Below are 64,649 nucleotides of genomic sequence, written 5' to 3' on the forward strand. Positions count from 1 at the left end.
TAATATAAATATTGGATTTAATAGTCAATTATGCTTTGGCTATAAATGCAATTACGATATTAATGCTGTAGCCTACTTTTCAGAGCAGTAAAATATTTATTGAAACGAGTTGGAAATGAGATTCGGTAACAATTTTAAAATAACCATAGCATACTTTTAAGGGCGTAAAAAAACTTAACTTAGCCTTTTCTTTGGTTTAGTTAAAAACTAACTTTTTTAATATTTCAATAAATCTCAACCCCATGCATTTATCCTGTATATTGAGTTTAATTTCCAAGAACTTGAAAATACAAGAAATCATAACTGAGAAAGTCAACTAAGTAACGTTTTAAAAATTAGAAGATTTCATTTCTAGGTTTAAACATCTACTAAAATTAGTTTAAGGTTTTTGCATTATTTAGTTTTCTTTGTGGTATACATATATAAATGTGTGTAATTTCAACAGAAACGAAATGGAATTCAGATCCTCCAATTGTAATAGTATGAAATTGCTTTCTCTTCTTTTGTAATACTTTTATTTTATCGTCTTGTTAGGGTATTTACAATTTCATTAAACAATTTATCATAGCTGCACTTTGTTTTTTTAGCACTTTGGCAAATTAAATTGTCAATTATGGGCCAACAAACCAGCAAGCAACAGCAGCAACAACAACTGGGTTAGCAAGCAAAAGTCAGAGTCATAAAGTAATTTACTACCCGCCCCCCTTGACCACACGCCTCTGCAGGATCGGCAGATTCACAAAAACCACAGACGCTACTGTTTGTTGTTGTTCGTGGCAAAACGGGGAAAAAAGTGCAACCACACTTTAACCAACGGCCCGACGCATTTGTCATTCTCTTGGCCAGAACACGAACACGAACACAAATGTCCTGACCGACTGCAGCGTGTCCTGCTGCAACGCTGCCGCTGTCGCTGCCGTTTGCCAATATTCAAATAGCAAAAAGTCAGACATATTCTCATTAACATAAAACATAAATATTTACTTTTGGCTTTGGCAACACACACACACACACACACATAGAGTCGACGTTTCCATTTGATTTTGTGCCCATGGCCAGGACCTCTGTATGTGTGTGTGTGTGTGTGTGTGTGTGTGTCCTGCATGTGGAAGTCGAGACAGACATTCATATTGTACATATCCTTTGCATTTTTACACCATTACCGTTACGTTTTGTCTGCCGCAGGGTCGTTGGGGGGGGTGGGGTTGTGGCATGGGCGTAAGGGGGATTGTGCTAAAATACCATTTTCATAAATGCAAATCAGTTTGTTTATTCGCAACGCGCTTCTTAGCTCATATTTCTTGCAAATAGTTCAACTTATAAGCCAAAAAAAAACAACAACTAGAAGTGAAACATTTTGTTGCATATTTTGTGGTGGGGGGGCGTGGCAAGGAGCAAATTGGCTTGGTAGCAATGCCAACATTGCATATTTCATGGGGGCAAGTTGAGTCTCAAGTTTTGCATGGTTAGTTATGGTTTTCTTATCAATTGGCAGACACGCTAGTGACTGACGAAATTCTTACAGAATTCTCAACTTTATGGATAAACTGAAATAACTAAGGAGTTTTCATAAGATAAACTACCTTAATACTTGGAAATTTCAACAAAGTGGTTAAGATTTTTCAATAACTGCATTTTATTGCATTATGATTGATGAATTTTAAAGAACTTAAGTGAGCATTTAATTTAAAATGTTGCACCTTAATTCTTAGTATTTTGTATTGGAAATTGATAGATACTGCCAATTCAAGATAAGAAATTTAAAATAAAATAAAAAAAAAAACAGTAGAAAAAATTTAAAAATATATTTTTTTTAAATTTTAAATTATCTGTCTAAAGAGATCATCATATTTGTTAAATAAAGTAATGAAATAACTCAAGTCGTTCACGTATTTTCTTAAACAGATCATTATACACTGCACTGGGCAGACTTCCAAACAATAACTAAATAACAGGTACAATGCAATTAACTCTTCATTTTATGCTACTGACGAAAATAGTGTTTCTCAGTTAGTTGAAATTGTAATTAAATGCTTATTTTTTATTTAGCAACATTTCTTTTGAATATACAATTACTTATAATGCAATATAATTTTAGGTTTGCTACAAATTCTTAACATATTAATTGAGGTTAACTTTTCCCTGGCTTCTGGACATAATTGATGTGTGCTCCCCAATGGAATCTCAATGTATACTTAACACTAAAATTGTTCATTGTAACGCCCCCTACATTTATAATGAACTAGGACACAGAGAGAGAGAGAGAGAGTCAGAGAGGGTAAGGGAGGGGGAGGGAGATGTGTGACTGGCACTAGTATATCATTATAATCAATGTCTTTATATCAATTCGAATGAAAACCGCACAATAACAACAGGAACGACCACAGACCATCATTAAATCAAAAGGCAAACAAAATATTACAGACCCAACTCAAAAACGCCCCCAGCCAAGCACACAGGGTGTTCCCATTGAGTCAATGGACGGACTAGACCACACCAGACCCTTATATAGACAGACGCAATGGAAAAACAACTAAAACAACGACAACAACAACAATAACAAGTATGAAGTGCAACAACGCCCAAGTCATTAGAATGCCGTTTTTCGCAATTTTGTATGCAGAAAAGTTGGCAAAAGCAAAAGGCAAAAGCAAAAACCGTAACAGAAACAGAAATTGTAATAGAAATGGAAACCAAAAGCAAAACGAATTTCATTAAATTAGACGTAACGGAAACAAAGTCGTTAAAACTTGGCCCCCAACCAAAAATGGACTTAACCAGCCAGGACTGCAGCAGGATTACTGCAAAGGACACTAACGATCCCAAAGGAGCATTTGCAGCAGGATATGCGTAGAGCAAATGCCGTTGCCCACTTGACGCTGGTCAGGGGCGACAATCCTGGCAATGTCATTTTAATAAAATCCCCCCTTTTGTGTAAAAGTCGAAAATCCCCATAGAACCACAGAGAGACAGAGAGAGACAGTTAAACAATTTTCATGTGCACTTTTCGCATACCTTTTCCATATGTATTAGCAGACGATTTTCGAAGCCAGAAAACTTAGCTCGCAACGAACGCATTGTCTGCTAATAGAGACTTGACTGAAGTGTATACGACTCTCCACTCTCCGCACTCTGTAACTCTCCCTCTCTCTCTCTGTCTTTTACGCTCATTTCATGCAATGGCAAATTGCCATTTTTAGTTGCTGCCATTCAATGTAACCGAAACTGGCGACCATTCCAAGGGTACAAATTAGTATAATAAAACGTTTCATAAAATGCGACGCACACACACACACACAGACACACATACAACTGACTGAGAGAGTGGAAGACAGACAGACAGACGACAATTGAACTTAGCTTTCGCCTTCCACTTAACATGATTACTGCACACTGAGCTTTAGTTTCCGTTAAAGCTTCGATTAATTTTAGTTGCGTACTCGCCTTCGCTTTACTCTGCAGGTATTCATTACATATAATGAGCGTGAGCAAGTTCAAGTGCTAGGCAATATTACCTCCCACCCCCCATAGCCCTGTGTTGTATTTATTATGACACCCAAAATACCAGTTGAAATTGTATTATCCTCACAGCGGCAGTCAGCAGTCGGCGTCAGGCGTCAATGTGCCCAACTTCTTTGAAATTGTCGCCATATTTTGCAATTAGGATCACAACGCGACGGACACATTCAAGAAATTACAATGCCTTAAGGCGCAACGAGACGCCGGCAACAGCGCGACAAAACGACAACTAGAAAAGCGACAATGGCAGCGACGCGACGCTCAAAATGTATTTTATGGCCTGTTTAAGTATCTAAGAACGCGTCGCGTCGGGCAGCGGTCGCAGCAGCGCTCGCAGCAGCAATTGTGTCCGCATTTTGCCTCACACTTGAACTCTGTTCCTCTCCCACATTCTCACTCTCCCACACAGACGCCATGTTTTGTGTGAGAGCAAGCTTTGTGTCTGTCTGTAAATAGGCAGTTCAGTTTTATGCCCGCTTAAATTACAGTAACTAAACGAAGTGCGTGAAAATTTCAACTTGAATTGCATTTAATACTGTATATTAATATGTAAGTAATTCGTGTAATTTACAATGTTGACTAAGCATAGTAATATTAAAGCTACGTATGTTAATTTGTATAGATATATCATAGCTGACTCTCCCACTTTGAATTAAGCTAGGGCAGTCTCTATTGCCCTCCTGCTCTCTCCGCTCTGTGCTTTGAGCTCATTTATTTTAATGCATTTTCCTAATTACTCACAAAAACAAACAGCAGCCACTAAGCAGGCGAAATTCTCCCACAGCGCAAATTAAACTTTTTGACTAACTTCAGAAGTAAGTTTATCCGGACCAATTAAAGTGAAGGCCACATTTCATTTGCTAGTCAAAGTTTTTTGGGCATTTAATTACTGAGGGTGTGTGTGTGTGTGCGTGTGTGTGTGTGTGTGTAGACACAGGTGGATAAAGAAGAGAATCAAGTGTATTTGTCTGAGTGTTTATCTGTCTGTGCTTTCATCCACCCTTCGCTCTGGTCAATTTCAATTTCGTGTTGGAAAAAAAGTCAAAAAATCAAAAATAACCCTCAAATACAAATGTTTGCTTTTACACTAGATTTTTATGTTGTCCGTTCTATTATTTTTATGTCCTAACAGAATGCTCAATGCATTTGTGCAAAAGTATTGTAGATATGTTTGTATGTAGTGAATATTTCTGACGAGGTTGACGTCTGTATACAGCCTGCTAGAGTATTGAATCGTCGGCATTCTAAACATAGTTTTTTGTATCTTTTTTCTTTCTACACATTCCTACACACATTTTTGACTCTGTCTGCAGCATTTACATTTTTTGCGACCATTGGGGAGTTTAAATTAAATTGCTTTCACAACGCCGAACTCTTTTTTATTTATTTTTATTATTTTATGAAGCCATTTAGCTAAAGCAATTTTAATTCTTTCCTGTCTGAGTTTGGTATGCAGTTAAAAAAAAAGATGGGATTCAAGAGCAAGTGTAATAATAGAAATAGCTATTTATACGAGTAAATACACTTTCTATTTTTATTTTGTAACAAAACCTTTAAACGATTTAGGACTCTCACAAAAATGTATAAAAAATGGAAAATATTAGAAATTGTTAAAGAAACAAAGTTCCTACCAAGTATTCTATGGTTATAATCAAGGATTTAAACCGAAACAAATATAGGTTACGGTTTCGGTTTCGGTTGCTGTATATCAGTTTTTTTCTTTCGGTATCGGTATCAGTACCGGTACGTATCGGTGCACCACATACATTTTCGAAGCATTTTAAAATGTTAAGATGTCGTATTTTATAATTATAAAACCAAAGTAAATATCTAAAATCTAGATCCAGAGGAATAACATTCGGTTTGAAAATCGGGTGCTCAAGCCTCTGACCTAGCAACTTTACAAGTCAAAATATTTCTTAACTTTGACATGATTTTTGACAAGAAAATTAAAGGTATCAGAATCAAATTTAAAGTGTTGTTTTATACTAATTACGATGTAAGGAGTTGACTAAAAGTGAAAACTTGTGATTTAAAATTTTGAATTTTCGAAATTTCAAAGGGGGGACCCTTACCATCGAAAAGGAGTCTTGGTCGAAAATAATTAAGTTTTCTAAATGAATAAAATTTGAAAACAGAATAGTTTTAGAGGTCAAAACATAATGAAAATGACATTCCACTTGAAAATCGGTTGGGTTTTGGCAAAGTTATGACAGGTCGAAGTTGCTCAAGCCTCTAAACTAATAACTTTACAAAACAAAATATTTCTTAATTTTGACATGATTTTTTACAAGAAAATGAAAGGTCTCAGAATCAAATTTAAAGTGTTGTTTTATACTTATTACGATATAAGGAGTTGATTAAAAGTGAAAACTTGAGATTTAAAATTTTGAATTTTCGAAATTTCAAAGGGTGGACCCTTACCATCGAAAACGAGTCTTGGTCGAAAATAATTAAGTTTTCTAAATGAATAAAATTTGAATACAGAATGATTTTAGAGGCCAAACCATGATCAAAATGACATTCCGCCCTAAAATCGGGTCAGTTTTGATCAAGTTATGACAGTTGGAAGTTTGTTAAGAGAAGTAATTTCGGTTACGGTCTCAGTTTCGATACTAATAAAGAAACGGTTAGTTTCGGTTAACGGTTCCGATACCGGTTATGGTGTTATTCCCTGGTTATAATATTTTTTTTGCTATGCAAAATGAATGTACTCTGATACAAGAATTGTTCCTGACGACTGTATAAATTTGTGCTCTACTTACTTGGTTATCGTTCTTGTTGCTGGCTTTAATCCATTTATCGTCCGCATCGAATTATAATGTCATTTGACTATGTGTCCTCGTCTACTGTTCAGTGGGCTAATCTCATCAAATTTTGATGCGCAAATTTTGTTATCAAGAGCTATCTCTGGGTATTCAGGCCACAGGCATCCTTCCGGAAGAGCCAGCAGTATGCGAGGACTCAGCAAAACTGTCCAGGCCGTTTTTATGGTCACTCAAATGCGCATAAAACTTTAGATACGTGAGTGTGTGTGTGTGTGTGTGTAAGTCCTGGACTCGTCTTTTACTTATTTACGAGTCTTTTTCGATCGTTGTCCTTGCTGCTGATGATGCCAAGCTGCTGATTAAAATTTATGACAATTTGCTGAATCAGTGCTTCCTTGCCAATCCCAATCCCATTCCGTTTCCCTTTCTCTTTCCTCAACTTTGTCACATGGCATACTCCACTGACCAAATACAATAATATCAAAAATTCCATTTTTATGATACATATTCTGTCAACTAATTTTTATATGTGACTCGGAAAAGTGTGTGGAAATACAGGAAATTTATCTGATTAGGTATTTTGTTTTAGGCAGGACTCCATCTGGCCAATTGCAAATGAGTAATAAACAAATGTATGTGCTTTTATTAAATTATTTACAAAATGCATTTAAATTTTATTTGCCACATGTGTTGCAAATTGTGAAATAGTCCCAATGCTCGCATGTCCTGGTCGTTGTCCTGTGTATCCTGGCACTGGTCACAAGGCACAAGGGCGTGGAGGCAACAGCTGCGTCTAAACAAATTGAGAATTGATTCTTTATAGACCATTAGTTTTGATTATACAATAGTGTTTGGAAGTCTGGACGTTAAGAAGCTAGCTAGGGGGATGAGGGAATGGGGAAGGGGGGGTTAAGGTCTGGGTCTGGTTCTCGGGTTCAACTTTGTTCTCTGACCAGACGATGTCTAGGACATTCAATTGAACGCTTCAACGCCTATCGACAATTTTGTGCCAAAAATTATGACCGCTGCCGGCATTTGCTATTATATCCACGATATATGGTTTGCTGGGAAAGGAACTTAGTGCTGCTATCTTTCTCCGTCTCACTCAGTCTGCCATCTCTTTCCCTTCACTTGCGTTGTATGCACCCTTTTCATGTACATGATAAATTTGGGTTTATTTATCGGCCTGACCAGTGGCAAACAGACGAGAGCTTGGGTTATTTGTAGTTGGATTTTCACAGGACAGAGAGTACTGCATGTGTGGGTGTGTATATCAGTGTGTGTGTGGCTAATGGTGTAGGTTGTTCAGATACATTAGGCAACAACCGTTGGGTGCTGTTGCAAACTGATTTAAGCTACGACTCTGCGCTGAAATTGAAATATATTCAAGGGAAATTTCGAAAAATTGATTACGAGAATATAAGCAAAGAACTGTGTAAGTATAGCTGTTAGACATAACATTCTTGATCAAGAATTAAACTTATAATCAGATGAATGTATTTGATTTAAAATATTTCATTAAAGTACTATTCATTTAATTGCCAAAGCAAGATACTAATATCCTTTTTGCCTACAATAACCATAAGTCTTCACAAGCAGCTTTAGGTTCGGTCAACGGTTTGAAGTTCGAAGCCATATCTTAACTCTATATTGTAGAATGTAGACATTAAACAGTTTTTAAATTTGTTAAATTCAGATATTTCATTGACTTTCTCTTTGTCGTTTTTAAATAAACTAATTACTTGGATTTAATGAACTGAAGACTGATAAAAACATGCGAAAGGGAAATGTTTATTTTTTTAATACTTAGTATTGCAGTTAGAAGATTAGAGAAAAAAGAAATACAAATCGCGTTTGGTGACCAATTCATTTATTGGTTAATTTGTAAAGCTACATTTTTATTAGCATTCGATTTATTCTTCTCGGGAACAAATTTTCCATTTATCTCTATCGATGCAAAAGTTATTGGAGCGAGAATATTAATGTATTATACTTTTTTAAATATTTAAATTTTATTGAATTTAAATACTACAATGTGAAATTTAAGAGATAAAAACAGTTTTTATAATAATGGCATATAATGACAGCAAATCGTAATTAAACCGTGTTATTATATAAATGAATTAAAAATAGATTTAAATTCGGTGAATGGCTTCCGTCAATGCATTAAATATAGTAAAACACTCTTACTCGCACTCATAATGCACCTAAAAATGCCAATAATAATGAATTAAGCAAAATTGTTGCCAATATTATTGCGCATCATTTGGTCCAATTGATTTTCATTTCTGTGCACAATATTAATGTGCACTCAAATAGCATCCGTTAGCCGACAAGAGCACAAAAAAGAAGCAGGAAAAGCGGGAGAAAATGAAAAAAAAAAAACAGAACAACAGAACAACAGACATAAATTGTCAATAACAATTTGTAAAATTGTTGTACAACCAAATGCGAGAACAAAAACAGAAACCAAACACATACAGAGAGAGAATTCATTTGATTATCCTGATATTTTTCCAATTGCGATGTTTACTGTTGCAACAGTCGGAATTACGCTGAGGGACGTTTGAGGGGGGACTATAAACAATATCTCATTTCAGTTTAATGATGCTGTAGCTTCAAGGGGTGTGACAAAGTGGGCGGGGGCAATTCAAAGCGCATAATTAATTTGCCTGCTTATAAAGTGTGGTTCGGGGAAATGGCGGAAAACTCTGTTTAATTTTTCCAGGCGTGCAGTTGGTCGACATTGCGCGGTTTTGGTTTTAGTTGCGGTGTGGCGATCGGGGTGGGGAGGGGACTACGGTTTACCTGACGGCATGCTGGAATTCAAACGACAAAATCCATGGAATTGTCGAGCAGAATGTAGGCGCAACTGTGGCGCCTCCAAACGGTGGCAGCTGCAAGTATTTTTTTTGTTACCGTTTAAATGAATGAAATGCATTTAGTTGTGAGTTAGTATTCATATTAACTTTTTTTTAATAGTAGTTAGTTTAGTATTTATTTTAGTTCTTTTTTTTTGCATATATTTATCAATTGAATTTCATTGATTGATCATGTTTTGGTTTTTGTTTCTTTTGCTGTAATCGCTTTTAGTTTAGCTATTCAAACTAAAGCTAGTTGTCAGTTAAATTACAGCTAAATGCTTTAATTACACAATTATTTAATGTAGATATATATATATATTTGCTGGGTTATTATTAATTATGATATTTTACATTTAACAGCCTTATTATTAGCATTTATTTAGCTTATCTGCGGGATTATTACACATTGCTCCGTTAGCTAATGAACGAAATTAATGAATGAAATCATTAATTATGGTTTGTAAGTGCTGTTGGATTTGACTTTATTCTTTATTAGCTTTCTGGTGAGATTGTATTAATTATTATATTTCGTTAGGGTTTGCTATATGTCTTTTATTTACTTCTCTTTGTTTTTGGCTCAAACTCTTTTAGATTTATTACTTAAAATTACATTAATCTTAACTATTTCGGTGCTACATGGTTTCTATAGGGATTTCATTTGCTTAGCTTTTTGGGACAATTGCAATATTCCATATGCATTATAAGGTTTTAAATCTATTTACAAGCCAATATGTGTTTTTTTTAAATATTACTTTTTTAGAGTTTTTACACACACCTTTCGTTGTTGTTGGGTTTTTAAGGGGATATTGTTTTTCTTGGGCACAGGTGAAAGTCTAGTCTAGTTATTGAGCGGGCATTACAAGTGTATTATCTACTAAGGGGGTCTACTCGTAGAACTAGGCAAGTGAGGACAACTATTCAACTTTGTCTACCAGCTGCTTAGAGTTTTACAGAAATTTCAACCCAAACTCAAGTAAGTGAAATGTTAATGTAAGTAATTTGCTGTTTTCTTAGCGTCACCATGCTAACATTGCATTAACATCACATGTTAAATTGAATGAATTTATTAATATACTGAGCTTGGTTAACTTGTTTTAAGAAATGCAAATGAGTTGCTTTGAGATCTCTGTTAACCAGTCTCTACTTTTAGTTTCTGAGCTACCATTTCTCTCTTTCTCTGTCACTAACCCTTTAAAGGTAAATACATTGTCACATGCCATAACTAAACTTTCACATAACTAACAGTCAGACAATTTCCTTAGAGTTTATCATAGCGTAGATTGACTGCATCCCCTTTAATTTTCGCCTTGCACTTAGCCTAGTGAGCAAACACAACTTGAGGGTTGTTTTGGGGCTAGACCCTTAATTCTTTGTCCCTCTACACATTGGCGCTGTTGCCGAAACTACTCAGGAATTTGCTATCAGCAGCCAGGCTACTTGAACTATGGGCTGAATTAACAATGCTACCATTTAGGGTCTTGTTGTCACCTGATCCAGCAAGGAATTGCTGTTGTTGCTGCTGCTGCTGCTGCTTGAATGTCTGATAGGCATCCGAGCTGACTGCCGACCAGGTGCCATCCTTGGCCTTAACATACAAGTGCTGTTTGCTCGGCTGCTTGTTGCCAAAATGATAATCGCCGGCTGCAATCGAGGCAGTGGAAGCCCAATCATTTAACAATTGATTCGTGGAATTGCACAGTGCCGAGAAGTCTGCATCAATGGCATTATCTCCAGCTGGCGGTCCTCCGGTTAGAAAATCCAAATTGCCATTGGCCGATGCATTATTCTGCTGCTGCTGCTGCTGTTGTTGTTGTTGACGTGAGCTCAGAGATTTGCCCAGAATGTTTGTCTCGCTCTTGAACAATGTTTTGGGCTGTCGCTGGCGTCGCAAGGTGCCTGCACCACCGCCACTTGCCATTTGTGCCGCCAGTGTGGTGTTGGCATAGGCGCCCAATCCCTGCTTCAATGCATTGCTGGCCAATAGAAGTTGCTGCTGTTGATTGAAGGGATTTGTTCTTTCCGTTTTCAAAGTGCTTTCATTCTTATTTAGATTTATATTTGGAGTCTGATTCTGATTCGGATTCGGATTCTGATTCAACATATGATGATCCAGTTTATTCTCGGTTATATTGATCTTTTTCAACTTGGCTGGCGAACCGCTTAAAATTGCCGTCGAGGCTGTCGATGTGGTCATCGGATTTGGCTCCAGGCAGCCATAATGTGCACTTGCTGGCGCCGAATACATGCCCGTCGATTGGTAATCATTATTGCTGGTTATCAGCGAGCCATTATTATTGTTGGCCAACGTTGGCTTTGTCCCATAACGATTCTGATGCTGATGCTGAGTCTGAGTCTGATTTTGATAGAGCTTCACATTGGCCACCACATTTGTTGTGGCATAGGCACCGCAGCTATCATATAATGATAATGATGATGATGATGCCGCTCCCTGTCCGGAAGTTTGGCCAGCGCTATTGTGGGGGCTTTTGAATGTTGAGCATGCAACTTCCGCATAGTCCGGCATATTCATTGGCGAGAGTCTGCAATAGAGAGGGAATTGGGGGATTAACTGTGGGTTAAAAAGCGTATGTCTGGACACAAATTCATTTCATAAATCAATCGTAGGAAATTGCTTTTGTTAGCTGCTCACATACACACGCATTAACACAGACACAGGCACAGACTGAGACAGCGACAGTGTGAGGAGGGGGGGAGCGGGAAAATCACTCCGGAAATTTGTTTGCTGCAGTTCATTACAAATTTTCAGATAACGAATACTCCTCCGAATTTACATATATGTATGTTGTAAATGCATGTGGAATATTTTGCGAAATTGCCAATACATTTCCCTATTAGCTGGGCGTGTCATGCATTTTAACTTTCTAATTAGTCGACGCAAAAACAAGTAACAAACAAAAAAAAAAAAAACAAAAAACAGTGAAGGAAAATGCTATAATCGCTGGGAAAAACTTTTTGCATACACATACACACACCACGCCCCCTTTTTACGCCACTCCCTCTTTTAGTTCTATACTCTGCTTGTAAAATTTTCTATGCAAAAACTTTTTTATTGCGCAAATTTTTCGTACACTAATTAGCTAATGAGATAATGCTTATCTATCGCACTTTCCCAATGAATATTCCAAATCCCTCACAAGCAAAAAATGTTACTTTGAATTGACGATTGCGGATGTCAGTAGTATTTTGTGTGTGTTTCGAATGTTAGAAATTAGCTAACGAAGAGCTTTTTGAATAGTTTATAAAGCAGAATATCCTTGCGATGATACAAAAAAAAAAAAGACAATTAGGGTACAGAGTAAAGACAAAATAGTTGTAAAGTAGCTACAGTGGATTATATGCAATGAAAATGTTTAGAATGGGATTTAGTTTTATAAACGATATACATATATTTCTTAACCAAAAAAACCTCTAAAGAAAACTTGTTTTAAAGATTCAATGCTTCAGAAACACTAAATACAACTATGTACTGTTAATACAAAAATACCTTATAAAAAGCGGAGAAACAAAATAAAATTCTATAAATTAATTTTTATAAATATTTAGGACGATTCTAATTTTGAGAAATAGTACATCGATTTTAAGGATAAGCAATCCACTTTATCGAAAAAAAAACTAAGTGAATTGAAAATTTAATTAAAAATTAAGCCATAAATAAATATTTTTTAAAGAATTCAAGAAGTACTTTAATGAGCTTTTAAACACGTTGTAAAGAAAATCATTACTAGAGCTGAAAATGTGCTAAAAATACTTTACATATACCCCTTTTTTCACACCAAATATCTAAAACGAGATACCCTTCCGGATACACATACGTTCACCTTTTAAAGACGCCTGAAATTATGCAACGGAATTTGAAATTTTCCAGCAATTAAACGTGGCTGCGACGGGGGATTTCAAGTGCCCATAAGGACAAACAGACAGAGACAGAGACAGGAACAGGATTTGCATATGCTTAGGCTTAAGTTTTGGACTTGTGACGGCGATCTAAGAGGGGAGAGATGAGAGGAAGCAGGGCGAGTGAAAAGGGGACAGTTCCCGCGAGGCTATCAATTTTTAATTGTTAATTTAGCGGTGCAAATTACGTACATACTAATAAACCAAATAGGTGGAGGGGAGAGAGAGAGAGAGTGATAGAGAGAGAGAGAGACAGAATAGAGGGTGAGTTGATGGATGCAAAGAGGGGAATACAAGATGTTGTTCCTTAGGCCATAAAATGTTGAAAATCAGACAACCCGAAAAGAAATTAAATATTTTAATTGGAAATTCAAATGACGTCGTCGCGTGCGGAAGAGGGAAAGGGGAAGGGGAAAAGGTGTGTGCGTGTGTGCGTGTGTGTCAGTTGAGGAAAATGTTTAACGTTTTTTTACGACTTTACAACGTTGTTAAAATGCACAACAACACATGAACAACGCGAACAACCAAAAAGTTGCCAAAGTACATAACGGAAAAATTGAAACGGAAATAATGAAAATCGCGTAACGGAAGTGGCAAACAGCATTAGAAAATACGGAGAGAGGGGGATTGAGGGGGAGGTAAGCAATAGGAAATACTCAAATTGCAGTGTTGTGAGAAGGGAGGAGGAAAGAAGAGGGGAGACAGTAGGATTCCCCCACAAGAAAGCTGGGATATTGTAAAAAAGTCAAAACAAATAAATGCGTAAAATGCCGCAAATAAATACACACAAGTTGAGGGTACCAACAAAAAAAAAACAAAGGGAGGGTGGCTTTATTCAGCGAGGCGTGCGGGGGGTGGTAAAGAAAGAAATAAGAAGCAGCAGCAGAAGCAGAAGAAATAACACTGAGCAGCAATATGTCGCCAGCAGTTGCGTCTTTTTATTGCGCCTTGTTTTCCTTTCAGTTATTGTTGCCACAACGGTACATTAAGCTTTAAAGAAACTTTGGCAACGGCAACAACAGCAGTAAAAAAATACAACAACAACTAAAAGACAACTGAAAACAAAAACATTGAAAAAAAACACGGCACAAATTCAGCATTTTCTTTTTATTTTAAGTAAAAACAAAGAACATGAAAAGGAAGCCAAGGGGAGGGTTGAGAACTGAACTGAAAGGAGCTCAGGACAAAGTTGGATTTAAGAGATATGGATTAAGACTGAATGAATGAGAAAATAAGTATAAAAATGTTTGTATAGAGAATGAAAAGTTGGCTTGGCTTTAAAGCCAGGTGTAAACTATTGTTTAATAGTTCTCTTGGGTTAAGAGTTTGTGAAATAATGTTGGCGTTTTTCATAGTGACAGCTTCTGCGAACAAAAACTAATCGGGAATATCAAGCAAAAAATAAGAAAAGAGATTTGGATTGAGATTTCACACCTAAGAATAAATCAGGAACCCAGGGAATGATTATCTTTTTTAAAGTACTGTTTGAGTAAGCTAAAAAGTATTGAGGTGCTGAGAAAATTAAATATTTTGAAATTAAGAGTTATATTTCAGAAATATTTGTAAGTTAAATGAATTATTGACACATATTTAATGTTAAAACTAAGTTTAATTCCGACCAATTAATTAAATACTTAAAAAAAATTAATTTATCCGATAGGGTAATAATTTATGGTAGTCCGCTTGAAATTTGACATTACTTTTTATATGTTTTGCGTCAAAATATCATTCTGTTTGTCAACTCATGCGTAGACATTGAAAAAATCAGATATCTTTAATAAAAAGTATCTTTAGAATTGTAATAGTAATACAATTTATAGGTCGTACATTAAAAATTCGAAAGAAATTTTCGTAAATTATGTCCTTTTAAATAGTAAAATTGACTTAAGTTTCCATTTGTTTTTAACAATTAATTGTTGTATGAGATAACCCAACAGAACTTGACATATGTAGATGCAGTTCAATATGCTACAAATATATTATTATCAAGCACAGATCAATTTAACATTCATATTGTAACGATATTTCAACTACAATTTGCCGAGTACATAAATGAGGTAATTTCCCGTATCTTTATCAGCTATAAAGTTTCTCTGCAAATCCCTTATTAAAGTTGATGGTCTGCACCACAAAATAACCACCGTCAGAAGCTTTCATTAAGCACCAAAAAATAAAAAAAACAGCTTATAACACAGCCACAATCACAATATCTCGCAGCACAAAGCAAACAGACATATATTTAAAAATATACAAATACAAATATGGAATTCATATGCGTATTCGTATATGGAAATGAATTAAGAGGGGAGTGGAGGAACACATAAATGCCCGCAGTAAAGCACGGTAAAGCCCTGTTGAGCTGAGGGGGAACCCCAATAAAGTGAGGGCAGTACCAGGTTGTGGCAATCGCCATGGCCCAAAGTAAAACCCGTTCAAGTGTAACAATTTAATGGCGCTTCTTGTTGTTGTTTTTTTTTTGGGAAGGGTGGATGTTGTTTGGGTGGTTGGGTGGTTGGATGGGGTGGCTTATTGAAGTGGATGCGGCTGCAGTTCCGCTTTTTTTACGAGCGAATCGTAAATAGTGCGAGCCTGGCACTCGTATTTTCTTTTGCTCCAGCCACACCCCCACCTCTCCTCCCCCCCACCTCCTACCACTTTCCGCCTCCAGTTTGCAGTGGTCGTAGTAAAACATTTAAGCATTTGGCGTCGTTTTTCGACTGCTCTCGCAATTCTTCGTAATTAAACAGGCAGCGAAGCGTAGACAGGATATTAAGGCAACTTCCTGTGCGCACGACAGATAAACAAACCAAACCACCCACCTAAGCGGAGGGTGCAACCCTTGTACCCTTTTTTTTTTGGGAAAAGCTCAAATCATGCTTACCTCTCATAATCAGGCAACGGTTGTTGTATTGTGTTTGATTGTCCCTGTTGTTGTTGTTGCTTTTGTTTCTGTTTCTGTTGTTGTTGTTGTGTGGTGCGTTGTTGTGCTGTGGCCTGTGCGTAACCCGGAAGTTGCTCCTTTGTCGTCGCCTGTCGCCAAACACCGCCACTTGGATCGATCCACAGTCCATTGGAGCCAACGCCAGAGTTGCCACCGTTTAACGAGCAGGAGTTGCCACCACTGCCACCACCAGCACCACCACCACCACCCCCACCATTCATTGGCAATGTAGGAAACTTTCGCACGGTGCCGATTGCGTGATTGCCTGATATAAAAAGAAAGCAAGCAAAGAATATCGAATATACACATTGAATAGATCCCAACATAGATAAAATGTAGGGGAGTTTTGGGACGTAATCCTCGTTAGCCGCGCCAATTACAACTCGACTGTAGTTAAAACTAAAACATACAAACAACCTTCTCCTTTTGGCCGTAAAAACGGCAACGTGCAAATAATAAAAGACGGAAATAACATTTTATATTCAATTGGCAAGCATTTCTCTCTCTCTCTCTCTCTCTCTCTCTCTCACAATACTCCCATTCTATTTTATTTTTAGAGTCTTCCTAGACAATTGATGTGATTTTCACGTGCGCATTTGTCGTTTTAAGCCAATCCCCCTTTCGCATTTATTTGCTTGTTTTGCTCTTTATCTTTTTATCGTGGATTTAACCTTCGAGCTTGTTGTCGACTGTCTCTTGATTTTTGCTGCCACATTGCATACTTTTGCCCTAGGTATCGTATCCTTGGGTTGAGTTGCCGCTAATGTTATGAGTGCGTGTTGCGTAGTTTTGTGGCTAACAAAACGGCAGCCTAATTGAGACCAGCCATAAACGCAGCTGACGAGGTCATAAATCATAGATTATATGAGCTCTGCGTGCACTTGGCCATGGATTTCTTGTTGTGAAATTATCTTATCAAACACACAAGTTGTGCCATCTACTTTTAATCTGCTTCTATCTTGGCCAAATGGAGCTGTTAATGCTGAGATTTTCGCTAGGATTTCATGTATCATAGCGAGCAATAAAATATACATAAGTAGCTACAATTTTTAGATGAAAACAAATTTAGTGTTAGTAAATGTAGCTAATATTGGAATAATTTTTTTGATTTGCTTAGCAAATTTCTGTTAACTTCAGTAAGAGATAAATGCGAGTATTTTTAAAAATATTGCAAACTAATAGAAGAGTATTACAATTTTGTCACCTTAAATACTTATTTGTATATTCCCTTTTTAAAGAATTGCAAGTATTCTGCTCATCTGTTTTTGATGAAATTTGCAAAATTATGAAATAATCCAATGAAACGATTTATTTAATATATTCACAAGTAGACAACCTAAACTCATTTGCTAATAGTAATTCTTTAAAAACTTTTTTATTTAAATAAACATTGCGAAAACTTTACACAAGAGTTTGTGATTTTTTTACTTGAAAAGCCATTAAGAGTATTTGAATGCATTTAAATTTTTATTTAAATACTTCTTCATTATATTTTTTACTGCTTCAAAGAATAAACTTAAATTATTGTCAGAAGTCTTAATAAAATTAATAATTTACTTGGAAAATTGGGTTAAGAAGCTAGTCTTCAGTACTAAACTGGATAGTATAAAGAATAGTTCCATATCTTGTCAATGAATCAATTATCTCGAAACATCATAAGGATTATCTTAACATCAGAATCTAAACTCCAGTGTTGTTCGTGTATTTAATGCGCCTGTTAAATCACGTAACTCCAAAGCTCAGACACATTTTCAATGCTCAATGGAGCAGTAATCTCATAAATTTTAAACAGCCAGCCACCGTTGGAATCACCTCCTAAATCTAGTCTTAAACTAAGTCGCTGCCACCAAAAACTTAAGCTACGACAACAACAAAAAAAATATACTGTATATTTAAATTGACGATATTGTCTGGAAAGAGGAAGGGGAGGGGGAGGGTTAAGGGTAAGTAAGTTTAAACACTCACCATGTAGACTGCCCAGCGAGGTCTGCTTAATAAATTGATAGCGCTTGAATAGAACCAATGCGCCCAATAGAAACACAATTATGGCAATGATGGAGCCCAGCAGGACGATAAACCAGGTCTGCGTTAAAAAGTCATCGGCAATATCACGACTGATGGGATAGCTGTACAATACAAATACAAAGAATAGAAACAAGGAGAAAGAAACGGAATGAGCATTGATAGAAAGTACGTGCCTATAGGCGAGGCTTAGTTTAATGTCCGTCTATGCGCCTCATACCCATATTCTGGCGGGACGAGTCGAGTCGATTCGAGTCGAGGCGACCATTGTCGTTTGGCGTTAATGGATTGATGTGAATACTGCCACGACTGCCTTTTGTTCCAGCAGCGGCAGCAGTCAAATGAGCACGACAATGACACAATAAACCGTCCATGGACATGTCCCTGTCCCATTCCATGCCATCCCCTGCCATCCCATCCCGTTCCCCAACTCACCGCGTGTAGCCGGTGTCCAGTGATTGGGTGCGTGCATCGATGCGTAGCACAGCCGGTTTACTGAAGGGACCAACGCCCACCCGTGTGGCAGCCGCCACGGCAATGTAGTAAGTGACGCCCGTTGTGAGGTTTGCTAGCAGCAGAGTCGGTGTCGCCGCATCAATGGTCATATTTTTGAATATACGCGTCGTATTGTGCACATCCAGACCCTTGACGAGCACATTGTAGCTCGTGAGGATGCCTGTGGCGACAACAGACAAAGAAAGACAAAGAGAGAGAAGAAAACAAAAATGTAGACAAATGAAATAAAATGTTAACAAGGTCTGAGTGAGAATAGTTACTTATTCAGTCAACCGAATATTGAAATGCTCTTGCCAAAATAGTTTACATTTAAATGATTTGTAAGAGATAATAAAATTTATGAGTTGCTCAAATTAAAAATGTGAGTTGAGAAAGCAATTTCAATAAGCACTTTAAAGTAATCTGAAATGATGAATTAACATATATAAATTAATTTATCAGAATAAGCAACTATAATATTTTAATTATATAATTATGAAATAAAGTTAAAAATGGTCAGTTGACATAGGTAGAGCATTTTCAAATGTGCTATTAAATTGAACAAAATGGAAATGTACAAAAATGTTGTCATAACATAAAAAACACCATGAGTTCAAGTGAATTTACATTTTTATATAATCTTAACACTTTTATAATAAACCAAATAATATTATAGCTAACAGAATTATATCCGTCTTCGGATGTTACAAAATTTATCGAACTTGAAAGAAACTGATTAACTGTATTTAAGAAAGTGTTACATCTGATAATTATTATCCTTTAATTTATAACTATTGAGTCTCATATAACTATTCTTCTCTACGAGTGTGAGAAACTAGATTAATTAGTAGACCAGAAATAATTAAACGAAACAGTGCAATAAATATGTGTGTGTCAAATTTGAACTTAAGCATAAATCTGTGTAAGACTTTATAAAAAAAAAGTGTATAATCTGAATATAATTCAGACTCTGTTGCAAACTTCTCTGATAAGTAGACATACCCTAAGAAAGGTGCCTAAAGAGAGTAAACCAAGAGGGATTTGTGTTTAGTACATACCATTGCGAGTACGATTCGGTGTCGGGGGAAGCCATTTCAAGAAGACGGAGGTGCGATTGAATTGAATGGCTTCCATGCCATACGGCGCTGATTCAGGAACTGTGGAAACAACAAGCAAGGAAATAAGCAGAAGAACAAATGAGATTGGGATTAGTTATTGAGAGATGGAGGGATTCACAGTGTGGGGCAACTGCAACTGATTAGCAGGAAGATGGAGAAAGCATTTATGTGGATGAATCTTACCATCTTCCAGGGTGCGAGCATGTCGAGAATTCGATGGCTTGCCTACGATGCTCTTGTAAAATGGCACAAGAAAAAACTCATACGTAGAAGCCTTTGCCAAACCGGGCACGGTACAGGAACTCAATCCCTGTCCCTTGTTGAGCAGTGTAAGCATCTTGTACTCCGCGGAACGCAGCTCACGAGCATACAAATAGAAGCCCTCGATGTACTGCCCACTGTCGATGTCCCAGGCGAGTCGGATTGTGGTGGAGTCACTTGCATTCGCCTCCAGCAGCTCGACATTGTCATTCGATTGCAGCAGAGTCTCCACATCGCTAAGCAGGAGTTGCGAACTGGCCGAACCCGCGGAGGCGTCGCTACCATCCCGCACCCCGATCAGCTTGCCCGCCGTAATTGGCTCCGAGATGGGAGAAGGTGGCGAGAAGCCCAAGGCATTCTCGGCCCGCACAATGAACATGTAAGCGGCGCCAGTCTCCAGGCTATCCACGCTGACAATCGGTTCACTCAGCCTGCTGGCAATGGGAATCCACGTCTTGCTCTTGTTCGTGCAATACATTTCCACACTGTAGCCGAGGAAGGGTGAGGTGCCCAGCTTATCACTCGTGGGCCACACAATGGTCATTGCCGACGCCGTCGCATTCAGCACTGTCGGCTGCCCGGGGGCGGAGGGACATTTGCTTTGCTCGGGGGCTCGGTAGAATTTGATGTTTGGGTTTGTGGGCAACTCAATGCGAAGGAAGCCGCTCCACGTGGACTTGCCGGCACGTGAACTGGCCACACAGGTGTACAGTCCCTGATCCTGTTGTCGATCCAAATCGGAAATAATTAAATCCCCAGCTGCGGTTATATTCAACTTGGCACTCGGATGCACGGGAATGCCATCGCGATACCAGGAAATTGTTGGATTGGGCAAACCAATTGCCTTGCACTGCAGTGTGGCCAGAGATTTGATGGGCAACGTTTGATTCACTGGCCCTGCAATTATTATGGGCGGTGGTCGATCCTCCTGAGAGTCCAGGGTGATCTGCACCCTCGACGTTATGCTGGCCACCTCATTCATGGCATTGCACACAATCACGAGATCCTTGTCGGTGCGTTGAAACCTCGTCAACGTCAGTATCGAGTGTCCCTCCTCCGTGTTGAGACTGTGAAATCGATCCAATGGCGGTGCGCCAGGAAAGATCAGTGTGCTATTGTTCTTAATTGTCCAGAAGATTGTCGGCTTGGGATTCCCCGAGGCACGACACTCGAAGGATGTGTCTGCTCCCAGCTCAACGGATTTACTCGCAGGACGTTGTATAAATTTCGGGGGCGCTACAGTGTGCAAATTGTTTTTGTGTGTGGGGATCACATAGGAGGGTAAACTAATTAGCTAAATGTGCTAGACTAGCGCTAAGTAAATATACGCAATGACACGAGCTTAAAGTAAGGTTTGAATATTATAATAAACCCAAGAAGAGAAGAAATTTATATCAGAAATTGAGAACTAAAATTAAATTGTTAACGTCAGGAAATCTGCAAAACATATTCGTTACGAATCATTTAACAATTTTCCTTTGATTTTGATGAAATAAATTATACTAAGAGAGTATACATAATATTGTTATTCAAATTTAATAAAAATATGCACATTAAATTCTTTTTGTAAATTTCACACAGACCTCAACTTCTTATTATAATTATATAACTTTTGCCAGCCAATATCTAATTCAGTCTTTAAGACTATAAAAGCTAGAAACTACAATTACAATGGACTTTACAAGTATTTATCTTACTTTTGATTTCAGAGTACCTTGCATGTGCTTTCACAAATCAACTTCAGCTTTAAAGAATATTATTTGAATATTTTAAGATTCAAAGTTGAGCTATATATTATTTTTTTCAATGTGCTTTTACAGCCTGTAAACTCTTTTGCAGATACATTAATTTTCAGCGTCTTTATAGCTAATTTAAATCCGCAATTCACAGTTTGAGTATTCTATTCGCACAATCTCTTTAAATATTTATCTATTGCTTTTGTTAAACTTTACATAAGACTTTACTAGAATTTATTTTTCTATTTCTTAGTTTATTTGCTTGTGTATAGTATAAAATTTGTAGCTTGCATGTGCTTTCACAAATGAACTTTAGCTTTAAAAAATAATATTTTCATGTTTTAAAGTTCATGCGACATAATTTGTTATATAAGTATTAAAGTTCAGTTCAATGTGCTTTCGCAGCTTATAAACGCTTTTGCAGGTATATTAATTTTCAGCGTTTTTATAGATAATTTAAATCGCGCAATTCACAGTTTTAGAGTATTCTTTTTGCACAATCTCTTTAAATATTTATCTTGATTTTGTTAAACTTTAAGCTGGTGTCATTGGCTAACAGTTAGAAATTAATTAAGGCCGTAACTCACCGAAAACTGTCAGCGTGCCCATGGCCGTGATGGCACCCACCACATTATCCGCCTCACAGCTGTACTCCCCCTCATCGGCAATCGTGACACGCTCCAGGCGCAGACTGCGATCCTCCAAAACGCTCACGCGATCTGCAAATATATATGATGAAAATAAGTTTAGCTTCTTAGATTAGTTTAGATTAGATTAGAGATGCGAGCTTACCCAATGGCATATTACCACCTGAGGCGGTGCGCAGCCAGAGGACATCTGGCATGGGATCACCGCCGACACGGCAGGGAAATGTTACGGAGGCGCCTTCGAGCACCGTTTGATCATGTGGGCCACGTATAATGTAGGGTTTAACTGCAATAAACATAATGAGACGCTTAGCGGCATTTAGGTGCAATCCATATTGCCCCCAGAGGACCCAAGTCACATTCCGGCAAATTGAACATGATACATTGATTTGAGGTGAAAGTTGATGTGGGGCCCAAGGTTTGAGTAGGGACTTACCGTGTACTTTCAGGGTGGCAAGGGAGGATTCACGCACACCAACTGGATTCTTGGCAGTGCATTGGTATTGACCCTCATCACTCTGACGTGCATCCTGTATGGCCAAATTGCCACCATCAACGATGCGTACACGCTTCGAGCCCTCCAAATCCAATTTCTGGCCGCCCTTCTTCCATGTGACCGTCGGTTCCGGTATGCCACGCGGTGGGGCACACTCCAAAAGCGCCGTTTCCCCCTGTGCGATGCGTGTGTTCTGCGGCTCCAGGCGAAACTCATCGCGTAGCACTGTCAAGAGAGAGAGAGAGAGCGAGGAGAGTGGCAGAAAGATGAGAGTTGAGAGGAGTGTCAGCTTTTTAGTATACTGATGTGTGGGTGTAGAGGTGTGTGCGAGTGTGTGTGTGTGTATGTGTGTGTGTGACGGCCTCTGTCCATTTGATTTCTCCAGCTGCTTCTGCTTGTTGTTCTTGTTGTTGTTGTTGGTTATAAATTATCATGGTTTTGCATGATAAATGCCTGTCCCTGTCCTGCCTTAACCTGCGGCTGTTTGTATGTGTGTGTGTGTGTGTGTGTGTGTGTGTGTGTGTGTGTGTGTGTGTGTGTGTGTGTATGAGCGGGTGTTTGCGGCTTGACAGCAAAGATAAATTGTTGGTAAATGGCATAAATGTGATTTTTATACGCCCATACACCATCACACAGAGAAAGTGAGTGAAAGAGACAGTGACTGTAGCTCATTTGTAAAAAAGTCTGGCAACGCCATTTGCACGCAGCTTTTTAGTTAATTTAATTCTCTTTGATACTCCCACTTTTTCGATGTATACTTATAAATAAATATATTGATTTTTATGGCACTTGGCTTAATCAACTATTAAGTAATGTGCAAATTTTATTTCACAAGACTCTGTTTAAAAATCGATAGCTGGACATCGATAACACATGCAATACAGAAGCTATCAACATCGTATGAAAAATAACAATTGGCACGTGGACATAAATAATACTGTAATTATTATGACTCAACTAAATGCCTATTTAATATTGGGAACATAATTAAATTGTTATCATATTTTTTGTATGCTTTCCCCGAGGATTCTTGCTATTTAGATGTGCCAAAATTATATAGAAATACAAAAAAAATTTGACTAAAAAGTCCATAAATTTTTCCATTTTAATACTGTTTTTTCCAAGTCACAATGTGATATTCTCCGTGTTTATACATCGATTTATGAAAGTAGAGAATCCAATTCCATTCTTAGCGCAGACGTCTAGCTTCACGTTCAGATTCCAGCAGCGTCAGGATGTCTCCTTCACGCACAGGTCCTTTCACATTGCGTATGATCTGACGGTTCTGTTCGCCCAGAAATTCCACCTTCACCTGTGTGCATTGACCCTGCGAACCGGTGCGTCCCAGCACCTTGACAACGCGCGCCCAGACAATTGGTTTATCCATAGTTTTTATTAAATTTTTCTCGAAGAGTTTAAAGAAGTTCAGAAGTTGTGCTCCAGCTAACAATCAAGCAAGACAAGCAAAGTGAAAAATGCTATGAATCGATTGTACTCAGCAATTATCGATACTCATACTCGATACTTTGTATGTTAAAAAGTGCTGTTAAGTTCTGAAAACTACTTTACAGTGTCGGCTGAGATATTACTAGACTTGAAACGATATTTTTAAAATATTTAACTTTTTATAATAGTTTTTGGCACAAAATGTACTTTAAAACTTTATTGAAATACTTTAATCGCTAATGGAATATTCACATTTATTCATGCGATATTTTTCGCTCAGTGCCAATTTTGCTTTCAAACCTTTTTAATACTGAGACGCTTTTCTAAAGCTTCTCTTTCTTAACCGAGTGCATAGTAAATCACGCTATTATCAACATTTTGCTTTGCCAACCGCAGATTTAAGGCACTAACTCAGCTGTCTGCATTTATTTTGCATGGCATTCGCTTTTTCTTCTCCATCTTTCAACCTTCTTTATTTCCGCTGCTCTTTCCCCGATCTTGTGGTCAAATTGCAAACCTGTAATTTGCACACCTGGCCCCAAGAGTCGGATGCTGGCTCTGACATTGCTTCCAGCTCGATTTGCACAGTTATAAATTTGCTATGCGAATATTTGTCCCACACACACACACACACACACAAGTAAATACATACATATAGAAAGCGAGGGAGTAGTATAATAAATCAAGTAACTTTCAAGCACTTGAAAAGCAGAGTAAAGTACATTTTTTCTTTGCCATGAAAAGCAAGCTTTGTGCATTCAACGAACAAAATGCGAGAACTTAAACCTACATAGAGAATGAATCTAAAAAAGGTAGCAGCTTTTACGTAAATTAAATTTCACTTTTTTGTATAAATATATATATATATATATAGATATTTTAATCTGCAAAGTGAATAAGCGCATTTTGCATTTTATTTTTTGGTTTAGTTTTTCAAGTCGCTGTTGTTTCTTTTTCCTCTTTTATAAGTATGCAAAAATGTTGAGCCATGACTTTTATTAAATTTAAAGTGATGTCTATAAATCAAAATATATTTCAACGCAAGGCGAAAGTGAACACGAAAGCGAACGAAGTAGCAAACTTTTAATGCGCTGAAAATAGCAACAAATTCCCAAAGACCCAGAAGCCCCACAACCCATCCCATAGTCGTATCCGGACACAAAATGTGGCCAGAAGTCGGGCAGAACACTGTGAGCACAGCAGGAAACACGCCAACCATCAATAAATTAATCAAAGTCATAATCAGTGTCAGGTTCAGTGGCACTGGCGAAAGTTGTAGGCCAATACCGAATGGGGTCGTGACTCAGTCAAGCGGAAAAGCGTCGCTGAAAAGGTGCAAACTGCCAGCTAGCCAGATAATGAGTTAATAAATGATCGTTAAGGCAATATTTATATGGCTGCTCTATATCCCAGAAAAGATTAATGCTAAAGCTCAACACAATTAAAGTTCAATTCATCAGAGATACCTCAATATTCCTTTATTTAACAGCCAGTACACGTTGCGTATACGTAATGTGACAGAAATTGCGCTGACAACATCGCATATGGGCAACTTATGTTTATTATTGACACAAAAAGAAAAAAGAAAAGTAAACTCTACCCTCGAATCTTTTTTTTTTGTATTACCTAACCCAATCAATGTGAATGCTCCCCTTTCCAATTCGAATCGCAATAACGACGTTTTAACCAAGCAAACAAATTTGACGTGCTTTTCGTGATTTACATGCAAATATTGAAAAATATTCCCCAAGGATACCGCAAAAAGCAAACCAAACTGGCTAAGGCTAAGCACGAGCAGTACCAGAAAAGAATAAATAAAAATAAAAAAGCATAAGAGTATAGAAGGGAAGGAACAGGAGCAAAAGCAACACATCTAACGTCAGGAAGCAATATCGATTTTCATGTGAAGGCGGTAGGGAAATGAAAGAGCATAGCAAATAAAAGAAATATTAGCCAACAAAAGACAAAGTGGCGGTCTGCGGTGCCAATAGGGCAATTGGGAGTTCAAATGGGGACCCCGAAAAATATCGACTTTTGCCCAAGGAAAGCACTGCAGTTAGATATATGAGCGATATGCTGTAAAAAATTATCATGAGTGTAGCTTAATATATATTTAAGAAATATAATAAATATCCAATAATGTACAGCAATTTTGAAGTTGTACTTTTTGAGTATGAGTGGTAAAATTGAAAAAATTTATTTATTGTATATTATGTTCTTGATAGCACACATTGTTATGTTTAGTTTCTAGACCAGTCTAGAAATATGAAGAGCTCTGAAATGTACATTCTTCTACTATATTGTTTGTGTACTATATGTCTAAATTTCTAGCTTTTCTTAGCCAACACTAGCCACAAGTATAGTAATATTTATATTTGTAATAAGCTGAGCATCTATAAACAAATTTGCTTATTTTTTCGAGCATAAGTGATGTGAGTTATTCTATAATCTGTTGTGATAGCACAAACTCTTGTCAAAGCATACATTAAGACCTGTCCCAACTTCAATATAGAGGCTACACCCTAACCATGTGTTCCCATAAATCACATAGAGAGCTCAAAAAAAGAAGAGAAATAAGGGAAAGCTCAACTCAATCCGTTCACTCAACCCGACAACCAACTAACCAGCTGAAAAAGGCTTCAAAAGTCAAAAAAATGGCAAAAAGTAAAAATAGAAAATGCAAAGAGGCAGACAAAAATAGAGAGCAAGAGAGAGAAAATTGGGAGACGCAAAAAGGGCAAACTAAAACGGGTTAATGGAGGCAGACCTCTGACAAGACAAGTGGGTGCGTTCATGCGGAAAACTTGTAAACGCAGCTCAGCTAGTTAGTTAAGTGGGCGGTGCTACACCTCCAGCCAAATCAAGTTCTACCCTGTACAGCAAAAAAAAAAAAAAAGACAGAGCTGCCCTGGGCATATCGAAGCCCAACAACAACGACAGCAACAACGACAGCAACAACAACTGTGGCAAAAATCAACATCAATTTAGAATATTAAAAACGCAAACGCGTGCGTAGGCAACGTTGTTGACAGGGATGTGGCTGCCTTGCAACATGTGTGTGTGTGTGTGTGTGTGTTGCATGGAGAGGAGTTGAGAATGAGTTTGAGCACTTACCCGCCACTTGCAGCGTGGCATTGCGACTCCGTGCCACGCCCAGTTCGTTTTTAGCCTCGCACCAGTAAATGCCGGCATCTGTTTCACGACGCGAATTGACAACCTGCAAAAGAAAGCGACAAACAAAAGTATTAGAGATGAAGAAAAAGTTAGGAAAATGAATGTGAAAAGGGCCAAATGTGAGCAAATTTTAATTGAAATGAGTAAAAGACTGTTTTTTCTTTGCTCTACTCTCACCAAGAGGGAGACTTGTTACTTAGACAAGTCAATAGTTTTCAGATGATTATACCTTAGGGTTAATTGATGGTATATTTCGATTAGATTTATTTATAATTCTTAATAATTTGTCTAATATAAAAATAAAAATTTTGATTATGATGGTTTCAGCAAAACTTTGAAATATCGAATGCCAACTTATTGATATAAAATGTATTTCGAATATTAATAAAATATATGACAAATATGCAATTTTAAAGATATGAGTTAATCTTTCAGTCAGTTGACATAATTCAAGTCAAAAAGGGTATATAAGTGATATCATTCTAAAGATTGCTTTTGCTTTCTTATTGTAATTTAACAAATGGCTGCAAAAAGTGCTTTTACAACTCCAAGACGTTGGATTTGTTGTCTTCGTCTAGCTCTCTCTGTCACTCTCTCGCTTCCACTCAATCTCTCAGGGTCTTGCTGTCCTCTTTGTTTCCCTGTCTTTTTGGCCATAATAAACAGTCAGCAATCTGTTGTCTGTTGCGCGTCTGCTTTCTTCAAGTGCTCAAATCATAAAATGTCTCTCGAGCAACTTTATAGTTACTTCGTGTCCCTGCTCCCCTTCTATTCTCTGCTCCATAAACTTGCTCTTCAACACACTCTACTTCTTGTTTCGCTGACTGTTTTTGTCTTTCAGTTTGTTTATTTGTTTTTGGCGCACAAAAGAAATTCCCCAACATGCGCTTAAAATTAAATGTCAAAATGTGTAAGATGTATGTATGCGAGTGTGTATTAGTGTGTGTGTGTGTGTGTGTGTGTGTGTGTGTGTGTGTGTCATATTTATCTGCGCTGCAGCAGCAACAAAGTTCGCACAATTTACACAACTTCTGTGCCTCATCCAAGTGAAATTAAGTGTTGCGCTAAGTGAAGATGACAAAAGGGTTCTTCAGCTGTATTATTCTTTCATTTAATCTTACACAAATGTGTGTATGTATAGATTGGTGTATGTGTATGTGTATGTAGTGCCGCGGGTGTGCTTTGTAAAACAAATAAGCGAATGCGCTTCAGGCATCTCAATTGTCATGCTGGCAACTCAAAGGCAAAGCGCTTTCTCGAGGCAAACTTAACGCAAAAGGATCTTAAATATAACTATATGAGTACGAGTCTGTACAATACATGCATACAAACGGATATCCCATAGTCCTTTGTCAGTCCTCTGTCAAACTACTTTATTATTCCCATCATAAGTTTTCCCTTTACCACAGGCACAGACTCTTTAGTTGTTTGTATAAACAGGCCAAGTGTCTTATCAGCTCGAACTGACTTCTTTTTGATTAAACTACTCATTCATTTTGAGATAAAAGCCCTGAGGACTCTTTACTTATATAAAGCATTTTTGTAATTTAATTACAAAGATGTATACATTTCTTGTAATTTAAAATTGTTGTATTCCAGTATAAATTATTCATCACTCATTCGCTTAGCTAGCCAGCATATATGTATATTGTCTGTGATTATCGGATTGCTTCTTAATTTTGCGATTATTTATTTCATTTTGAGATAAAAGCCCTGAGGACTCTTTATTTAAAAAAAAAAAAAGCATTATTGTAATTTAATTACAAAGACGTATACATTTCTAGTCATTTAAAATTGTTGTTTTCCAGTATAAGTTATTTATCACTCATACGCTTAGTTAGCCAGCATATATGTTATTGTCTGTGATCATCGGATTGCCTCAAACTCTTGTAATTATATTTTTTCTCTTTCTCATTTTTATTATTTGATTTTATGCCATCTACCCCATCTTTTTTATATAGTAAGAATATGTATTTCTATTATTTTATTTTTTACTATCCCTATCATCTATCATCTTATCATCTATTACTCTAGCTGCTCAACTATAAGCTTTATGTACTACAATATATCCTATTTTCTCATTCTTTATCACCTCCTATCCAATTTTATTAAAGTTTCAAAGCTCCCTTTGATTTGACTCCTTTTACCTGCATTGAACAGCATTTTAAATATTACTCATACGCCTTGTGTGCCGCTGTTACTGTCACTGCTCAGTTGTGGAGTTGCTGTCGACCAAAAGGCTAAGCTTATTAGCTGCTTGCGTAGCCGTTGCAATTACCTTTTTATTTAAAATTTCTGCTGGCATTATTTCGAATAGAAAATATAAAATTAAATTCGTTGCAATGGAAACGAAAGAAGATAAAAATATAATTTTTGCTGCACAGACTGGAAGACAGACAATGTAATCTATATGTTTCTTCTACTCTTTCCTTTATTGTTGTTGAAATTTAATTTGGAAAAAAGAAAAAGAGCGACAACGACAGCGACAGGATAAGGAAAGAGGAAAAGAAGTTGCGCCGAAAGTCACATAAATTTATTTATGTCTTTAATGACTTGAGCCACGCGAATTGTTGTGAATTGGCTGAGCTCTCGCATTGTTGTTGTTGCTGTTGTTTCTTGTGCTGTTTGTGCGTGCTGCCAGCAAGCATTGAAACTGATTTGACACCAACAACAAGAACAACAACAACAAACAGCAGCTTTGCCGTGTGCTACGTGCGTCTTCAATTCAGTTGGGGGCAAACAATGTTGTGGGGCAAAGTCAAAGCGCTGCGGCTATAAAATATATTGACTGTGTGTGTATTAGTATACAATGTACATATACACAGCGCTGTGTGTGAGTATCTGTGTGTAGTCGAGCGTTGAAAACACGCTTCCGTTTTAATTTAAAATACCCATAAATTTACAACATTTCATTTGGGAGCCATTTCGTTTTCATGTTGTTACATTTTGTAATTGTGTGTGCGTTTCACTGAGAGATACATAGAAAGGAGAGAGAGAGAGAGAGAGAGAGAGTGCAAAATAAAGGGAAAGTGTGTGTTTGGATAATTTTATTGTAAATTTAAAGTCAGTCAAATGTGGCGTGTAAATGCTTTTAATTGAGCTTGAAATCGAGCCAGTCAGCAAAATTGGCTAAAACCTGTCCAGAAAAAGGTGTCACAGGTAGAACAGCTAAAATCAACAGGTAAATAGGAAAATAATGCGGGTAGTGTTGCATTTAAAAGAAACACGTTTTTGACTTAACGGATTATAGAAAAAAAATTTTAACTAAACTACAAAATAAATGCCGAAACAATTAAATGAAAAACATTAATGAAGTTTTTTACGTTACAATAAGAAATGTAGGGTAAATAAAGAGTTTCTAAACTATATTTATAGCTTGTTTTAAAATATTATCAATTTATTATTATTATTATTATCAATCAAATATTTTGCTGGTGTTACAATGTCTGTCTGTGAATCCAATCAACTTGGCCAAACTTTGACTTGTTAAGCCCTTTATTAAACGGCATTCAAAGAAATCCCTTACACTCAGTTAATAAGCAAAAGTACATAAAGTGAGAATTGCGGCGCACTCATAAATTCCATGTGAATAAACATAACGCATACGCAATGTTGTCCGACTTGGAAGGCTGGGACGTAAATACTTTGGCTGTCATTTTTTTTATGTAGCCGAGAATGTGTCAAGCGTTTTGTAAACTCATTAAAATGTACTCCACACGCCTGGCACTTGAAAGTTGAAAGTTATGTTGCGCTTTGTGGCAAGTGGCAAGCAGAGTGAAGCAATGTGGCACTAGCTTGACAATCTGCGGGAAACTGCGACTGTAGTTTTTAATTAAGTTGAAACTGATGCTATCAAAATACCTTTTTTGGTTTAGTTCATGATTTATTTGACAGCCAACAAATGCTTTTGATTGCCTTTTAAAGCTTGCCGCAGAACTACTGCCAAATGTGGCACTGTGGCAGCATTTAAATAAACATTTAGAGGCAACGAACGCATTACATGCAAACACTTGAGAGCCAGACAGTTGTACAAATACCAAAGGCAGGCAACTTTTATTCAAGGACAAGGATGAGGACGAGGTTCAGGACTGGCACAAGGATTCAGATTCCGATTCAGATTCAGATGCTGCCTCTTCAGCTGTTGATGATGTGCGGAAGGCACAAACCAAAGTGGCGCACACAAATACATGCGCATAGTTGCTACAAATCATGTGGATTTTACATCTTCTCCCTTTCCTTGCCATCCATTCCTCTTTTTCCTAATTCTTCTTTTCTGTAACAACATTTGTCTGACTGTGCGTTTCCTCCTTTTTCGTGCAGTTACGTAAATTATTGTCTGTCTCCCTGTTGCTCGCTCCTCCATTGTCACTTTTCACTATACTTCAGTTTTTTTTCGGAGCACACACACACACTGTGAAAGATACACACACACTGTATTTTATTGCATATTCCCCAATCGCTTGTCTCTTATTGTTACTTAAAGACATGGAGTAACTTTTCGCCACATTAAAGTTGCCACATTTTGGTTTTGTTTCGCTTGTTCACTCCTTGACTCTATAGCTGTCTCTCTTTCCAACATAAGCAGTGAAAATTTGATAGTGTTGCATACTTTTTGGGGCTATTATTCTCTTTCTGCTAGGGCGCCCCTCGTTATTATAATGCCTGGGCGAAGTAGCTTCACTCACATTATAAGTAAGATGAATTGTCCCTGACTACTTGGTATATCATTAGATGAGCAGAGAGAGAGCATAAGAAAGTGTGCGACAGAGATAGCTAGCTGCACAGCGAAAAGCTGCCGGAATTAGAATGTAAATTATGCAAGTGACACAGAAAAATTGTACAAAACTGCGAAATAAAAATAATAAAACACTTGGCTTAAATTTTAAAATAAAGCTGGAAAACGAATTTATGCGAATTTTTTATGGAGTAATCTCTATTATCATAGTTTGTCCACAGAGCTGAGGATTATCTTCTAAATGGACAATATTCTCTATGCAAAATAGCAAGGGGTCAGCTGTAGTATATCTAAAGTATAATAGAACGTTATATTCAATGTGAATTTATTTTTATTTACTATAGAAATATTTATATTCCTTTTAAAATATTTTCTATTGAAATTCTGTTTGTTATTTGTAAAAAACTGTTTTTTTAATTCTAATTATTTTTTATTTACAAAATCCTAAATTCAGAATTTAAAAAAAAAAACAACTAAGAAATATGAATTCCAAAAACAAATTGAATTTTTCTCTTAACCATTTGTTGATCAAATTTAATTTTCATTTAAACGAAAAAGCTTTTATAAACAACAATAAAATTATAAAAGGTACAAAACGTTTATTAGTTCAATGATTTTTAGCTTTTAACTCATTCAATTTCTAACTAAACATTCAAATGAATATTTTCCAATGTTGTCTTCAAAAATGAAATGCATTCAATTATCAACAGCCAGGGATGGCAAAAATCAGCAAGTTTATGTGCGGAATGCGGCCAAGAGAAATGTGGCAGAAATGTGTCGCATAGCGTTATGGCCAGAAAACTTCTGACTTAAAATAAACTAACAAGTGGAGCTTAAGCTTTTCAAATTAATTCATTTAAAACTCGTTAGTTAGATGCAAAACAATTGGTAAGCATTGCGCAAAACGAAAGCTTGTGTCTGAAGGCTGATTTGCTAGAATCCTGAGTCCTGGAATCCCGGGATCCTGCATACAGAATCCTTTTTTGCACTTAAGTGATAAACAAATACCCTCACATCATGGCAAATGCAAACACAAATGTGAAAGCAAATGCATAAGCAGAGAGGCAGGCAACCGGGCAGATCGAGTGTGAAAAGTGCCAGGATCCAGTTGGTGACAGGCGAAGGAAGAGGCAAGAGTGAAGAGGGAAGGACCAGCCAAAAGAGGGAGTTGCTTCAGTCGAAATGTCCTGGCCGCAGCGTCTCCAACTGCATCATCAGCATAATCAACGCGCGCCGTTGGCTTTTTGCGTCGTAAATTGCTGAGTACTCAGTCCAATGGCTGCCACTGCCACACAGATACTCATACACACACTAACACACAGATATATACACTCACACAGCTACAGCTGGAAGCTCATCAGAATGCTGACTTTTGCTGCGTTGCCAGCCAACTTCCGTTTGTCTTTATTTGTCTGCTTTTGGCTTCAACTGCTCCAATCTCTTCCCTCTACAGCCTCTCTCTCTCTCTCTCTGTCTTCCCGTGCAACTCCAGCGTTCCTCTTAATGTTTGTTTACCTTACGTTAATGAAGTTGTTGGCCCGCTCCAGCGAAATCCTTGCAAAAATATTTTTGCAGCTCGCAAAAGATATATGAAAAAAGTGGAGCAAAAATCTTAAAAAAAATAAAAGCAATTAGTTTGTTCATCACTCAACAGATGGCCTGGCAAAACGAATATTTTTAAACAGCTTCCCCTTCTCTCTATCGCTCCTTCTCTCTCTCTCTCTCTCTCTCTCTCTCTCTCTCTCTCTCTCTTTCTCTTTCTCTCTCTCTCTATCTCTCTCTTTCTTATTTCGAATGAAAGCGTGGAGACAGCAGCAAAATAATAATTATGCATGATGCAAAAAGAAAAGGAAAATGTGAAAATGAAAAAAGTATATATATGGATATGAATAAGTGAAAGAGTGAAAATAATGTAAATTTGCCACAGGCTCAATTTATTATCCTATCCAAATGTTACAATGACTTTTTCGGTGAGTTGAGCACTACCTTCTGCTATTTCTATAAACTAATTTTACTTTAATCATTAAAAGAAATATTCATTTTCATAATTTCAGAGATGGAATTACAAAAGACTTTGTATTTATTTGAATAGATCTTAAATAAATAAATGCACTAAGTTCATACGAAAATCAGATATTTTTATAATTAATATTTAACATTTATATTATTGATAACATTATAAATAATTTCCTCAAAATCAGGGAATCAAATCAAAACAAATAGAGATAACGGTTTCGGTTCAGGTACGTCCCGAAATAACTATTTCGGTTAAAGGTTCTATTTCAGTTTTTTTCTTTCGGTTCCAGTATCAGTACCGGTACGTAATGGTACGACAAATCAATTTTGAACCATTTTAAAAAATTAGTAAAATAAATATTACATATGACATAGGGCAAAAAAATTTTTTTTACGAATTTAAAAATATTTGAATTCAGAATGTATTTAGAGGCCAAATAATGATCAAAATGACATTCCGCTTGAAAATCAGCTTAGTTTTGATTAAGTTATGACAGTTTGAAGTTGGTCAGACTGCGGACTTAGCCACTTTACAAGTCAAAATTTTTGTTCAATTTCACACGAATTTTTACAAAAAAATAAAAGGTTTTAGAATCAAGTTTAAGGTGTTGTTTTATACTAATTACGATATAAGGAGTTGATTAAAAGTAAAAACTTGAGATTTAAAATTTTGAATTTTTGAAATTTCAAAGGGGGGACCCTTAGCATCGAAATCAATATCTGGTAGAATCTATAGAAAATTATTTTTTTGAAGAATTTAATAAAATTTAAATGCAGAAGGAATTAAAATGCCAAATAATGATTCAAATGACATTCCGTTTAAAAATCGGCTCAGTTTTGATCAAGTTATGACAGTTTGAAGTTGGTCAGACTGCTTAAGTGGCACTCCAAACTCAAAGATAAAAAACTATATATTTTTTTTTTCAATTAAAACAATCAGGAATAAGGTGTAACTCAGAGTGATATAGATTCTAGAATGTCAGAATACATTTTATTTATAAGTTCTGCATACATTCCGAAACTTTTTGTTGATTTCAGTCATTTTCTATTTAAATGTATTCACTTCTTGGTAGAGTATTCAAAAAGGAACCTTGGCGACACGTTGAAATTGTTGTGTTGTCGGGACTTACCTTAAGGAAAAACAATCCACCCGCTGGCAGCGTAATGCGATGGGAGCCCGGCAGTATCTTCAGTGGTACACCATCCTTATACCATTGAATTGTGGGCGTGGGAGAGCCCTCTGCCTTGCAATTAAGCGTCGCTGGCTCGTGTCGTGGCACCGTCGTATCTATGGGATGTTCCACAATTCGCGGCGGATGTGAACCTGCAACGAGATGCAGAAAGAGCAATGAAGAGGTTAAAGCGCTTTTTATACAAATTGCACAGGGATTGGGGTGCCAAGAGGTGAGCGGCAAGGGACAAGGGGCAGGAGACATGGGGCATGGGGCATGGGGCATTTCCTTTTTCCGCTGCGTCAGAGTCGAGAGTCGTCAGTCGTCAGCGGTTTGGCAAATGTTAAAAGAGCTCGCTGGCAAATGAAAACAATGTTAATGCGCAATGCCGTTGACGTTGCAAATGAAGTTGCAGTTGCAGTTGCAGTTCAACTGTCGCAGAGAGAGAAAAGGATAGTGAGGAATATTCCTGTATCAGCCCTCTGTCTGCTCAAAGGTTCAGTTTGGAATTAATTTGTGTGAATTTGCATATGCGGCAAAGGACCGCAAGGCAGCTTAGCAGTTAAGTAGTTTTTTGTTTTTGCATAATGCGAAACTGCAAAATTAACTAGAGGAGGGAATCACTGTGGGGGCCACAGGAGGGTGGGGTACTCGAATGAATGTTCCTGGTGCACAGGTCGTCGTCATTTGTGGGCATGTTAGCCTGAGATAACCGGGATAAGCAAACGATTAGCATAGTATTAGATTCATTCCAGCAAAACATTCATCAACATTATTTCAAATGCAGATCACGAAGCAAATGAAGCGTATTCAAATTGCACTCCAGTTATAATACAGCCAAGAAGATTTTTAACAAAAAGGGGAAATTATATATTGTTCCATCTCTGGGTACGAAGTAGACGTGAACTTTTTTCTTATCCTATTAAGATTCTAATTCTATAAGACTCCCAATAGTTTTAATCCTTAAAAGAAATCATTCTCTTACATCTCAATCCTTAAAACTCTTTTTCCGTGCCGTTGGGATTCTGAATGCTACCTTATTTATACAAAAAATCCATAGAATTTAAATGTCATAGTTTAGGTAACGAATCAAACTACTTAACGTAGAAAATCCTTGTTAGATTTAAATATAAGATTTTTATTTAAGAACACAAAACTCTGCTTTAAATCTATAAGTATTTTTGTAACCTCAAAGTTTTCTTTTGCTACATGAATGATGAATTGCATTAAACATTTGTGATTGCAACTGATGAATCAGTTAACAGCATGGCCAATACCTCTGGCAAACCTTTTATAATCCAGAAATCGCTTCAGTTGATGTCAGATCGTTTTTAATCCTTCTAAGTATTCAACACTTTTGTCTAGCCACAAACTTTTTATGAATATATGAATTTATTTTACTTGTGTGTTTTGCTTTAAGCAATCTGTCAGTAGCAAAAAGACATAAATTTCAATTTCCATGTCATATATAAACAATTTTCTGTCACACACACTTACACACGCACACACACGCACCCAAATAAAACAACAACTCACGCAACTTGGGCGATAATAGAAAACTTTGTTCATATCACAGCAGAAATCTATGCGGATATATAAACATACATATATAAATAATAAAAAGATACATAAATGTATCTATATCTGCAAATGTATCTGTAAGCTCACACGCCGTTTGAAAATTGATATGTCAGAAATGTTGGAATATTGAAATGTTATTAAATAAGGAAAAGCGCAGCTGTTGTTGCTGTTGCAATTGTTGTTGATTGCATTGCCAGCAACATGACAACAACAATAGCAATAACAATAACAATATCAATATAACAACAACAACAACAGCAACAACAACAACGACAGCAACAACTTTACAGCTCGAGGCAAATGCTGCATGTCATGCAACAGACGCTGCAAGTTGAACTGTAAATCGAATAGAAATTGGGAGAAAGCTGGTGGGAAACAGGAGAATTCTGGGATGTCAGACATGTTGCATGTTGCTGCTGACTTTGCCCCACGGGTTCACTGGCAAGACGCATGTCAATGTTATTTCAGCAATGAAAAAATATGAACACACACGCACACACACACACACACACACATATATATATACACACCAAAAGTGCCAAGTGGAGGGAAAGTTATGGCCAGGCCAAAAATCAACACGCAAACAAAACAAACAAAAAACACCCGAAAAAAAAAAAAGGTAACTGAAGTTCAGCCAAAATGTTCAATGTGCACATTTTGAGGGTTAAATGTCGCATGTGGGCGTTGTTTTTGGGTGGCAACACAGCAAAAATTGCTTGACCATGGAGGTTTCTTTATTTTTTTTTCGATTTTATTTTTGCTTTTGTTTCTGCTGTTTACATATCTTTGCTGACCAGCCAAGGACCAAGAAGCGTCCTGGCTGCTGGTTTTGGTTGTGGTTGTGGTTGTGCCCTGCGGTAATGTTCAACACCTAAAAAAGGTTGCTTTTTATAAATGACATCCAAAAGGGGCTGTCCACGGCGGTGGGTGAATGTGTCATAAGAGTCAGTGAAGTGGCTGGAGTGAGTAACGCTTACAGCTTTTGAATTTACCCACTGCATTGCTTGTGCAAATGGGTATGTTAGACTATGAGTGAGACAACTTTAATTTAATAATCAATTGTGAATTAACAATACGATTAAAACAAAAATTCCATCTGAAGATTAGTTGATAACTCAGTCAAGGTTTTTCTGTAACTTAGTGTTGACCAACGTAATGATATTGATGGAATTGATAATCAAAAAAAAAAATTTAGTTATCACTTTATATTTAACAATTTTTGAATATACTTGGCAGATAAAATCGAATTTATTAATCTCTTGTGATTTTTTCTAAATTTCCATCTGTAATTGTTTTTTTTTTTTTGATACGTTTTATTAATATAATGAGCACGTTACATGCAACTTAAAGCACTTTAAGTGCAATTCCAAGAATTAACACAACAGGTAAGCTTGAGATTTTTTAACATAGCAGGGTTCGAACCCAGTTATTTTGCAAACTGAAGTTCTAGTTATGTGATGGGTCGTTTATTAATATAATGAGCACGCTACATGCTACTTAAAGCACTTTCAGTGCAATTTCAAGAATTAACAGAACAGGTTAGTTAGAGATTTTTTAACATGGCAGGGTTCGAACCCAGTTATTTTGCAAACTGAAGTTCTAGTTATGTGATGGGTCGTTTATTAATATAATGAGCACGCTACATGCTACTTAAAGCACTTTCGGTGCAATTTCAAGAATTAACAGAACAGGTTAGTTAGAGATTTTTTAACATGGCAGGGTTCGAACACAGTTATTTTGCAAACTGTAGTTCTAGTTATGTGATGGGTCGTTATTGGAATGATAAATTAAAAAAATAAAATAAACTTTTTATAATTAAAATGAAATTAAAACTATGTTTTGGAAAAAAAATTGTAAATATAAAAATAAACATTTATTTCGAATAACTTTTGAAATGTTTTTTTGAATTGTCTCATACTTTAACTACTCGTTCATTTATCTAAATTTTGTTAATCACTTTTCATAACACTGAAATCTCTAAATATATATCCAAAACTGTGTACTATTTTTGTATTACTTTTTTGAATAAGCAATGCTTTCATTAACGATTATATAGTAATTTTCAAATTAATACGTTTTAAGCTTGGATTTTAGAACGTCTGATTAAGTAAGGCAGTTTCAATTCATGTTTAAAAATTGCTTTATACATTTAAAATAAAATTAATACTTTTAAGGTTGTTTTATAGTGAGGCATACACCACAGCCTTTATGGTTTTTTTTTTTTTTGCGAATGCCTGAGTTGGCAGTCTATTTTGTTGTTTTTCTTTTTTTCAATTTTTTTTCGTTGTTGTTGGGAAAAAGTTTGCGTGTAAATTTAATGTAACGACTTGCAACTAAATAATTCAATTAGAAAATTGAAAATTGCATTCTCGATTCTCAGAGTTTGCAGCCATTTGCAATAGCCCAGAGGCCTACTAATTTAGTTTTAATTGCGTGCCAATCAAAGCCCATATAGGCATATATATAAACCAATACACACACACATAAATGAAGGGTACGGTATATGAATATGTATGTTATATGTTGGCCAAGCATACAAAGAATGTAACAACATGGAAAATGCACGAAATTTGCATAAATTGCTAAAACGACAAAGGCATTTCCAAGCGCTTATGCAAAATGCAAAAGTGCCAGGACCCTTAAAGGACTTGAAATAACCCAAAGAAGCAAGAAGACGGAGACGAAGACGAAGACGGAAAAGAAAGACGAAGACGTTTTATGAATGCCCCTCCTACTGTCGACCGTGGCATGGAAAATGCCTGAAGAAAATTTCAAAGTGCAGTTTCACTATATGGCTGGTAAAAAGCGTTTTGGAAACTGGGTTTCACTTAACAAGCAAAATATTTGCAGCAATTTCCCTAAACATTTTCTTTCTGTTTTAACACACATATGTGTAGTTGTTCGTGTGTGTGTGTGTGTGTGTGTGTGTGTGTGTAATAGCAGACATTTGCATGCTTTCTGCATTGTTTGCTGCCAGCGGCCAAAAAAACAACAACGCCAAGAACTAAAAGCGCCTTCAACGCGTCGCCGCATTTTGCCCCCAAATGCTGCAAGTACTCGTACTTTAAGGCGCCCTCTTACATCATCATCAATCAAAGGCCCTTGAGCTAATGTTGTTGTTGTAGCCTCTTTGAATGTTGTTTTAATTAGAACGTTGCTAATTGTTTTAGTAGCATACTTTTGGGGCAGTCTTTGTTCTAGTTGTTGTTGCCTCCTAGATGAAACTGTGTTACGAGTAGTTGTTGCACGTCCAGTGCGATAATTAAATTTTCGTTATAATTTATGTATACGAGAATGTATCCTGCAACAACAGCTGCTGCTAAGCAAATGTATCTAGTTGGTTTTTGGTGGGGGAAATTTGCTTTATACGTGTATGTAGCTACTAGCTAGGCAAAAGTTGAGCCAAAAACCGTTGAAGAGAAAGTGGAAAACACATGCGAAAAAGGTGGAAAACTAGTTAAAGTTAAAGTGATTTTAATTTCATATTCATTCTACTTAATGAAGTTGCAGCTCAGAACTAAAACATAAACTGGCTGTGAATTCTGAAAAGTTTTAATGGAATATTTCCTAAGGAGGGAAGATAGCTAATTTCTAAAAATGTTGTTAAGTTCTTTATAGAGCAAAGATTAACCAATTATTTCAGGCAAAATATATTGCATATATAGCAATTGTGATAAGTTAATCATTTGCATTTGCTAAATCAAAATACGAGTAATTTAATATTTAAATTTACAGAGTGAAGTATGTTAAATATCAGGGTCGGTAAATAATGATTATATTGTTTTTTTCAACTAAAAATATCACTCGCTTCTAGTAATTTTAACAGATCGTGAAATATACCAAAATTTTTCTTTAGGGGTAAATATTATTTTTATTATTTTTCTCATAAAATAATGATTGTTTCTTGAGATTAATTTATTTTTGATTACTACTTTCTTTTTTTCCTCAAAAAACTCACGTTGCTATTTTGACTAGAAATTAATATTTATTTTTTACATATTAATTTTAAATTTTTAAATTTACTTTTTAAAAGGAATATGTAAAAAATGTATATGTATATGTATAGTCAAAATAACAACATAATAATTTTTATTTTATGAGATTTATTTGTTTGCTCAAAAATAATGATTATTTCTTAGTCTTATTTATTTGTTCAAAAGTAAGCATAAATAAAATAATAAACATCAAAAATAATGATTATTTTTTAAGTTTTATAATAAACCTTATAATGGTTACAGTCGCTGTTAAATATAAGTTACTCAAGGTAAGTGAAAGTAAGTTCGTATTGTTACCAAATATGTGTTAGTAAAATGAAGCTAAGCTTTTCGTCACCTTATTTCTATACTACCAAATTTCTTATATTTATTATTCCCCCAATTTCTATACTACGAGTTATTATATGCGGTTCTCTTTAATGTTTCACTTTAAATTTAGTTTCAACCACCAAATTTGTGAACATAACAGAACGATTATATCATTGTCGCCTTGGCGAAGTCTATTTTATTTCAAGAGAATTGTACAATATTTTGTGTTTCCTTTTTTATGTCGAATAAAAACTTCTTCGTGTATATCGCAAATGAGTCAAATTAAAGTTTGGTAAACGCTTCGTGTGCAGCAAATTGTTTCCGGGGATGTTGTGAAAAGTTTTTGTTTAGTTATGAATCATAACGACGCACAACAAAACACAGCCAACAACAATAATAAATTCTCAACATTTAGAACAAATTTTTTCCAGCTCTGTCAGCTGGCAAGGGTTGTCCCAGGGCGTACATAGAGGAGGGTTTTTGACAATGACTCACGAGTTTACGAAATGAATTGGCTTTTTTATGTCAACTGCGAGGGGTGTGTTGAATGTACATGTGTTTTTTGACACTCTTTCTAATTGTGTAGACAAAGGACACCCTGCTACTTGTTCGCTTACGACGCCCCTGAGTTATGGAGTGACATTGCCATGTTCATTCATATTGTAAACATGTCGAGAGTCAAGATTTTTGTGGTTAAATGTGAAATGCAATAAATGCAAAGAGCAGAGCCAAACGATGCATTGGCATCAACGTCACTTCCAAATGCTTTTTTCCAGTTGAAAAACTAAAAAACATTTTAACACACACACACAGAGAGAGAGAGACTGGCAGACAGAGGAAAAGTGTCTGGCTGTGAGCTGAACTGGCCTGTTGAACCAAGCCAAGCTGCATATAAAGTGCAAATAATATAAATAATTCAAAACACACGAGAGACCGAGAGCGCCACACACATTTGCATTGACACACTTCAAAGTCCAAATACCAGGCCATCCCCTTTCCCTCTTTTAGCAAACTTTTGCCCACTTGGCAAGCACCCACTAAATGCATTACAATGCCAAATGCAACACAACCAAACTCATGCCAAATACCGAATGAGCAAATACTTTTAGACATTCGTAGCATCTGTACGGTGGGTGGGTAAGGAGTGGAAGAGAGGGTAGACGTATAGAGAGAAACAGTCGTATATCTATCTAACCAGACGCCCACTCAGTCAGTCAGGCAGTCAGGCAGTCAGTCAGTCATTGAGTCAGACAGCCGCAGATACTTTTGCACTGCTGCTCCACATTCTCGTAGACCACCTGCAACCGCAGTTAGTCACTCTCCCCTCCCCACCCTTCTCTCACCCCTTACCCATTCCCTACCCTTCCATTGGCAACCTTTTTTGGAAACATGTGTCCAATTCTTGACGTTCTCTGTGGATGCAAATACAACTAAGTATATGCAATTTCACTTCGTTCTGGCCAAAAACTTGCAGCCTTGATGCCAGCTGAGCGTTAGAGTCACCCACATAGATACACCTACACCCACACACACACACACTCACACTTAGCAACCAACTTACTCGCTTGCCAAATGCAAACTTTTCACATTGAATTTTCCGGCACAGCTCATCGAACGACAAAACCCACAAATACAACGAGTTTGCATAGGTGTAAGTGTGTGTATAAGTGGGTACATATATATCTATTTGCTAGTGTATGTGTGTGTCAGTTATTCTAGTCTCTGTTTTTGTTATTTGCTCCAGAGGGCAACTTGAATTTGCTCCAGAATTGAAACAGACTTTCAAGCAATGTATAAAGAAGGGAAAAAAAAATTTTTTTAATAGTTGCTTTTTATTTTTTAATAATATGCATTAATTTATTCGGTAACACTTTGAAAGTTGCACCAAGATCAGCTCAAGATTTTCCACTCTAGGTGCACTATTTTCCGAACAAAATGGGCTTGGATTTATTTCAAGCCAAAAGCTAATAAATCTTTCAGGTGTATTCCAAAAATCTCTACAGAGATTTTAAAGGGAAATGTTTTTGAAAACTTCTGTTTAGGTGTTCCTAAAATGTCAGAGATTTAATATTTTCGAACATATTGTTTGTAATTTTATTCAATTTAAAGATATTTTCATTCAATTCAATAAATATTTCATTTTGTCAAATCTCTCAAAATTTTTTTAGACATCTGAAAGCAGTGCTTCTTTTTTTTATAGGAACATCAACAATTGCTTTGGGTTGCTTTTGCTGTTATAAATTTGTAGAACACTCCTGTATGGAACGTTAAAAATAAAACTTGTATGCAATAGAATTGTAATCAGCTTTATAAGAATTGTAGACAGAAAGAGTAGAAAGAAATAACCAAAAAAACAATTATCTAGAAAAATATTGGATGTCATAATAATACAAGATGTTTTTTTTTTTTTGAACTATTTTCACACAAGAGGGAATTTTCTTAAACTTTGCCTTTAATTTTATTGAAAGCCAACACTTTTGTAAAAAGTTTGATGTGCTTTCAACATTCCTGGGCAAATGTTGGCATCTTACTGGATCATAAAATAATCCGTTATATTAAATTAAATACTAAATATTTCTTGTTGTTCTCTCGTAAAAAGAGTATTCACAGACCAACTACATACAATTATAGTTCGTCTTAGACATATTTTGAAAGTGTTTTTTTTTCTGTTGGCAGCAAAAGTTTATGAAGCGTAAAATGTTACAGTTGCTCCCAGAAAGTTGTTGCCAGCCACATGATATTTTTATTTGCACATTGGGACATTTGAAATTCCAGCTCGTGTGATGGCTCATTAGGCAGCAAATACTCCTGTAAAACCTGTAAAACACCTGAACCACCAGATGAGAGAGTTTTCATTCGTGTTAAGCTGCTGTGTCAAATGCTAATTAAAATCAAGCGGCACTCGCTTATATAAACAGATATTCCAAGCTGGGTGGGGCAGGGGGCGTGGACAGGAGCAGGTAAACTAAATCACGGCGCGTCAACGTCAACGCCAACGCCATCATCATCATTATCCTTGTCATCGTCCACAGCAATCAAGATAAAAGATAAGTTAAATGCCGAGCGGGCAAAGTGGTGAAGAAGAAACATCGAGACGTGGTGAGGGGAACTGGAACTAGAACTGGAACTGTAGCTGTAGCTGGTCCTGTGCGAAGGATGTTCCTCATTCTGCAACTCCTGTTGCTTGTTTGTTTTGTAATAAAGTCCTGGACAAGCCGACACGACTCTTCAGCTCGCATCAAAGCAAACTTTGAGCTGCCTTCGGGTTTTCGGCTAGTGATTTGGACGCTTGATTGCATTCACTCATCCTGAAACTCATTCCCATTCCATGGTCCTCATCCTGGGCCACTGTACGTGCAAAGCACCAAAGGACATGCTGTTATGGGTGTGTGTGTGTGTGTGTGTGTGGGTGTGCATGTTAATTTCCATCTGCCTGATTGCGGGGGTGTGTCTCTGTCTCTGTTTCTGCCTCTATCTCTATTTTTATCTCTCCTTCTGTGTGTCTGTCTGTTCGTCACTCTGTCGAGTCGAGAGGTCCTAACAACACGTTCGGCTCATAATTTGGAGTGAAAATTTTCAATTAAACTTAATTGCATTAAAAGCGAAGGGTTCAATCTGTCGTTATAGTCGTTCTTTCGCTCCCCACATTTCTCTCCCGTTCCTTATTGTTGTTGTCCCCACTTTTTAACTTCTGCTGCGCCTTCCCTGACTTGTCGTTCAATTTTCCCCCCTTTTATACGAGTAGTTGTTGCTTTTTATGGTCTCTCGAACTTTTTTATGCTGCAATAGGTTTAGCTTTTGTGTGGTTGCTATAGGGGGTGTTGGGGGCGGGGCAGGGGTGTATTTACACTCCTCGTTAAATATCAAGTCAATTTGTTGTGCTCTCAAAAGTCATTTTAAGTTTTCCTATTAATAAATTTTAATTTTATAAACATATTTGAATTAATTTTCGACATTTTGATTACAAATTTATGGAATAATTATTTTTTAGTTTTATGTTGAAATTAAATGAGGGTTTGTTGACTGTGAAGATCAAAATTTTTGCTGTGCATTGAGGGTAAATTGACATTAAATGTTATTTACAATCCAAAGATTTGTGTATATTGATTGAATTTTCAATATAGTTTTATAGGGGAGAAATAATATTTACATTTAGGTTTTTATATTAAACTGACTATAATTTGCGAACCAAAAGTTGAAGGCAGAATGACACAGGCAAATATGAAATATGATATTTTTTTAAGAATTATAGACTTATTCTTACATGTATGATTTCTAAATTCAAATATATAAGGTGCGTTTAAATAGATTACACGAAAGTGTTAAGCTATATAATTCTATTTCAAAATCTTTTTTAAATATTTATTATGTTAATATGAACGTATTAAGAGAGCAAATTGTGCATTTTAACAGCACCACATTCTGTACAGCTGTAAAAAACATATATTATGTTAAATCTCTTAGAAAATGTTAATGCTGTGGAAGCCTAACAGAGACATGCTCTCGCACTGTTAATTGCTCATGTTAACATTACTCCATGTTAAGCGTTAACAGAAATATTATAAGGCTCTTTTAAATGCCTTTTCTTTAATAGTGTTAATAGTGTTCAAGTAATCTGGCGGGTTATTTTCAGCTTAGATATTACTTTATTTTGTTAAATAATTTATTGTTTGATAATAAATTAGATATTCAATTGAATTATTTATAGACAGAAAAAGACTCACAACAAATAGATTTATGAGTCTCTCAAGCTCGTTACAAACAAGCAAATGAATTCTGAAATGAAAGCTTCGTTTGGTCAGCTTTACATTAGGCACTTTATCGTTGCTATTTCCGCAATTTGAGCAGCTTTTTGCACTGCCTACGTTTGAGGCTTTTCCACTTGCCACTTGCCGCATTCCACTTGCCACATTCCACTCAATGTAAGCGTCAAACAATCGTTTTACTTTGCTTTTTGTGTGTGTGTGCAACGCATAAATCTTTGTGACAAACACCCAACACACACACACACACACACACACACACACACACACACACACACACACTCGGTACACACACAACAGACCATTGAGAGTCGCACACTCCAAAAATACAATAGAAGTGATGCGACAGCCATTTTTCAAAAACAAAACAGTCTGAAAATAAAAGCAAAAACGAAATGGAATTGAATTGAATTCAAGGAATGAGTGAATGAGACAAACATTGGTTAGGAACAGCACAGAATAAAGCATGCAAAAAAACAAAAATGAAGAAAAAGTGTAAAAATGGAGGAAAAAAACGTGTCACACACTTGATGTAAAAAAAACAAGGCAAAACGCATGATTGTCTTAATGGCTTCGACATGTTTGCAAAACGACTGTCAAAAGCAGCCACGTCAGGCGTCAGACTTCACATGAAATCACCAGCAAGACAAAGAGAGAGGAACAGACAAAGAGAGAGAGAGAGAGAGGGGGGGAGATAGATGGGTAGAAAGGAGTTGAAGAATTGTTTCTATGCCTTTTTGATTTGGTCGCTTTGCGCTTCAGGACATGCGATTGCGAGACACTTGAGCTTGTCATTCCTACTCCAATTTCTGCTACCATTTCTACTGTCATTTCTACACTGAAAAAAAATGTGCTAAGATCAAGATTTTGATCTCAAAACTAAGAACTTTGGCTTAAAAAATGCGTCGAGAACATAAGATTAGATTAAGTAAACACAACTTGGTTTTGAGAGCATTCTAACTAAGACCAAGTTCTTATTTTAAGAATAAATGTTCTTAAAATTAAAATCAAAAAATAAAATAAATAAAAAATGATTTTTTGAATTTTTATCTTTTCTTTTAATTTTGACTTTTATACATTTTAATTCTGTTTTGGTAATTTTATAAATATTGTTCTAATTTATTACGAGTGCGATTCGAACCAGCGCCTGCTGCTTTCAGAACTGAAGCGGTTGTTTTATATGAAATAGTACATATTTATACTTTCCTAACAAATTAAGATTTTTTTCTTGTATTAAGAGTTTTGATTTTTTAAATAAATATTCTTAGTATTAGTAATATGGTCTTAAACTGTTCTAATTTTAAGAATAAAATATTTAAGATGAATGTACTGGACTTTCGAAGTTGGTCTTTATTTTCAGTGTACTCAACCTACTGCATCACTTTCTCATCTTGCCATTGTCTATGTGGCATGACAGAAAGTCACTCAGTCATGCAACCAGCCAGCAGCAGCACTTGATACTGCCCCATCTTCAAATGTGTTTTTTTCTCTTTCGCTTTTTCATTGTTTTTCGGTTAGTTTAGACAAAGCTCCCCTAATTTGAAACGCATACACTTAAGCTTTTGCCTGGCAAATTGAATTTCTCACCTGAACGCATTGACATGTCAGCGTGTCTGTAATTATTGTTATCGATATCGATATCGCGTATACGCACTGTTAGCGACTGGCCTTTGGGGAGTATGAGTGAATATGTCACATTTAACCCTCGTTAAGCAAAATCGAAATTAACGCTTTATGTGTGTTCAGTCCATGTGAAAAAGGACACTTTTTAAGGCTTCGCTACACCTTCCTCCTCTCGTCCTGCTTTAGCTTTGTCTATGAAGTTATTAAAAGTAAATTAGGGTTGACTGTAACCAGCTAACGAAACCCGAACCAGTTGTCATCGTTGGATGTGGGTGTGAGGCGGTTGTTTGCCTGCCTGCTTGTCACCAGCTACTGTCCTCCGCCTGCCCCCTTGCCCCTTGCCCCCTGCCACCTTCCTCTTTACAACTTGCACCCACTTTTATAAGGGTTGCGTGCTTTTCACGCGTTTTGCTTTTCCATTTTGTTGTTGCTCAGTCTGTGTTGGGCATTTGTTGTTGTTGTTGTTGCCGTTGTTGTAACTAACTTAATTGTCAACATGGGAATTTTTAAGCTCAACAACTACTTGCATAGTTTAGCTGATAGACGACTACGAAAATATGTGGAGTGTGTGTGAAAAGTGTGTCTGTGTGTGTGTGTGTGTCTGTGATGGGTGTTTATGTCTGGGATTTATGTCGAAAAGTTTCAATTATTTTCAGATTTGTTTAATTACGCATGCATAGCGTCTGCCAACAGCACTCCAAAGCAACAACAACAACAACAACTACAAATTGATTTTTAAGTGTTTGCGACTAGAACGTTGTTTGTCAATCAACTCTTAATTAAGGATGTCGCAACTTGCATGCCGCAAACATGCTTCAAGTATCTAAAGTTTTAGTCACATTGACAGACTACAAAATACCTTAACACAAGTACAAATATTATTTAAAATTAAGTTTATTCCAGGAAAAGTATTACACAAAAAATTTATAATTGAAGCAAATTAAAAGCAAAATCATTTTATTAAAAAAATTTATATAATTTTTAAACATTTTAAACATATTAAACCAAAATAAATATAAATATGTGGTATTGAGATTATTTTGGTTTTACATTCTGTAGTAATAATCTTAACCCTATATATTTATTTATATATAAAAAATCATTAACATCAAATTTTTTGATTTCTTTATTCGATAGATGATAATATACGATAAACGATAAAAATGTGGATCTAGTTCAAGTAGTTTAAGAAAAACTTTATTTATTTAGTTGTCTTTTATTTTATGTAAAATTCAATATTTTTGTTTATATTTTAAAAGGAATATAAATATAGAATAGTTTAAATGTGATTTTTTTTTTTTAAATGTGTACTGGTTTGAGATAATTGTTTGATTACTTGTTTAGTTAACTTAGTACTTTTATTTGTTGCAAATTTAAATATTTTCTGTAGGTCGTATATGCCTTTCGATAGGCCCTATTTCTAGGGCATACTCACATACTCATATATAAGTAAACTATGTTGCTATGCACACATACAAATGCCTCTTCAGATCAGCCACAAAACTGTCGCAAATAAGTTAACACACGTCAGGTAGGCGCAATGACGAGAGGCGTGTCACTCACACACTCACACACATACAAAGAGAGAGAAACAAGCACACACACACATACACACACACCTTTGAAGTGCAACAGCCGCGAGCAAAGTTGAAAAGTGCGCTTGTTAACATTCCTTAATTGCTGTTGTTGCTGTCGCTGTTGCTGTTGTTGTTGTTCCTGTGCCGTGAGGCAACGGCAGAGGGAGCAGAGAGTGAGACAGGAGGAACAAGGATGTCGACAAGGACGACAATGACGAGTGCAATTATACAAAAACTACTTAGGCGCGCATCCTGCCTGGCAGGCAAAGAAGACGAAGACGCAGACACGACTCAACTCAACTCGACTCGACTCAACTCGACTCGACAGGACTCAAGTCGACTCCTTATTGCTGCTCCTTCTTCTGCTGTTCCTGATGGTCCTGACAAACCGGCAGCAGCGCAACAAAATTGAAAGAAAATTCACTTTCGTGTTGTAAATTTGTAAACATCCTTGAAAAAATAGCTAAAGGCAGACTTCAAGTTGAATTGTTTGGGGGTGACAACTAGAGAAGGTCCTCTGGGAAGGGGGAAGGGGGGGAGAGAGAGTAGGCGAAGCAAAGGCTGCTGATGACAGCCGCAATGCAATTTGCAGTGCATTTTCTATTATAATGCCCAGCACGGGCAAAACTGAAGCACTTTGCCAATTACCAATGGTAACCAGGCTCAGCTGGGAAGCAGAGAGTCGTCCTATCGTCCTATCCTATCTTATCAGGGCTCATTGATGGCCAACAACATTTGTCATTAAGTCAATAAGCGCATTGTGCTTAAATGTACATAAAATAAAGCCCAAGTCAGAGTCAAAGTCAAAGTCAAAGTCAGCAGCAGCTCCTGGTGAATGCCATTAAATTCCGAGAAGACATCAGGTCCTTTATATGTTTGCTCATGTGTTTCAATTCGAGGAGGGGAGTTGAGGGGACAACAAAGCCGATTTATGCCCAATTGGATTTGCTGCTAAGAGCCACAATTCATGTTTTTATGACCGGATGCCTATTAGGGCCTCTCAACGTTGCGAATTGCCGACGCTTTTTTAATAAATATAAAATGTCCTGTCCGCCATACAAAAGAAGCGACAAGAAGCGAACAGAAGAGAAAAGGTAAGTCAATATACACAAAGCAAATGCTTAGCATTGATAAGCGTCCAGCTTGTGAGTCAGCCTGTTGTCCTTGTTGTCCTTTAACACTGGACAGGACACTGGGCTCGGTCCAGTCCATTCATAAAAAGCGACCATATCGTCTTTGGCTGCTCATTCATTTCATTTGATTTGCTTGTTAAAAAGCTCAAGTTTTATGGCCATTTCTTTTCTTTTGACAAGTCCCAGGCATATCGATTCGGAGATAGTCCAACAAAGTTTTGTCCAAGAAAAGGGAAGCAGATGGAAATGGAAGAGAAATAAATGAGAGGAAGGAGAAAGTACACTGAAAAAAAGACCAACTTCTAAAATCAAGAATATTAATTTTAAATATTTTATTCTTAAAAAAAGACCATTTTAAGACTACATTACTAATTGTAAGAACATTAATCAAAAAAATTGAATTTTTTAATACAAGAATAAAAATCGTAAATTGTTAGGAAAGTATAAATAAGTCATATTTTATCATAAGCCTATAGTGGTACCGTGGCGCTCTGGTTGGAGTCGCCACTTCAGATAAAATCAGACACGGGTTCGAACCCCACTCACAAGTAAAAACGTAGTAAAATAAGATTGAAAAAATTTACTAAGCTACAAAGAAAGATACAAAATTATAAATTTAAAAATCTTTGTTTTTTAAATACTTGACTTAAGTTTTAAGAACATTTATTCTTATAACAAGAGTCTTGGTCATTTTTAAAATTTTCTTTAAACCAAGATTTTTTTTCTTTCTTTGACAATTGTATGTGCACGACGCATTTTTAGACCAAAATTCTTAGTTTAGAGACCAAAATCTTAATTTAAGAACATTTTTTCTATCAGTGTAGACTTGACAATCTGCTGAACTGGCATTTGGGCGTTCATCATCGCCTTGCTGACGTTGATAAATTATTCACGGCTTTGGGACAACAGCTGAGCCCATCCAACTAGGACAACTTGGCTTTGGCTCTTGGTCCAGGGCAAAAGCAACAAATGGCTAAAAAAAAAAAGTGTTGCGCTCTTTGGCCTTGCCGAGATTTTTGCGGCTCAAAAGGCAATGAGTTGGCAAAAATTATGAGTCGTCGGCGTATAGTCATAAAAATATATATATAAATAAACTTATATACACAAGAAAGACAGAGAGGGAGAAAACAAGGAGTTAAGAAAATGGGATTTGGGTCTTGGCATTTAAAATTTAAGTGCCTCAGTTGTGGCTGCCTTGCCATGAGGCAGAATCTGTGGCACAAGTGAAGCAGTTAAAGCAGTTGAGTATTTGTAGAGATATATTAAAATTTTAGTGCTGTCTTTAATGGTGAAATTTTGAATAAGATGTCTCTTAAAGTAAGCTGCAGAAGAGCATGAAGGATCCAAAAAACACTTGAAGATTTAAAAAAAACTTTTGTTCCTTCATTTTAACTAGTTTAACATTTAATTCATTCTAGGTCTTCTTATAACACTCTGTTATACGAAGATCTGATGAACTGTCTATTTCTGTTAAATTTAACAGCAACAGAGTCTCGATCTGGACTCCCATTCTGTTAATTTTAACAGCAACATTATACCAGCCAAGAGACTGAACTATAACAGAATTATGTTGGTTGACATTAGTTATTTATGTTATTCCTGCAATTAGAGTTCTAATTATTCAATTCGAAATTCGAATTCAATAGCTATGCCTGTTACACTGTTATTATCATCAGTTACGCGGTTTTAATTAAAGAAAAACTAATGCGAATTGAAAGCTTAGCAATTGAAGGTATTTATTTACATTTTTGATTGAAATTTGCTCTGCCAGTTAGCTGCTTTACGAAAGTCTTACTTCAATCCGTCCATTGCAGTAACTTAGCTTATATATTTACTCGTTAAATCATAACCTACATTTAAAATTTGTTCTTGTTTTCTACTGAAAACTCAGCTGCTTGTAAAAGCTGCTTACGCTGAAGCCCTCGCAATTTCATATTGAATTGACAACATTGACATAATTGACTGCAAGCGAAACGAACGAGACAAGACTATAAAAAAAAGAGAGAGAGAAAGTTGATAGACAGGCGAGAGGCGAAAGCGACCGAAATGATGTAAAATAAAATCATAACAACTCATAAACACCGCAAGTTCTTGAGCAGCCTTTAAGAGCGTACAAAATGTGCACGTATAATAAAAATTAAAAACCGCACTCTACAATAATGAGAACATGGCGCGAGTCAAAGGCGACAAGGATGGCGATGGCGCTGACAGTATCCTGACTATTTTTATAACAATTTTATAATATTTTTTTAGCATATTTTTTCTTCTATTTTGCCTTGCTTTGCTCCTTTCCCCCCACTTCTCCTTCGTCTTTTACGCGTGCTTTGCTTTTGGCCCTCATCTTCATTAGCACATTAAAATGTCAATGACACTTTGCGCGGGGGCGTTGACGGTTCCATAGCTCAAGGGTCGAAAGGGTAAACATTTGAAAAATGCGCGAGAAATGCGAACAAGTGCCAACAGGCAGCAGCATCAGCATCAGCCCGAGACGACGACGGCTTCTCCTCTAGACAGACTCCTCCAGACAACAGCGACGGCCGCTCGACATACTTAACCCCTACTTGGACCCGGACCCGTAATCGGACCCGGACCCAGACAAGGACTGTCCGTCGGTCACTCAATGCTTTATGATTGCTCTGGCGCCAGGGTCGCCACAATAAGAACAAAATGAAAGGAGTAAAATACCAAAGTTGCCATAAAAAAATATGCTCAACACTTGTTTTTGTCCGAGTTGTTGTTCTTGTTTTTTTTTTTTGTTGCTGTCGTCTCGGACATTCTCAAGTTGTTTCGCAACATTTCTATGGGTATATTAAATATGATATTCAGTTCATATTATTTATGACATGCTTGTGTGAATCACAGATGATAAAAATACCTTAAGTTTATATGAAATATTAACTGCGAAACAGAGTTTGAAAATATTTTACGCTACAACTTAAATAAAGTAATAAAATAAAGTAAATCTCCAACAACTCGAAGTTAAAGGGAGGTATCTTAAAAATTTGTTTCTTATAAGATTGAAATTGGTATTGTATTTTAAATGAAATATTAGCTGAAAATATAATCGATTAAACACTTAAATTTTTTAAATGCTCCAGTTGTATTTTTAGAAAATTCCGACAATATGTATAGTATAAGCAAAATATTTGAAAAGTCTATTTATAGTTATTCCCACAGCAAAGAAAAGTTCAATTGATGCTTTCTAAATATAATGATTAATTCAAGGCTGCAAACCGGTTCTGAACCGAACCTCACTCAACCGGTTCGGTTCGTGTTTTTAAGTAATCCGAGCCGGATCATGAACCGAACCTTTGATATTATATACTCTGTCAACCCGAACCTGAACCGAACCAATTTCTTAAACAAAAGGTTCGGTTCGAAAAAAAATAATTACATACATTTTATTAGTGATGTAAAAATACATCGAAATATCGACAGCTTGATTTTCGCGAAAGCGATAATCGAGAACTTCAACTCGACGATCTATCGAGTTGATTAAATCGATTTAAATGGAAAATCGTCTTGCAGAACTAAATGGTAAACAATCGAAACTTTTCTTGGAATTTAGTGCTTATCGGGAAGTAAAGTGAATTCAATCTTAAAACGAATTTAGGCTTTTATAAAATTTGTTTGTTTTAATATTCACTTCGTTATAAAAATCAAGAAAAATTACATACATACAATAAAAATATTTTGTAACATAAAACTGAACCAAGGTTCAAACCCAAACCTTGGGCTTAGGAGGGATATAAACCGGTCTGCGAACCGAACCTAAGTCTTGCTCTGTGGTTCGAACCATCGAACCGAACCTTTACCAAAATTGAATAAATTTAATAATTTCATTTGAAAATTGCAACTTTAAAGTGTATTAACACTTCGTCTTGGTCAATTAAGTTGATGTCGTTGTGTTTTTGTTTTTATTTCGTTTTGCTTCGCTTTTTACGCCATTTCTGAGGCACTTTAAACTTTTGATAGCCTCGTTGCGTCTTGGCAGCTGCTTCAGAAAATTTACTAGCTCAATTCATTAGGCGCAATTGGCCGCAGTTGGTCTAGCTGTTGTTGTTGTTGTTGCTGTTGTTGCTTTTGGCCTAGTTTTGTGCATAATGGCATGAAATATGTTTTCATGTCGCAAACAATAGTGTGTGTGAGGCACACAAAGGCTCAGCGGGTAATCATGTCAAGCTGTGCCAGGATTAGCGCAACAGGAACAGCAATAGCTGTTGATAAGCATTGTCGACTTTGTTGTTGCTGTTGTAGTTATATTGTAATTTTTGTTGATGCAGCTGATGGAGAGTGTGAGTTAAATGAAGAAATCACTTAATTAACTTAATCAAAATATTGCCATTATTTGAGGCGCTGAAAGGCAACGAATAACAATCGAGCTCAGTGTCCTGCATGTCACATGTGTGTGTGTGGCTTTTGTTTATTTTCAAACACACACACGCTGGTATAAATACCCACACATACACATACAGACATAAAAGATATGTTAGATAAATAAATAAATATGTCTCTGCCTAATGATTTGTTTGTTTAAGGACATGTGTATTTATGTACATTTATTCATGTGCATGTAACGTGTGTGTGTGTGTCAGTGAGAGTGTGTGCTGTTTGTATTATGACAGGCAATCCAATTGATGCAGAAATTAATTAAAATTTGCGAATGTCTCTAATTTGAAATTGTCTGTCTAATGCCCCAAAGGCAAAGCTATTTCGATTTTGTTGCTTAAATTGATACTCAATGCGACTGAATTAGAAGTTATCATAATAAACTGCATTGATTTATTTACTATTCAATTTCCTTTACTAATTATAACAATTCTAAATTCCAAGTTAAATCAGTTGTTTGCATGAATTACTTTCTATTACAGTCTAGCAACAAAATTTATTACTATTTATTTATTTATTTACTATTCAATTTCCTTTACTAATTATTATAATTCTAAATTCCAAGTTAAAACAGTTCTTTGCATGAATTACTTTCTATAACAGTCTAGCAACAAAACGGAGCTTAAGTTTCAAATATGATTATATGTAAACTGATTTGAGTATTTACTACATTCAAAGCAATATTTTTATTTACGAATAAATTTGTTTTTCAACTTTATTTAAGCTATAAAGCTTATAATATGATCTAAACTTATCTAATTCTAGTGTAAATTTACTTCATTGCTTGTGTTCTCAAATTAAAGTATAAAATGTTTAAGAAAATATAAATTGAATATGTAAAAATAGGACAGTTTCCAAGTTCCAATTCTGATTCAATATTAAATAAAATCTACAAAACAAGCACGTTAAATTTAAAAACATTAATGTAATTATGTAAAAAACAAGACTCATCATTTGTTATTAATTAGAAACCACAGTTTACTTTAAATAAAATAATAATATAAATAGAGAAGTATTTATTTTTATTTCATTTTATATTAGAAATTGAATAAACTGCATGGTCATTTTAATTAGTTGAACTGCCACAAATAACAAAGGTTGCCAAGTAATTAAACGGTAAAGTACCTTTTTGATATAAATTCGCTAAATTCGTATTTAGTCTAAATTAAGTAGAAACACAAAAGGTAAGCATTTGGGCTTATTACCAAAATTACCCGGCCAAAAAGAAGACAACAAAGAAATGCCAGAAAAGAGCATGATGAGAATTGTTGGCCATTATTTGCAGGTCTAAACCCTTTGGCAACGTCTTATTGGCAGCAGCAACAGCATGGGCATTGTCTTGGCCATATAAAATAATTTTAACCCTTTTTTTAAAGTAATTTAACGCACCAAAAAACACTGGCACACCATGTTAACATGTATCGTAAAGGCTAAATATAACAAAAGTCGAAGAAAGATAGGGAAAGAAGGAAAGAAAGTGTGGGGAGTGGGGTAAGATAACTGTCTGGGGCACATTGATACCGGCGGGCAACATTTCATGGCACTTATCAAAGGCAACAATTTAGGTTAAATACTCATTAATATTCCGGTCTGCGAAAGTTTTTGGCAAATAAATTTATGCCCGACGCTTTTGGCCGCAAGGCACAAGACAGCAACAAATATAAATATAGGCGCACGCACACACACACACCATGACACACACACACATGCGAAGAAAGCGAAAGGCAAAGAGAGGGACACACACACACAAATTAATTTTGCTGTGGGGCCAACGAGTCGTATGAGTATTGTATTTGCTTGCAGTGCTTTTGCCTTAGCTTTAACCTACTTTTCGTTGCCCCAAAGCAAACAGCCCAAGACAATAGTCCACAGAACAAGCTGAATAACAGCTAAGTTCATTTCATGCAATGAAAATGATAATTGGCCCAATGCTTCCATGCCAAATGAATAATTTATAAATTAAGCTAAAGAAAAGACTGAAAGCAAAGCGCCGAAAATAAAATCCGTAGCATACAATTTGGCGCACAAAAGTTGCCAAAAAAAAATATAAGAAAAGTATTTAATTTGTTTTATTTGATGTTGCACACACACTCACGCATACACACATCGAATCCGTGAGAGTTGATGCCACTAAAATGCCAATAAATTTTGCAATGTTGCCCGCCAACAACAATTTATTGCATACTTTCTGAGTGGCGACCGCGTGTGTTTTTTCACCGGATTTATTTATTTACTACTTCATGGCAAAATTTTTCCGTGCGCTGATAAAAATTTTGACATGCCAACCGAACCGAGGAGAAGGCAACCCAACAAAATGACAGGATATTATTCAATTGAATTCGTTTACATGCATCAAACTACATAATAATAAAAAAGCCCTTAACCAAAAAAGAAGCAAAAAGACGCGAGATAACAAGTGGAAGCGTTGCAGTGTATTGAGGTTGACTAAGAGATACTCTGTAGAAAACTCTATGAAAATAATGTTAATAGTTTAATAAATTTGTATACTCCATTTCCTAATTGTTACTGAGGGTATTAAAATACGCAAATTGAGCATCCGCTAAGAGCAGACAAACAATTAAAAAAAATCCCTTAAACAATATATTATAAAATATATATGTATACTTTATTTATATTAATATAAATATATATTATAATATGATATCGTATGATATATCTTTTGTAATATTTGCGGTAAAACGCTTTTGTTTTATGTTGCTTTGTTTCCGTTTTCATTCGCCTCTCTTCATTTTGAAGGTTCGCCATTTACATGCCCTCTTATTGTTTTTCAGGCAACATTCATTTTTGGCTTATTAAATGCGCATGTTTTATGCAACAGTCCGAAATATGAAACAAACAAAAAATAACAGAAAAGCTAAGAACTCAGCAGAGATACGAGAGCTACAAGAGCTCATTCATAATTTGCTTTGGCCTCGGGCTCTAAGTCTGACTCTGGCTCGTTTCATAAACATTTTTATCTTCCTCTTTTTTGCCTAATTTGTTTGGGTTGTTAAGCAGCGACAAGGGAGCATCGGTGCAGGGTAAGAAGGGGGGACTGGGGAGACTAAGGCAGTGCGGAAATTGTTTTGTGGCTGGCAAAGTTTTCGTATGAAAACCAAGCAAATAAGTTTATTTGAGCGAAAGTAAATGAGAGTTAAGTGAAACTTAACTATGGGATATATACATATACAGATATGTATATTTGCTAAGCAAAAAGCGGTTAATCAATGCATTAACTCATAACTAGTTGAAGTAGCTAAATTTTGTACTTGGTTTTGGGCGGCCAAATTGGCTTAAGTTACTTAGCAAAGCCAATTGGAACTTTAGGGCTTATGATTAATATTTTCTTAAGCAAATAAATTATGAAATATGTTCTGTAATTCCTTTTTAAATCAAACTGATCATACAACTGTATTATAAACTTAAATTTGTACCTTTTAATGTATGATTTAAATTTTTAGTATAATATAATTTAATACTTAATTTAACATATTTATTTTATAATTGTATTTAAACATTTATTAATTTTTTTTCACGCTTTCGACTGCTTTTAATCGATGTTAAATAAATAAAAGAAATAAATAAATAACTCATATATCTGAAATCGCTTAAAATTGGAAATTGTCTTCTACAAATTTTCTTCATATTTAAAAAAAAAAAACTTATTTGTGTATATTCAAAAATGTACCTAAAAGCTCTTGCTTTTTTTAACCAAGATAAATAACTTTTGTCTTAGAAAAATAAGTGATTTAGTATAATTTTAATTTTTGATAAGAAATGCAGCCCATTAGACTAAATATATCGAATACACTCAAACGCGATTCAACAAAATTGTTTTAGTATTTTCAAAAAGATTTGAAATTAAATCTTAATAAAGCTAATAAGAATCAGAAAAATAATCTTTTAATTTTTGTATTGGAATGTGACTTTGGACGGCAGTACACGCTAGTGACGAAAGCATCCGCAGGGTGCAAAACACTTGCAATATTAGAGCAACAGGAAAATCTGTATAATCAACTCAATTATTTGATCGTGTATAATATAACTTTTTAAATAAAAAAAATCCTTTGGAATTCTTCAACTTGAAACATATAAATTTATCGTACGCAATGCTTGAGACAAATTCGAACTCAATGACACCTTTGACTATTCACATTCAACATCAATAAGAAAAGAGAAAAAAACTGCAAACCATTTGGATTTGTATTCAAAAGTTTTTCTAGTGGAATGGAAAAAGTTTTGCCGCAAATACTCAAATGTACGTGTGGCAAGTACGCAAACACACACTTTAGGTCAGTCGCTCTGTTGCCTCAGCTAAATGCACCTCATTACAGTGCCACACACACACATGCACTTGTAGAAGTGTAAGTATATAATAAATACTCATATTACATTCTGAGCCACATTTTCTATGGCAATACGAGTATTTGCAACGTGCAACGTGCAACGCGTGCGGCAGCGGCGGCACTTGAACAAATGCGAGAAAATGCACTTCAGCAACAGCAGCAGCTGCACAAACAGAATGCACACACACACACACACACACACACACACACATACACACAGTGAGTGTATAGACTTAGAGGCAAAGGACTGGTGATATGGACTTACCTTGTGCATACGTCCACTTCAGCAGGAAAACGATGAATACGAAACGTAAATCCATTTTACAATTTTTTACAGTATTTCGACTTGAGATAAAATGGCTAAAAAAGCGTTGCAATAGCATTTATTTGCTTGCCACACACACTCACACACACAGTCACAGTCCCTGGCACAAAAGTATTGCTGGCTGTGAGGTTTTTAGTATTCGTTTTTCTATTCGCTTTCGTATTCGTATTTGATTGCAAGTTTCTGCTGCAACTTTGGCTTGGGCTTTGCCTTTGATCCCGGCTTTAGAATGCGCTCAGTTTGCCCAGCATTTCACACACACACACACACACACTCACACACTCTTACACTCGCAAACACACATCCACACACAAACATGTTGCGATGTTGGCAAACAGTCGCTGAGCTTGAAAGCAGCCACTTTGCTTAAATGCTTCCGTTTCCGTTTGCTTTTGCGTTTCCGTTTGCCACCAAAATGTTGCGCGGCATCAGCATCGTTCTTGCCACCAGGTGGCAGCTTTAGTTTCGTTTGCCTCTCATTGATAAACACACACACAATGATCAAAACACGTTGTTAATGTCAACACAAAACCGAAACGAAGCGGCAACAACTTGATCGAAAATATTGTTTGTTTATGTTTGATGTTCCGTGGCAAGTGGCAAGTGGCAAGGATATACGCGACACACGTCTCAACCATTAACCGTTGGCGGCAGTAACCAAAACTCAACTGATTGCCACAGTCACAGCCAACGGCCAACAGTTTACAGTTATGCTGCCATTTTCCCCACTTCCCACAATCCTTCGTAGGGTGGTGAGTTTCCCCTCGGCTTTTGTTGCGCTCGGCAAGTTGCCTGCTTCGTGTGCCACAAACAGAAATTCGGAGTTACGAGCGAAATTCCTGCAGGCAGCAAACAAATCAGCTGTTTCAACCTCAACCCCCAACCCCCACCCCAAGCACAGTAACATTTTACTTTTATTTATTACTGCAAGTAGAAAACTCTATGTAAACAATTAATTTTTCAAATGAATTTAACATATATTTTTTTTTTTTTTACATTTTCGTTAATATTTTTCTTTAATTTAAATAATATCAATTTCTACTTGTCTTCTAAATAAAGTATATCTGATTAGATTTACTACTTGTGTTATGTTTTGTTTATTATCAACTTCAAGTGGCATAAACAACATTTGTTGCTGAATGTTGAGTCTACCGGCTAAAATGTTGAGTCTGCGCATTGCCACAAAGAGTTGCACATTTCGGAGTTGCAAATTCCTCTGCTCCCCGGTGCTGACACATTTGCTGAGAGACCTGGAGTTTGAGAGAGATGAGAGAATGTGTAGCAAGAGAGAGAAAAAGAGAGTTTTGGCAAAGTAACGAGTGGAATTTGAAATATTTGCTAACAGAAAACCGTTAGATGCCAATTCATGTGGCATGTGGCAAAGTGGTAAATACCGGAAATGTGGTTAATAAAGTTAAATAAATTGTTGGTAATGCATTTAAGCTGAAAATTTAAATAATATTATTATAATAATTTGTAATAAATAATAAAACAAAAATAAATATTAACAAATATTTGTTAACAACGTCGAAAAGCCAAAAAGAAATAAAAAAAACTTTTTGAATTTTTGAAACCAAGATTTTTGAACAAGTCATTATTATAATTATTCATAAGGGTAACTATAAAATGGTTCAAAATGCAGCAGTTAACTAAAATTTATATTAATTTTCATAAAAATATGGTTCAATAAATTTATTTAAAACGGTCTTTAATTTAATTTTTTTTTTTTTCAACAAAGAGTCGATCATATTGTTCAATTTTTATTTACCTAATATACTTTGAAATTCTATAGATTTATTTTATGTCTAGGCACAATAATTATTTATTTACAATTATTCACATACTAAATTTTGGCATAATCGATTCTATGACTCTATGATCACTGGGCTAATTTCTACTTGGCTGAAACCTTTTATCTAAAGACAATAATTTAAATCAGACAAAAGTATTGCATATATGTTATATGTTTCATAAAACAACAAACAAAAATTAAATATATAAAATATATATTTTTGTATCTTCATGCCTTTATTCTGTCTTATTTCCATTTAGCCACAACCTTCTCTGTATCTCCCGCCTCATTGGCCCAGTTAATTGAAAACTAATGTTATTTACAATGAGCAGTACAATCAAAATTAGCCCCAGTAGTTGCCTGTGGTTGCAATCTCAAGTTAAACCACCAATCCACCCACTCTATATGAAGCAGTTAATCAGTTCGTCCGACTCGGACTGCAGCTATATAAACAACAATTAAAATGTTACAAATTGCACGTACAAACATGTTTCAAAGAGCCCCATGGACTATTTTCCATTGTTTCCATTTCTTTTCTTCCCTTTTTTGCTATCTTCAATTATTTCCGATTATTGCAGGTAGAGACTTCAAATCCACGTTAATTGCTATTTTACCAAGCTGTCCTCCCACTTTCCACTTCCCCCCGCACTCCACATGTATTGACCCCAGAATGGCTTTAAAGTTTGCTAGCAAGAAGAAAAATAACAAGCTGAGGTCAGGAACTGATTTTCCATTCGCTTTTCAGCTCGCAACGCAGCTTTTCCTTTCCTTCAGCTGTGGGTGAGGAAATGTCGGAAGAGAGGGAGTAGAAAAGCGACAAGATAGAGAAAAGTTACAGTAGACGACCCAGTAAAGTAAGTAAGTTCTAGACAATGTTGCGCGCAGGGGGAGGAATGAAAGTTGGATGATAAACTGCAATCGAAGGACGTTGACTGAATGATAAATTATACTTGACAATGGCCACTGACTACGAATGTGTGTGTATATGTTTAAGGTGCCTGTTTGTTCAGTGTGAATCCGTGAAGGTCCTGCATGCAGGACTCAGCAACAACAACAACTTGGTCAGAGAACTTGGCGTGTGCGTTGTCTGTCATAAGTTTACTTTTAATACAAAAGTTTTTTGCACTGTTGAAAAGTGATCACAATGATAATTACACAGCGTAACAGTAGGTGGTATTGCCTGGTACAGACGGGGGGTGAAGGGCGCTGATAGAGCAAGATTTATGTGCGCATGTGGTCAGATAAGCAGTGGGAGAACTTTGCCCCAACTCAAGTATGGGGGCGTCATCATCATTCTCGAGTGTCGAGTGTGTTTCTGTCAGTCGACCCCTGACAAGGGGGATTCTATGGCCAATGAGGGGGGGTGCTGGCATGAAGGAGGGGCGGGGATAATTATGATGGTTGCTGCTGCTGCTGTGGCTGACTCGAGCCTTAGCCCAGTTTTCACTCATTAAGGATATCCGTGCAGGAAAACAATGCCAAACTCGAAACTTGGCTGCGAGACACAAAAGCCGTTACAATATTACCGCAACCAACCCCCCACCCCACCCACTAACGCCTGCTTTTAGCCAACACTGAGCACACACAGAGCCACAATTTTCCAACGCCTCCACATCATGGAGCTGGCTTTTAATGCATTTAGTGGCTGCGGTTTTTGCCCTCTCTGTGTTTGCTCTTTGGCGCGCCAGAACAACAAAGCGGCAGCAACAAAAACAACAACAATATATGCACAAACAAAAACAATACAAATTTATATATACATACATACATTTGCAAGCTCTCTGCCACATTTTGCTGCTGTTGCACTCATTGCCAGAGTCTTTTGGCATTCTTTGTGAGCACAGCCGGCGGCACAGAACTTGAGCTCAGCACGGAAGTTCCGGATTCTCAGCGTCCTACGGGCCCGAAACTTGCTCTGCGGGCAATCCAAACTGCCAGGGGAAATGTGGAACTGCTGAGAAGGGGGAGCCACAGAGAGGAAAAGAGGCAGGAGGTAGCGCAGGAAAAGTGTTAATTCGTTTGCTTTGCTTATTTCTTCTTTCTCTTTTTGGCATAATTTTATTTTATTCATTTGGGTTGGCGGAATTAAAAGTTGGCATTCAAATTAAGTTGAGACATGGTTAACAAATTAAACCAAAAACTTGCCAGTTTCATTATAAACTAAACTAAAATTACTTCAAAATTTGCAATACCAAAATTTAAAACACAACTTCGAAAAACAAGTAGTTTTGATGAGGTTTCTGTTACTGATTAAAAAAAGTGATTTTATATTTTTTATAAGATAAATCTTAAATAATTTGGGTTGAGTTGATGGAAACGAGTTTAAATTGATAACAGAGCTTATCCTTTTAGTTTTTATTTAAATTTTACATTTATTTTTATAATTTTAATTTAACTTACGGCAGCTGTTCTTAGTCACTTTAAATCAACTTCTTATATCGTAGTTAGTATAGAACAACACTTTAAACTTGATTCTAAGATCTTTCATTTTTTTGTAAAAAATCATGTGAAATTTAACAGAAATTTTGACTTGTAAAGTGGCTAAATTCGCAGTCTGACCAACTTCAAACTGTCATAGCTTGATTAAAACTAAACCGATTTTTAAGCGGAAGGTCGTTTTGATCATGATTTGGCCTCTTAATACATTCTGCATTCAAACATTTTTAAATTCGTCCAAAAACATTTTTTTTGCCCTAGGTCCAAAAGGTTCGGTTTGGCGGCTCGAACCATAGAGCAAGATATCGGTTCGGCTCGCGACTTGGTTTATATACCATCTAAACCCAAGGTTTAGGTTCGAACCTTGGTTCCATTTCATACAAAAAAATATTTATATTGTTATACATTTTTCTCTACAATTGTAACTAATAAATTTTTTTTTAAAGAAATCAAATTTTTATTATAATTTAAATTTATTTGAAGATTTAAATATGACTTATTTTATAATCCGAAGTTTCAAATAATTGCGTAACATTAGAAAACCATTAAATTTATGTCATCATTTTATTTTTTCGATCCAAACCTTTTTTTTTTTAAAGCGGTTCGGCTTAGGTTCGGGTTCGCAAAGTAAATAATTTCAAGGGTTCGGTTCAAGATCCGGTTCAGGCTGCTGTAAAAAACCCGAACAAAACCGGTTGTACAAGGCTCGGTTCAGAACCAGTTTGCAGCCTTGCTAACAATAAAACTTTTAAAATTGAGACAATGCTCTGTTTATTTACCTGTAGAATTTAATTCGGAATTGATTCACTGACATTGTCATTTGTTTAGATATATACAAGGAAGAGTTAAGAAATAATTTGATGAGACAAGCACTAAGCTTACTTTGAATGGTTGGCAATTTCTAAACAAACTATAAATCTAGACAGTCGAAATAGCAGCAAATGTACTATAAACGTTATCAGAAATCACAAACAAAAACTCATAATTCAAATGCATAAAGTCTTACAGATAGAAAGTGAGGGGAAGGAAAAGCTGCAAGAAAATGGCAGGTTGAT

The 64,649-nt window shown here is 36.2% G+C and overlaps 2 protein-coding genes across 3 annotated transcripts; both read right to left on the reverse strand.

The window, feature by feature from the left end:
- Positions 1–6,907: 6,907 nt before the first annotated feature.
- LOC117781891 (roundabout homolog 2) lies at positions 6,908–59,361 on the reverse strand. Of its 2 annotated transcripts, XM_034618774.1 has the most exons (15): positions 59,307–59,361; positions 35,284–35,477; positions 27,343–27,445; positions 22,723–23,007; positions 22,432–22,572; positions 22,227–22,358; positions 19,826–21,139; positions 19,583–19,681; positions 18,465–18,705; positions 17,973–18,133; positions 15,948–16,272; positions 11,251–11,691; positions 10,640–11,184; positions 9,096–9,184; positions 6,908–7,080 (listed from the first exon to the last, which is right to left on the reverse strand). In XM_034618774.1, the coding sequence occupies exons 1-14, from the start codon at positions 59,359–59,361 to the stop codon at positions 9,114–9,116; spliced, it is 4,107 nt and encodes a 1,368-aa protein (XP_034474665.1). In that variant the 3' UTR covers positions 6,908–7,080; positions 9,096–9,113. The 2 variants fall into 2 exon arrangements, with proteins under 2 accessions (XP_034474665.1, XP_034474664.1); XM_034618773.1 differs by lacking the exons at positions 6,908–7,080; positions 9,096–9,184 and having other exon boundaries at positions 9,715–11,184.
- On the reverse strand, positions 23,857–24,256 carry LOC117781893 (40S ribosomal protein S28-like). The gene has a single exon (XM_034618775.1). The coding sequence runs from the start codon at positions 24,167–24,169 to the stop codon at positions 23,972–23,974; it is 198 nt and encodes a 65-aa protein (XP_034474666.1). The 5' UTR covers positions 24,170–24,256; the 3' UTR covers positions 23,857–23,971.
- Positions 59,362–64,649: the final 5,288 nt, after the last annotated feature.

Source organism: Drosophila innubila, assembly GCF_004354385.1.
Source record: "Drosophila innubila isolate TH190305 chromosome 2L unlocalized genomic scaffold, UK_Dinn_1.0 4_B_2L, whole genome shotgun sequence".
In the NCBI taxonomy this organism is placed as follows: domain Eukaryota; kingdom Metazoa; phylum Arthropoda; class Insecta; order Diptera; family Drosophilidae; genus Drosophila; species Drosophila innubila.

Excerpts from the sequence above, each read along its gene's own strand:
- LOC117781891 (XM_034618773.1), bottom strand. The coding sequence starts at position 59,361 with ATGGATTTACGTTTCGTATTCATCGTTTTCCTGCTGAAGTGGACGTAT. Across the intron at positions 18,134-18,464 it reads CTGGACACCGGCTACACGCG|CTATCCCATCAGTCGTGATA; the intron begins GTGAGTTGGGGA and ends TGTATTGTACAG. Across the intron at positions 11,692-15,947 it reads CCGTTGCCTGATTATGAGAG|ACTCTCGCCAATGAATATGC; the intron begins GTAAGCATGATT and ends TCTCTATTGCAG.
- LOC117781893 (XM_034618775.1), bottom strand. The coding sequence starts at position 24,169 with ATGGATAAACCAATTGTCTGGGCGCGCGTTGTCAAGGTGCTGGGACGC.